We start from the raw sequence: 72089 nt of genomic DNA on the forward strand, positions 1-72089 counted from the left end.
AGAGGTTGCAGTGTTTGCATGTTTAAGCTCTTCGATACTCTCGTATGCATGATTCAGAGAGGTCTCAAGGTCAACGATTTTTTATGTGTTTTCGCGTATCATTTTCTCCAGACCATCGGCTCTTTCGTTTATCTTTGCAGTGATAGGATCGATTATGTTGACCTGGAGTTCGCTCAAAGACAATTCCTTCTGTGTCTTTTTGGGTGCAGGACTATTGACTGGAGTTTCTGAATCAATCGAATGTCCAGATTCCTCTATTTCTTCTCCTGAGGAGTCAGGTGGCGGTTTCTCTCCAGTGTATGAGTGGTTAGCTAGCAACTGCCTTCTCCTTCCTTTGCTCTTTCGCACATTTTAAGATCAAATTAGCAGTCTACTGAGCGTTGTTCTCTGTGTTTACTGTAAACCGAGTTTTGTTACATTTAAGTAAGCTTGAAAGGGATAAAAGTTAAGGTTACTCGGAGCAAGACAAAATCCCGTCTGCACTCGCCACCATCTTCCGGAAAATCTCCAACCAACATGTAATCTTTGGATCAGAGTATAGTTTATATTTCTTTATTTCAATGGCCTCATGATAACTGGAATAATTTCATCAAATAGAAAACAAAGACCTTAAATAAATACTTTTGCCAACAAACCTACCTGTTCCCAGTCCCATTGCAATAGCCTCAACAGCAACTTCGTCCAGTGGTCTGCCTATGATACCACTTCTCGTACGTCCATTGCATTGTTTTATTTGACCCAATCTTGTGTCTGTTTGAGGATTTTCGGTCAACAGACTTTTTACTTTAGGTTTTCTCTGCATAGTCCTCATGGGTCAAACTTTTGCTGTACAGCTCTCTGCTATTACAGTTGTATTGTGTAAGTGAAACATTGTATCCCCATCAGTGGCAACCTGCTTATTGGGGCGTGATTGGTCAAAAGCCCCATTTGTTATTGGTCCCCAAAATAATAATATAACATATAATTCATGCATTATGTTTTAAATCCTCATAAAAGTGCGGTAAATGTTTACATTTTCCTGTTTCAAAAATATGTTGTTCAAAAGAAGCTGTTCAGTTACTTACTGCCCCTCAGTGACTGCCAGCAGCAGCAGCTCCATCGAACATTGCTCCGATTGTTTTGCGAGCAATTTGCTATGAGGGGGAACTGCCCAAATGAAATCGCAGGATTTCATAGCATAAAATACATTATAACAGCACAAAGTAAATGGACCGTCCTGGGGCGCTTAAATGTGCATTCAATCAGAACTTCTGGGTCTGCTCTAGTCTCTCTACCAATGAGTCTTTCGGGCCAGACGGCTTACTTCCGCACATGACACTATCTCCTCTATCAGGTACAGATGGCACTAAAGCAAATTGTAATTAACTTGTAAATAAATAATCACAACAGTCATGGGAGCCTTTGACCTACATCCAACAAAAGTGGAAGGACAGAGGGATACACTAGCTAGAACCTTCTCATTGCGGATCTGGTAGGACAAACAAGCATGACAGTGGCTTATTGTTCCCCCCATGTTGTTCAGCAGGTTCTACTGTAGGTGACAGGTGACATGTTGTGTGGACTGAAATAGCCTAAAACCGGGTGTATCGCAAAGCATGATCCAATGAATTGGCCAGCTACAGTAATTTTGAGAAACATTGAGAAATAGTTTGGTTAAATTAACCAGTTATCTACCATTGATAAGCTTGCTAGCTTCTGAGCTCCCATGCCAATTTCAAGTCTTTCTAAACTAATATCTGACTAACTCAGAAATATGAAGTTATTTCAGAATGAAAGTTAACTGGCTAGCGCATCATGCTTTGTGATGTTGTGTTAGCTAACTATCCCCAGTTAGATCATGTATTTTCACTTATTGCAACTGCATACTTGTTGCGTTCTCCGTGGTGCACTCGTTCGTTGGTGAGCTGGCTATTCATTCTAAATAGTATAATCTAATCTGTTCAAAACAGTGGCAGCATGTGCAGCAGTGGTCATTCGGTTTTTGACATGCAAAAGTGAAATAGGTGTATTTATGCTGCTGTTCAAATGCACAGATCGCTTTATATATCTTCTCAAAGAAACTACCGGTAGTTTGAAAACTTGGCATGGTATTTCTGTCATGCTGCTTTGTTGACAACTCCAACCACCTCGTGACCCGGGTATTCAGCCAGTCAGCGGCCACCACTGATCCCCATTGGAATATCGCCATTCTTTCAGGGGTGGAAAAAGTTCCCAACTGTCATACTTAAGTAAAAGTAAAGATACTGTACCTTATTTTTTTAAATATTTTTTTTCTGGGGGATGGATCAGCTTAATATTGCAGATAGATTGTATCTTCTATCAATGTAATTGTCTGCATCACTTCCAATCCCCCATGTTTTTTATATATATACTCCCCTTTATTACTTTTCAACCCGGCCATCCTTTCCCTACTTGGAGTAAATTAGTGATCAACAATGCCCAGGCCTCTACTTCCGGCCTATACTTACTATCTACACCTTATGGACACAGTTGATTTTACAATAATTATATTATATATATATATATATATATATATATATACAGTGGGGAGAACAAGTATTTGATACACTGCCGATTTTGCAGGTTTTCCTACTTACAAAGCATGTAGAAGTCTGTCATTTTTAACATAGGTACACTTCAACTGTGAGAGACGGAATCTAAAACAAAAATCAAGAAAATCACATTGTATGATTTTTAAGTAATTAATTTGCATTTTATTGCATGACATAAGTATTTGATACATCAGCAAAGCAGATCTTAATATTTGGTACAGAAACCTTTGTTTGCAATTACAGAGATCATACGTTTCCTGTAGGTCTTGACCAGGTTTGCCCACACTGCAGCAGGGATTTTGGCCCACTCCTCCCTACAGACCTTCTCCAGATCCTTCAGGTTTCGGGGCTGTCGCTGGGCAATACGGACTTTCAGCTCCCTCCAAATATTTTCTATTGGGTTCAGGTCTGGAGACTAGCTAGGCCACTCCAGGACCTTGAGATGCTTCTTACGGAGCCACTCCTTAGTTGCCCTGGCTGTGTGTTTCGGGTCGTTGTCATTCTGGAAGAACCATCCATGACCCATCTTCAATGCTCTTACTGAGGGAAGGAGGTTGTTGGCCAAGATCTCGCAATACATAGCCCCATCCATCCTCCCCTCAATACGGTGCAGTCGTCCTGTCCCCTTTGCAGAAAAGCATACCCAAAGAATGATGTTTCCACCTCCATGCTTCACAGTTGGGATGGTGTTCTTGAGGTTGTACTCATCCTTCTTCTTCCTCCAAACACGGCGAGTGGAGTTTAGACCAAAAAGCTCTATTTTTGTCTCATCAGACCACATGACCTTCTCCCATTCCTCCTCTGGATCATCCAGATGGTCATTGGCAAACTTCAGATGGGCCTGGACATGCGCTGGCTTGAGCAGGGGGACCTTGCGTGCGCTGCAGGATTTTAATCCATGACGGCGTAGTGTGTTACTAATGGTTTTCTTTGAGACTGTGGTCCCAGCTCTCTTCAGGTCATTGACCAGGTCCTGCCGTGTAGTTCTGGGCTGATCCCTCACCTTCCTCATGATCATTGATGCCCCACAAGGTGAGATCTTGCATGGAGCCCCAGACAGAGGGTGATTGACCGTCATCTTGAACTTCTTCCATTTTCTAATAATTGCGCCAACAGTTGTTGCCTTCTCACCAAGCTGCTTGCCTATTGTCCTGTAGCCCATCCCAGCCTTGTGCAGGTCTACAATTTTATCGCTGATGTCCTTACACAGCTCTCTGGTCTTGGCCATTGTGGAGAGGTTGGAGTCTGTTTGATTGAGTGTGTGGACAGGTGTCTTTTATACAGGTAACGAGTTCAAACAGGTGCAGTTAATACAGGTAATGAGTGGAGAACAGGAGGGCTTCTTAAAGAAAAACTAACAGGTCTGTGAGAGCCGGAATTCTTACTGGTTGGTAGGTGATCAATTACTTATGTCATGCAATAAAATGCAAATTAATTACTTAAAAATCATACAATGTGATTTTCTGGATTTTTGTTTTAGATTCTGTCTCTCACAGTTGAAGTGTACCTATGATAAAAATTACAGACCTCTACATGCTTTGTAAGTAGGAAAACCTGCAAAATCGGCAGTGTATCAAATACTTGTTCTCCCCACTGTATATATATATATATATTTATTTATTTTGCTCCTGAACTTCTTCTACTCTCAACCTCCCTGATCATTTTCATGATGTCCATCCGGTTTGCTTCTATATGCCATATCTTTCTAACTGTGCTCTTTTCCAAAAGCTCCCAACATACAACCTATATACTTATTATGGACACAGTATGCTTACATTATTAGCTATCTTTGTTATTATTTGTTGTTATTTGTTATTAGTCCCATCCTTCAACTCTATTCAATACCTCCCATCTATCTCTTAACACCATCCATATAGGATTTCTATTTGCCATATATATTTCAACCGTACTGTGATGTTTTACAAAAGTTCTAAACCTTTCTATTCTCATTGCTTCTACAGATTGTGAATTAAAAATAAACATTTTTGCTAAAAGTATTATTATATTATTGATCGATTGACTATGACTTTTCAGATCACCCAGTAATGCTATCTGCAAGATTAGCTCCAGGTAAATATTGCAATCCTTTAGCCATTCCTGGACCTGTGTCCAAAAACAAGCTACAAATGGACAGAACCAAAACAAATGATCTAATGATTCTGTCTCTTCACAGCAAAATCTGCAGAGCTGGGAAGATTGTATCCCCCATATAAATAACATTCTATTGGTAGCAAGAATTTTATATAATAATTTAAATTGAAAGATTCTAATTTTTGAATCCGGTGTCGTTTTGCGTGTCAGTTCATAAACACTATGCCATGGGATCGGTACGTCAAAAATCTCTTCCCAACTATTTTGCAATCTATATGGGACGGCTGTCAATCCTTTGGTCCTTAAGTGAAACTGATATACTTTTTTATTTATCACAGTTTTCCTTAACCAATTATGTTCTTTAATGCAAGGCCAACAGACAAGTTCCTTACTTTCTCCCCCTTCCACTTTCCCCTTCCACTTTTGCGGTAAGGCTGCAATTATTTGGTTGTAATTTTGGGTAGAGCAAACATTTCCATATGTTTTTGTTAGCTGCATGCGCGACATAACTCCACCAGTCCTACGATGATATCATTTACGAAGATTATACCTTTTTTAAACATTCTGTCAAAAAATAAAGGTTTTTTGTCAATTAGTATATTTGAATTTAACCACAATATTTGTATGGCTTGTTTTAGAAATAGTGATATTTGGGAGATTATTTCCTTTTCAAATAACTGCAAATGAGTTGTTGTAATCTGAATAAAGGGAAAAAGGCCTTTCTTGAACATTGGGTGAGACAATCTTACTAATTTGAAAACGGAGGATAGCTCAATAACATTCTAGTGATTCCACTAAAGGCCTCATGAATACAAGAATACAAATATACAGAATAAAAAAACATGTGTCTTGTATGCAACAAGGTACTAAAGTAATACTGCAAAAAAACACAGCAAAGGAATACACTGGCCTAAATGCCAAGCCCTATGTTTGGGGTAAATCCAACACATCACTGAGTAACTGCCTCCTTATTTTCAAGCATGGTGGTGGCTGCATCATGGTATGGGGATGCTTGATATCGACAAATATTGGGGAGTTTTTCAGGATAAAACTAAACGGGATGGAGCTAAGCACAGGCAAAATCTTAGAGGAAAACCTCCCTCAGTCTGCTTTACACCTGTCACGTTCGTTCAAGGACGGGTCAGACCAAGGCGCAGCGTGAAATGTGTACATGTTTATTATACTGATAAACAACGACAAAACAACAAACGAAACGTGAAGTCCTAAGGCTAACACAATACAAGCCTCCAACACGGAACAAGATCCCACAACTATCTAGTGCCAATAGGCTGCCTAAGTATGTCCCCAATCAGAGACAACGAGCGACAGCTGCCTCTGATTGGGAACCACACCGGCCAACATAGAAATACACATACTAGATAACACACCTAGAATATACACAACATAGAATATACACACCCTGACTCAACATATAAGAGTCCCCTGAGTCAGGGCGTGACAGTACCCCCCCAAAGGTGCGGACTCCGACCGCACAACCTTCACATAACAGGGTAGGGGCCGGGTGGGCATTCCGCCTCGGAGGCGGATCCGGCTCCGGGCGTGATGACCTCTTACTCTCCGCCTCCCTGTTGCGTGCGCCCCTGGTCTGGTCTGGACCTCGGCGCGCTGCTTCCCCTCTCCTTCCTCCCACGATACTCCAGGCCCTGTCTGGACCCTGGTGTGGGAGACCCCGAACCTGGAGAGGGGCTGACGTCTGGGGCTGGACTGGAGCCACTGACTGGAGCTGGACCAGACAACGGTGGAGCGGGCTGCTCAGGCTCCGGACTGGAGCCGCTGACCAGAGCTGGACTGGGCACTGGTGGAGCGAACTGCTCTGGCTCCGGAGTGGAGCCGCTGACCGGAGCTGGACTGGGCACCGGTGGAGCGGACTGCTCTGGCTCCGGAGTGGAGCCGCTGACCGGAGTAGGACTGGACCCCGGTGGAGCGGACTGCTCTGGCTCCAGAGTGGAGCAGCTAACCGGAGCTGGACCAGGCACCGGTGGAACGGGCACGGGCCATGCCGGACTGGACACACGCACCACTGGTCTGGTGTGAGGAGCAGGCACGGGCCAGGCCGGACTAGGAACACGCACCACTGGCTTGGTGCGAGGAGCAGGAACGGGCCGGGCCAGACTGGCGACGCGCACCACTGGCTTGGTGCGGGGAGTAGGCACGGGCCGTACCGGACTGGGAACACGCACCACTAGCTTGGTGCGCGGAGCAGGAACGGGCCGGGCCAGACTGGCGACGCGCACCACTGGCTTGGTGCGAGGAGCAGGAACAGGCCGGGCCGGACTGAGAACCCGAACCACTGGCTTGGTGCGAGGAGCAGGATGGGCCGGGCCGGACTGGGAACACGCACCACTGGCTTGGTGCGAGGAGCAGGAACGGACCGGACTGGCGACACGCACCACTGGCTTGGTGCGTGGAGCAGGACTGGGTTCCTTTATTAACCCCCGCTCCTGATGCTGCCTAACCAGCTCCTCTCGCCGTGCCTCTACTTCCTCCTTCTCCCTACGCGCCTCCTGCAGTGCCTCCTCCTGAATGGATCTCACCCGCTCTATTCTATCTAACAGCCCCCGTAATATGGTGGCCTCCTCTCTTACCCGGCACTCCTCCTCCCGTGAGGACTCCTCCGGAAGCCCCCACGAGTTAGGGAACAGAAACTCGTCGTCGTCATCATCCTCCGACTCCTCAGTATAATACTGTTCCCACTCCTCTTCCCATGGTCGTAGGGACCCAATCTGGAAACCAACCGGGTGCAGTGGTCGGGGCTCTTCTCTCTCGCTCCCCGACCACCCCTTTAGCTCCCCCCAAAAAAATGTATTGGGGCTGCTTCTCTGGCTTCCTCCTCGGCCGGCTTCCGTGTTGCCGTTGCTCCTCTCCTGCCTGGGCTTCCTTCTTCGCCCAGGGTCCTTTTCCCGCAAATATCTCCTCCCAAGACCAAATCTTCCCCACCTGTGTCCAGGGTGTTTGGTCCTCCTGGGCACGCTGCTTGGTCCGTGTTTGGTGGGATCTTCTGTCACGTTCGTTCAAGGACGGGTCAGACCAAGGCGCAGCGTGAAATGCATACATGTTTATTACACTGATAAACAACGACAAAACACAATACAAGCCTCCAACACGGAACAAGATCCCACAACTACCTAGTGCCAATAGGCTGCCTAAGTATGATCCCCAATCAGAGACAACGAGCGACAGCTGCCTTTGATTGGGAACACACCGGCCAACATAGAAATACACATACTAGATAACACACCTAGAATATACACAACATAGAATATACACACCCTGACTCAACATATAAGAGTCCCGAGTCAGGGCGTGACAACACCAGACACTGGGAGAGGAATTCACCTTTCAGCAGGACAATAACCTACAACACAAGGCCAAATCGACACTGCAGTTGCTTACCAAGAAGACTGTGAATGTTCCTGAGTGGCCAAGTTACAGTTTTTACTTAAATCTGCTTGAAGATCTATGGCAAGACTTGGAAATTGCTGTCTAGTCGTGATCTCCAACATCTTGACAGAGCTTGAAGAATTATGAAAAGAATAATGGGATAATATTGCACAATCCATCTGAATACTTATGCAAAGACTATATTTTAATTATTTAATTTCTATTAATATTTTTTTTTTTGTACAAATGTTATTCCACTTTGACATTATTTTGTGTAAATTGTTGATTACTAATTACAACTACATCTATTTGAATCCCACATTGTATACACAATAAAATGTGAAGAAATATAAGGGGTATGACTACTTTTGCAAGGCACTGTAGGTAGGTAGGACTGGGGTCTGAACGGATAGTTCAGAGCTTCTTCTCTTTTCTATAACCTGTATGGAACACAATATGGTCTACTACAGTATTTACTACAGTGTTCTTTTACAGATAATACTGTAGTATTTACTATAGTAACAGTATACTACAACATATGCTATAGTATTCTACAGTATACTACAACATTCTATATGTACTACACATGCTCGAGGGATACTACAGTGTGTAGTATACTATTCTACAGTTTACTACAGAATGCTATAGTAAGTACTGTAGTATTCTATAGTAAACTGAAGTATTTTTTAAATGTGGGATGACAGTGATGCCACATTGTTTACATTAAAATCATTTAGTTATGGTCTGGACCGGTTTACTTTACAACTTTTAATGTTGTAGGCCTAGTTCTTAATCAATAGTGAAGTTGGCTAGTTGTATGGCATAGCCATACATCATTACAAATCGTTTTGTCATTATGTTGTCGATGGAAAGGTTGAGCTCTAAATAATCATGGTTGTTTTCTTGGCATTTTCTAGAGGATGCTGTAGTATATAGTATATACTGAAAAGAATGTGACACTTGTAAGCGTAAAGCATTTGTTGGAGATATAAAGTAGAGTAATAATCTTTACTAAAAAATATTTAATGCACACAGACAATTTAAAACACATTTCTAGACATTACAATCAATAATATGTATAATTACCATTGTAAAAAAGAAACATCAAAATACAAACATTAGATAAGAAATTATAAAGAAGCATGTGTTGTTTCGCAGCATTTCAAAAGTTAAAGGTTTTATAGGCACCCAAAGCTAGATAATTATGTTGAAATACTGAACAGGCAGCCATCTCCAGTAAACAAGGTTGGCATCCCTTTTAAGGAAAATAAATGAAAGCCTAATTCTCAACTACAGTAATACAAAAATGTATGCATTGCATTTCAATCTAATTCCTGACATTTTTAATTTAAACAACATCAAATGGCTAATTTCCTTGTTATATCTCATCTAATGTGTACCACCTCCTGGCAAATGAACCCATAGGTAAATAAGGAGTTGTAAGACCATCAAGAGCCACTGCAGGTCAGTCTTTCCCATTGAAAGTTTAATTCATAGACTGAATTATGAATGAAGCTCTTCGCTAAAGTGGTTTGTTTGTAGTCCCTCACTTAGGTAATCAAGATAAACACTCAAAACCACCTCAGTGGAACTCTTATCAGGTGACCAATAATTTGTGGAGAAGCCTGCCCTAGTCCACGCCTGTGTAGCAAGTACTGAAGTAGATGCACAGTTTTTAAGATGTTCATTGTTGTCAGCTGTACATTTCCTTGGTCAAGACATCAATGTGGCTTCTGAAATGATATGACAAAAATGAAACAAGATTCATCATTGTTTGATACACAATTTGATCAGTTAAAGAAGGATTTGTCACATATTCAGAACATTTTCAAGGTACTACAGACTCACCTTTTCTCTGTGACTCTTCTGGTGGATCGGCAATTCCTCTGGATCTGAAAACATCTTTTGGCAAAAGGGGCAGACAGACTGGGATGGTTCTCCAAAACCCTTGTCCTAGGTCAGGAGAGTCACTGAGCTTTACTTGGGCCTCTTGATGACTTTGGGGAGATTTGTTTAGGTCTGCATGCCAATCATCATCACCAGCTGACTTCCTATTGCTCTGATGGAGTGGCTCTGCTCCTCTGACACGCTTCATTCCAGCAACCAAAGATTTGGGATTAGAGGACTTTTGAGACAGCTGATCTGAACACACCACCTTATGGCAAGTCTCTTCCCCCTGTGAGCTTAATGCAGGCCTGGCTCGGGGTGGACTGCTCAAGCTCACCTGAAGCCGCTGAGGCTTATGGGATGCCTTGTTTGAGGAGGTCACACACTGGATGGAGCCGGAGTCAGGACCAGGGAAGGGGAAAGCAGTATACTTGTCCTGCTTGTGAGCCGATGCTGAACCATCTCCCTGTATTGTCTGATTCCCCCTCACAGAGCTGGGCTGAGAGGTGGTGGATCCAGGTCCCCCTGTCACCCCACACCCTGACCTGGCCAACCCCGAGCTCCAGCTCTCCAGAGGTGGCACAGACAACTGCTGGATGCAGTGGTGCAGAGAGGGATAATCTACATACTTAAACTTGGGAACTCTCTCCTTGGAAGTGACAGGGGTGCGTCCTCCAGAGGGTCTTCCCAGGGCCGGGGGAAAGCCCTCCAGCCAGCTGTCCAGGGGTGGCACAGTGAATTGCTGGATGCACTGGTGCAGCGAAGGGAAGTCCACATACTGGAATCTGGGCACTTTGAGGGGCACTTCAGAGAGGTCCTCTTTTTTAACCCTGATGGGAATGTTAGGCTTCGCCTCCTCTCTCACCCTACGGGTCTTTGTGTCCGGCTCAGTTTTGACCACTAAGGGCACGAGCTTTGCTTTTGGATCACCTGCTCCCCCTGCAGGGAGAAGTCTCCTGTCCTCCATGGCTGGCCTCTGAAAACACATCAAACACAATTAAATATAACATTTTGGTTAACCTACATTGGTAAAACCAGGCTTCAAATATCGGAAAGCATTTCCAAATATATCCAGTAATGTTACTATGGGGAGGCATATCTGTTCTAATCCAATGGACAGATGTTAGGCTCAACTCCGCGGCCCATGGGAGACTGGACACTTGTAAGGCGTAGGAGATCGGGGAGGCAGTCTGGCCACCCGTTAATCTGAGAAGGTCTGATCCAGCTATCAAACAGCTTTGCCCCACTTGAGACGGACCTACCAGCCCCGGGAGTCAGCACAGATCCTGGGTGTATACTAACAGCCGGCGGCTGTCCAGTGGCACCCTCCCCCACGGCCACCACAGTTCAGCAGGTCGTTTCCCCATCGGATTCCATCACTACCACTATCATTGTGGGCAGCTCGATGGTGAGAGATGTTGGCCTGCCTACGGTCTGTGGACTGACCAAGGTCCGCTGTCACCCAGGAGCCCGTGTCCATGACATCAACTTTCTCCTGCCCACGGTTCTGGCCAAGTACTCCAATATTGACACCATCGTCACTCACGTAGGTTTTAACAACCTTCGTTTTAGGCGGGAGGACTACAATTATTTTTTAAAGACCCTCGTTAGCACAGGGAAGAGAATAGTTATCTCTGGCCCCCTCCTGTCCTCCCGGAACGTTTTAGCCAACTCTTTGCCCTAAACGAGTACCTGAAGAAACTTTGCAACGACAGGAATGTCTCTTTTTGTGACAACTTTGATTTGCTGTGGGAGCAATTTTTAAAAGAGACGAGATTCACCCTAACCGCAGGGGTTCCAGTATTATTTCCAACAACATCACAAACTGTTTTAGAGACTGACAGACAGGGTCTGGTAGTGCTCCAGTTCTCCCCATCAGAATAAGCAACAGAGGACTTGGAAACCATATCAACTCCTATAGAAATTGCGCTATGGTTATTGTGAGTAACCTAATTTATGTTCCTTTAACTCCGCCTTCTAGTGAGTTTATACAAACTGTCATCTCCTACCATTCTGATAGATTGGAGACTGTCAGAAAACGTGGTTGTAATGTTAATAGTTTGGTTGTTATTACATTGGTTACCTCTAGGCAGTAGAGCAATCACTAGTAAAACCTTCCTCGTGAATTAGTAAAACCTTCCTCGTGAATGACCTCATTACTGAGCGCAAAGTTGATTGCATGTCACTGAAACATGGCTGTCTTCAGACTGTAGTGCCGCTCTTAGTGAAGCCCCCCCCCCCTCTATCAGAAAAGGGGAAAAGGGTGGGGGGACAGCTTCTATTTTTACTAATGCTCTCAGCTGTAAGGCCATTTCATTTGGCGACTTTGGGTCTTTTGAGCATCATGCTATACTGTTTAAATGTCAGCCACCATTGCTGGCCATAACCCTGTATAGGCTACCAAAGCACTGCCCCACTCTTTACTGATTTTTCTTTACTATTGTCTATTGTCCTTGAGAACTATGATAAAATCTTTGTGTTGGGTGATTTTAATATTGATGTTGAGAAAGAGACCATTGGCCATTGAATTTCTTAATATTTTGAGCTCTACTGGGCCCACCCATAACCGCAGCCATACTCTGGACCTGATTATTCCCAAGGGGCTTTCTATTGACATTCTCTATTGTTGATGATGCTTTATCTGATCACCACTGTGTATTCTTTACTACCTTGTTGACCATATCACAGGGTAATTGTCACGCCCTGACTCTAGGACTCGTATTTGTTGAGTCAGGGTGTGTATTTTCGGTGTCGTGTTGTGCTATGTTTATTGTCTATGGTTAGATCTAGTATGTATATATCTATGTTGGCCTGAGTGGTTCCCTATCAGAGGCAGCTGTTGCTCGTTGTCTCTGATTGGGGACAATACTTAGGCAGCCGTTTGGCACCTGGTAGTTGTGGGAACTTGTTACGTGTGAGGTATGTTATTTGTCTACCTTGGACGTCACGTTTCGTTTGTTGTTTTGGTTGTGCGTTTATTCGTGAAATAAATATGAATGCATATCACGCTGCGCCTTGGTCCTTCTCGTTCATGAGCGATCGTGACAGAAGATCCCACCAAAATAGGACCAAGCAGCGTGTTCAGGAGCAAACGCCGGGAATTAAACAGGAGGTTACGTTAGCAGATGTCCTCCTCGGTTGGGGGAGAATCACGGAGGAGGAGGCCGTCCGTTACCGGAGGGCGATGAATGAGGATGCCCAGGTAGGAGAGGAGAAACGGCGCCAACAGTGCCGACGACGGAGACCCGAGAGGCAACCCCAAGAAAAAATGTTGGGGGGGCACACGGTGTGGACGACAAGGCAGCAGGAGGCAGCGACAGGGCGAATCTGCAGGTTAGGAGGCCACCAGGTTACGGGGGCTATTGGTCCAGAGGGAGCAGGAGTTATTTGGTCAGAGGGAGGAGCTACAGGAGGCTATAAGGGAGAAGGAGAGTGTAGAGGCACGGCGAGAGGAGCTGGTTAGGCAGCAGAAGGAGCGGGGGTTTATAAGGGAACCCAGTCCCGCTCCTCGCACCAAGCAAGTGGTGTGTGTCGCCAGTCCGGTCCGGCCCGTTCCTGATCCCCGCACTAAGCCAGTGGTGCGTGTTCCCAGAACGGCCCGACCCATTCCTGCTTCCCGCACAAGGCCAGTGGTGTGTGTTCCCAGTACGGTCCGGCCCGTTCCTGCTCCCCGCACTAAGCCAGTGGTGCGTGTTCCCAGTACGGCCCGACCCGTTCCTGCTCCTCGCACTAAGCCAGTGGTGTGTGTTCCCAGTACGGTCCGGCCCATTCCTGCTCCTCGCATCAAGCCAGTGGGGCGCGTCGCCAGCCCGGTACGGCCTGTTCCTGTCCCTCGCACCAAGCCAGTGGTGCGCGTCGCCAGCCCGGCCCGGCCTGTTCCTGTCCCTCGCACCAAACCGGTGGTGCGCGTCGCCAGCCCGGCCCGGCCTGTTCCTGCCCCTCGCACCAAACCAGTGGTGCGCGTCGCCAGCCCGATCCGGCCTGTTCCTGTCCCTCGCACCAAGCCAGTGGTGCGCGTCGCCAGCCCGGCCCGGCCTGTTCCTGCCCCTCGCACCAAGCCAGTGGTGCGCGTCGCCAGCCCGGTCCGGCCTGTTCCTGTCCCTCGCACCAAGCCAGTGGTGCGCGTCGCCAGCCCGGTCCGGCCTGTTCCTGCTCCCCGCACCAAGCCAGTGGTGCGCATCGCCAGCCCGGTCCGGCCTGTTCCTGTCCCTCGCACCAAGCCAGTGGTGCGCGTCGCCAGCCCGGTCCGGCCTGTTCCTGCTCCCCGCACCAAGCCAGTGGTGCGCGTCTTCAGCCCGGTCCGGCCCGTTCCTGCTCCCCGCACCAAGCCAGTGGTGCGTGTGTCCAGTCCGGCACGGCCCGTGCCTGTTCCACCGGTGCCTGGTCCGGCACCGGTCAGCTGCTCCACTCCGGAGCCAGAGCAATCCGCTCCACCGGGGTCCAGTCCAGCTCCGGTCAGCGGCTCCACTCCGGAGCCAGAGCAATCCGCTCCACCGGGGTCCGGTCCAGCTCCGGTCAGCTGCTCCACTCCGGAGCCAGAGCAATCCGCTCCACGGTGCCTAATCCAGCTCCGGTCAGCGGCTCCACTCCGGAGCCAGAGCAGTTCGATCCACCGTCGTCGGGTCCAGCTCCAGTCAGCAGTTCCAGTCCAGACCCAGACGTCAGCCCCTCTCCAGGTTCGGGGTCTCCCATACCAGGGTCCAGACAGGGCTTGGTACGTCGTGGGAGGAAGGAGAGGGGAAGCAGCGCGCCGAGGTCCAGACCAGACCAGGGGCGCAACAGGGAGGTGGAGAGTAAGTGGTGGTCACGCCCGGAGCCGGATCCGCCTCCGAGGCGGAATGCCCACCCGGCCCCTACCCTGTTATGTGTTTATGTGGCGCGGTCGGAGTCCGCACCTCTGGGGGGGGGGGGGTACTGTCACGCCCTGACTCTAGGACTCGTATTTGTTGAGTCAGGGTGTGTATTTTCGGTGTCGTGTTGTGCTATGTTTATTGTCTATGGTTAGATCTAGTATGTATAGATCTATGTTGGCCTGAGTGGTTCCCAATCAGAGGCAGCTGTTGCTCGTTGTCTCTGATTGGGGACAATACTTAGGCAGCCGTTTGGCACCTGGTAGTTGTGGGATCTTGTTCCGTGTGAGGTATGTTATTTGTCTACCTTGGACGTCACGTTTCGTTTGTTGTTTTGGTTGTGCGTTTATTCGTGAAATAAATATGAATGCATATCACGCTGCGCCTTGGTCCTTCTCGTTCATGAGCGATCGTGACAGTAATACTGAACGCATTATTAAGAAACGCTATCTTACCTCTGAAGTAAGATCTTACCTCTAAAGATTTCATTGAGTGTATGAACAATACTCCATCACCTATTCTGCCTTCCTCTTGTGATGATTTAGTTGATAACATTAATAGAAAATTAAGGGCAACCATTGATGCCATAGCTCCAGTAAAGTTGAAAAAGGCCTCATCCAAACGGAAAGCCCCTTGGATGAGTGAAGAAACTAATAAATTAAAGAGAAATTGCAGAACGGCAGAGCAGAAGTGAAGAAAGTCAAAGTTGCAGGTCCATTATGATATTCTGAGAGAGCAATAACGCAATTAGAAATGCCAGACGGGCTCATTTTTCTAACTTGATCACTAATAATCAGAATAATTTGAGAATGCTCTTCTTGACCATTGATGGCCTGATAAATCCTACCCCCGCAAACCTATGTGAACTTCTAAATGTGATGAGTTTGCAGCATAGTTCAGAGATAAGATAACAAACATTAGGCTGGGTATCAGTCAAGCAAGACCTGATAAGAAGTTTGATGATATGTGCCCTAGCCTACCACGCAAAGGCACTATGGATTTATTTTCCCTGGTTGACACAGACATGCTCAGATAAGTGATATCACAACTTAAGCCTTCTACTTGCCTTCTCGATCCTATCCCCACCACCTTCTTCAAAACAGTTTTTAATTGCATATCTGAAGAAGTGCAAGCTATTGTTAATCACTTTCTGTTCACAGGCACTTTCCCCACTGCACTAAAAACTGCTATTGTGAAACCCCTTCTGAAGAAAAGTAATCTAGATTCTTCAGCTCTTAGCAATTTTCGGCCAATCTCCAACCTTCCATCTTAAGCAAAATTCTGGAGAAATTGGTTTTCAAACAGCTAAATTCTTTTTTAAGTGCCAACTGTATTTTAGAAAAATTCCTATCTGGTTTTTGGGCCCACCACAGCACAGAGACAGCCTTAGTTAAAGTGGTAAATGATCTTAGAGCCAACACAGATGCCAAACAGCTCTCTGTCCTTGTACTCTTGGATTTAAGAGCTGCATTCGACATTGTTGATCATGATGTCCTTCTGGACAGACTAGAGAGGTGGGTTGGCCTCTCCGGTCCATTTCTAAGGACCTATTTAACCAGTCAAGAGTTTGTTCACCCTTGGTGAACATAACTCAGAGAAAATACATAACACATGTGGCGTTCCACAAGGTTTGATTTTGGGTCCGGTACTGTTCAGTTTTTATATGTTACCCCTTGGCAGCGTTATCAGAAAGCACAGCATTGATTTTCACTGCTACGCAGACGATACACAACTTTACATTTCCATGTCACCAGAGGATTTTAGGTCCATGGATAAATTATTAGAATGTATTAGTGATTTTAAATACTTGGATGGCTCACAACTTCCTCCAGCCAAATCAAGACAAGACTGAGGTACTTATTGTTGGAGCCAAAGCACAGAGAGAGAATCTAGCCACACATTTTAATTTATTTTAGATTCTGAACTCAATTTTGAATCACACATTAGGAATGTGTCCATAATAGATTTTTACCACCTGAGGAACATTGCCAAGGTGCGGCTGTTTCTCTCTCAGGCTGATACAGAGAAACTCATCCATGTTTTTATTACCAGCAGGCTTGACTACTGTAATGCTCTCCTTTCTGGTCTCCCCAAGAAAGCCATTGGTCAACTGCAAAACATACAGAATGCTGCAGCACGGGTACTGACCAAGACCAGATGGAGAGCACACATTACACCGGACTGTTTTGCTAGCACAGGACTGTTTTGCTAGCACAGACTGGAACATGTTCCGGGATTCTTCAGACAGCATTGAGGAGTACACCACATCAGTCACTGGCTTCATCAATAAGTGCATCGATGATGTCGTCCCCACAGTGACCGTACGTACATACCCCAACCAGAAGCCATGGATTACAGGAAACATCCGCACTGAGCTAAAGGGTAGAGCTGCCGCTTTCAAGGAACGGGACTCTAACCCGGACGCTTATAAGAAATCCCGCTATGACCTCCGACGAACCATCAAACAGGCAAAGAGTCAATACAGGTCTAAGATTGAATCATACTACACTGGCTCTGACGCTCGTCGGATGTGGCATGGCTTGAAAACTATTACAGACTACAAAGGGAAGCACAGCCGCGAGCTGCCCAGTGACACAAGCCTACCAGACGAAGCTAAACCACTTCTATGCTCGCTTCGAGGCAAGCAACACTGAAGCATGCATGAGAGCACCAGCTGTTCCGGATGACTATGTGATCACGCTCTCCGTAGCCGATGTGAGTAAGACTTTTAAGCAGGTCAACATTCACAAGGCCGCAGGGCCAGACGGATTACCAGGACGTGTACTCCGAGCATGTGCTGACCAACTGGCAAGTGTCTTCACTGACATTTTCAACATGTCCCTGACTGAGTCTGTAATACCAACATGTTTCAAGCAGACCACCATAGTCCCCGTGCCCAAGAACTCTAAGATAACCTGCCTAAATGACTACCGACCCGTAGCACTGACGTCTGTAGCCATGAAGTGCTTTGAAAGACTGGTCATGGCTCACATCAACAGCATAATCCCAGAAACCCTAGACCCACTCCAATTTGCATACCGCCCCAACAGATCCACAGATGATGCAATCTCTATCGCACTCCACACTGCCCTTTCCCACCTGGACAAGAGGAACACCTACGTGAGAATGCTATTCATTGACTACAGCTCAGCATTCAACACCATAGTGCCCTCTAAGCTCATCACTAAGCTAAGGATCCTGGGACTAAACACCTCCCTCTGCAACTGGATCCTGGACTTCCTGATGGGCCGCCCCAGGTGGTAAGGGGTAGGTAACAACACATCTGCCACACTGATCCTCAACACGGGGGCCCCTCAGGGGTGCGTGCTCAGTCCCCTCCTGTACTCTCTGTTCACCCATGACTGCATGGCCAGGCACGACTCCAACACCATCATTAAGTTTGCCGACGACACAACAGTGGTAGGCCTGATCACCGACAACGATGAGACAGCCTATAGGGAGGAGGTCAGAGATCTGGCCGTGTGGTGCCAGGACAACAACCTCTCCCTCAACGTGACCAAGACAAAGGAGATGATTGTGGACTACAGGAAAAAAAAGAGGACTAAGCACGCCCCCATTCTCATCGACGGGGCTGTAGTGGAACAGGTTGAGAGCTTCAAGTTCCTTGGTGTCCACATCCCCAACGAACTATCATGGTCCAAACACACCAAGACAGTCGTGAAGAGGGCACGACAAAGCCTATTCCCCCTCAGGAGACTAAAAAGATTTGGCATGGGTCCTCAGATCCTCAAAAAATTATACAGCTGCACCATCGAGAGCATCCTGACTGGTTGCATCACCGCCTGGTATGGCAACTGCTTGGCCTCTGACCGCAAGGCACTACAGAGGGTAGTGCGTACGGCCCAGTACATCACTGGGGCAAAGCTCCCTGCCATCCAGGACCTCTATACCAGGCGGTGTCAGAGGAAGGCCCTCAAAATTGTCAAAGACTCCAGCCACCCTAGTCATAGACTGTTCTCTCTGCTACCGCACGGCAAGCGGTACCGGAGTGCCAAGTCTAGGTCCAAAAGACTTCTCAACAGCTTCTACCCCCAAGCCATAAGACTCCTGAACAGCTAATCATGGCTACCCGGACTATTTGCACTGCCCCCCCACCCCATCCTTTTACGCTACTGCTACTCTGTTAAGTATTTATGCATAGTCACTTTAACTCTACCCACATGTACATATTACCTCAACTACCTCAACTAGCCGGTGCCCCCGCACATTGACTCTGCAACGGTACCCCCCTGTATATATAGCCTCCCTACTGTCACTTTATTTTACTGTATATATAGCCTCCCTACTGTCACTTTATTTTACTTCTGCTCTTTTTTTCTCAACACTTTTTTTTGTTGTTGTTTTATTCTTACTTTTTTTGTTTAAAATAAATGCACTGTTGGTTAAGGGCTGTAAGTAAGCATTTCACTGCAATGTCTGCACCTGTTGTATTCGGCGCATGTGACCAATAAAATTTGATTTGATTTTGATTTGATTTTAAGGTCTCTGCTCTGGCTGCCTGTGATTTTTTTAAAGATTAATCTATTGGTTTTTAAATCAATCCATGATTGTGCACCTCAATACATGTCAGACATGCTTTTAAGTTATGTACCCAGTAGGTCCCTCAGGTCCTCTGGAACTGGCCTTTTAACTATCCCAAAGCCTAGAACCAAGAGGCATGGAGAGGCAGCCTTTAGTTACTATGCCCCCAGCCTCTTGAATAGCCTGCCAGAGAACCTGAGGAGGGTCGAAACTGTTGACATTTTTAAAAGAGATCTTAGAACACACCTTTTTTAGCTTTGCTTTTCCTTAGTGTGCTTTTTAGTCATTCTGTTTTTTTACTGTTATTATTTTGTTTTTATCCTCTTATGTTTGTTGTGTAGTAAATATGTATGTTTTTATTATTAATATAATTTTTTTCCTGCATATTGTGTTGCATTCCATGTCTGAAATGTGCTGTATAAATAAAGCTTCATTTGATTTGATATCACTTGTTAAATCAATTTCAATCAGTGTAGATGAAGGGGAGGAGACAGGTTAAAGAATGATTTCTAGGCCTTGAGACAATTGAGACATGGATTGTGTATGTGTGCCATTCAGAGGGTGAATGGGCAAGACAAAATATTTAAGTGCCTTTGAATGGGGTATGGTAGTAGGTGTCAGGCGCACCGGTTTGTGTCAAGAACTCCAACGCTGCTGGGTTTTTCACACTCAACAGTTTCCCGTGTGTATCAAGAATGGTCCACCACCCAAAGGACATCCAGGCAACTTGACACAACTGTGGGAAGCATTGGAGTCAACATGGGCCAGCATCCCTGTGGATTGCTTTTGACACCTTGTAGATTCCATGCCCAGACGAATTGAGGGTGCACAACGCAATATTAGGAAGGTGTCCTTAATGTTTTGTACACTCAGTGTAAATTGACCAGTGTGACCAATGTAGGTTGACCAGATGCTGATAATAAGGGTAAAACTGGGTCCAGTTGAAGATGCTGTGTGCTGCTCCTCCAATCTCATGTCAGGGATAGAAATAGCATTGCAGGTATGAAGTTAGGAGGAAAGTAGGTCAGAGCCAGACTGATCACACTGCCAGGGGCCCAAAACAAAAGATATGTCACACAGCAGCACAAACTATTGGCCATGCAACAAATGCCAAGCTTGAGCCACGATACTTTAATACAAATCTCCTCACCCTGCTCACTGCAACAAGTATGGCTAGATTCAAGGTAAGACATGAAAGGTTAGAAGGAGAAGCTAAATGTATGCACGCATGACTGTAAATCGCAAAAGCGTCTTCTAAATGGCATACATATTCAGCATTTTGATTCACAATATATTTTTGTCTTTTGTTTATTTTAAATACTTTGTGTGTTTGTTGCCATCGTCATTAGAGGCAGTGAAATAACAGCAATAAGAGGAATCCCAATAGAATCTTATATATGCATGATAACCTACTTATTGTAGTGTCGTTTTTATTGAACCTACCATCCTGGCACAGTGAAACACATAGAGAGATTTGCCCTGGAACTGTGCGGAGCCGTGACGAGGGGCGGGGGGAACGCTGTGTTCCATATACACTCGCTGTGTAAGAGGAACTGGGTCATGCACGGTGGCCTACATTTGGATGATTTGTTTTCTTCGTTTTTCCCTCCCCACATATATTTGGTCTGGCCCCGCCCTCTTGGGCTCAGCAGCACAAAAGTAACTAGACTACAGCAATATCCATAGTTGAAACGAAAAAGGACCCTTACATTTGGATAACTTCCATACCCATTTTATGACATTTATCCTAGATTTGTAGTAGAAACACAATGACCCGTCGCAATAACTGCAGAGCCAAACGGTTGCATTATTTCCATATGGATCACACTGTTTACTTGTAAATTCATAAATATGCCTATTAAAAGCGGGGTCACGACTGTTGAATTCCTACCGACAATGTCCAATGGGCTATAAGGCGAGTTCTAAAGGGCGACTGGCGCATACACACATCAAAACATAGTCATTGACAAATTAATAATTATTAGCAGTACAATAAAATATGTGGTTATGCCATGCGTTTCTTTATCCAAGTTTTACCTTTCGTTATAGGTCTTCCTGGAAATCCGTGAAACGCGTAATGAATCTGATTCTTGGTGATGCTGTGTCCTGCATTGTGTGCAATTAAATAGTGTTGTTACAAGATGCAAATCAACCAGTAGCCTAATTGCTCAGACGTTTTGGTTTTGCAGCAAATCGAATAGAAAAAAGGCCAAGGCTGGATGGCTGACCCTTTGAGCGTGGTTGAAGACACCTGCTATTAGTTAGTTTCAGAGAAAATAATAGCTTGATCATTCGATGTCAATGACAGCTCACCAGAAACAGTTATTAAATGCTTTATCTCTAAAAGCCTCTAGTGCTACTGCTACCTTGACTGATAGAGTCTCAAACCAATCAGATTTAGTACAGTCAAACCACGCCCATATAATCCTTATCTATATAACACAATGCAGACCAATGCTCAAACTAGTTACAGTTGAATAGGCGGAGCCTTCGTGCTCCACTTCTGGTCAAATTACAGTTCAGATAGTGTCCACTCCATTAGGATGGGCAATATCACGCATTCACTCATATAATCCTACAACCCAGTTTATATATTACAGACGTTGGCAGATAACAGAAATAGCTTTTAGCTGCTATATTTATCAGTACTTCTTTATGAGCATGTCTTGAACTCACACCAATGTAATTACTAATGTATTACCTTGAAGACACAATTATGGGTTATTCTTTAAGAATATAAACTTAATGGGTTTGGGCTACAACTGCCTAATTTCCCTATAATAAACCAAGGAAAATACAAGGTGATATTGTCTTTTGTTTATGTTTTTTGTTGTCAGTTGATTCAATGTATAGCTTCAAAATATGTACATATGCTTAACGTTCATGATCTCATGGACTGTCAGTCATGACGTTTGGCTGGAGTGATGTGGATGGGTAGCCAGGTATATACTGTGGTTTATGCACATCATTGGTAGCCAGGCAAGTTTACTCCAGTCTCTGCTCTTGATTTGTAAGCAGTCCCCTATCACTCAAAGGTGTATAATATGTAGAAATCAAAAAATTAGTGCAGGTATTATTTCCCCCAAACATTTTTATGTTACTTAAATGTAATATTTGAACCAATTCATGGAGCAGAAAAGAGCTTGAATGAAAACAAACATGCTGTTGACATGACCCTATAAGAATTGAGTTGGTAATTATATATAACTTTTCTATCAACTGAGGTACTCAAAGCACTTTACATAGTAAGGGGGAAACTCACATCATCCACCACCAATGTGTAGCACCCACCTGGGTGATGCACAGGAACCATTTTGTGCCAGAACACTCACCACACATCAGCTGGAAAGGTGAGGATTGATTTATGCCAATTAGGGGAATGATTAGGTGGCCATGATGGAATGGGACCAGGTTGGGAATTTAGCTATGACAGGGTTAACACCACTACAATAAGAGCCATGGGATTTTTTAATGACCACAGAGAGTCAGGATACCCATTTAACATCCCATCTGAAAGACAGCACCCTAAACAGGGCAATGTCCCTGTCATTACTCTGGGATTTCTGTTAGACCAGAGTGCCTCCTACTGGCCCACCAACACCACAACCAGCAGCATCTGGTCTCCCATCCAGGGACCCTGCTTAGCTTCAGAGGCAAGCCAGCAGAGGGCTGCAGGGTGGTATGCTGCTGGCATGAGCTTGTAACCTGGAAAGTTTACAATTTGGGCTTTTTCATCAAAATGTTTCCCATTGGAACATTTATTCAACCCACTGCTCAGTCCATTTCTTTGTTGTAACAAAATGCATATCACTTAATGTTAAAACAAATTTACAGTTAAAAAAGGAAAAGAAAAGTGTGATATACTGACATATAAATACCATAAAACAAATGTGTCTATACATACGTGAATTTTATTGAATAAGAAAATAAATACAGTAATAACATGAAGGAAACATGATTTTAAAGAGAGGAGCATAGAAATAGTTTTATCTCTATAGAGATACAGTGAGGGAAAAATGTATTTGATCCCCTGCTGATTTTGTACATTTGCCCACTGACAAAGACATGATCAGTCTATAATTTTAATCGTAGGTTTATTTGAACAGTGAGAGACAGAATAACAACAAAAAAATCCAGAAAAACGCATGTCAAAAATGTTATAAATTGATTTGCATTTCAATGAGGGAAATAAGTAATTGACCCCCTCTCAATCAGAAAGATGTCTGGCTCCCAGGTGTCTTTTATACAGGTAACGAGCTGAGATTAGGAGCACACTCTTAAAGGGAGCTTGTTATCTGTAGAAAAGACACCTGTCCACAGAAGCAATCAATCAATCAGATTCCAAACTCTCCAACTTGGCCAAGACCAAAGAGCTCTCCAAGGATGTCAGGGCTGAAATGGGCTACAAGACCATCGCCAAACAGCTTGGTGAGAAGGTGACAACAGTTGGTGTGATTATTCGCAAATGGAAGAAACACAAAATAACTGTCAATCTCCCTCGGCCTGGGGTTCCATGCAAGATCTCACCTCGTGGAGTTGCAATGATCATGAGAATGGTGAGGAATCAGCCCAGAACTACACGGGAGGATCTTGTCAATGATCTCAAGGCAGCTGGGACCATAATCACCAAGAAAACAATTGGTAACACACTACGCCGTGAAGGACTGAAATCCTGCAGCGCCCGCAAGGTCCCCCTGCTCAAGAAAGCACATATACAGGCCCGTCTGAAGTTTGCCAATGAACATCTGAATGATTCAGAGGAGAACTGGGTGAAAGTGTTGTGGTCAGATGAGACCAAAATCAAGCTCTTTGCCATCAACTCAACTCCCGTGTTTGGAGGAGGAGGAATGCTGCCTATGACCCCAAGAACACCATCCCCACGTCAAACATGGAGGTGGAAACATTATGCTTTGGGGGTGTTTTTCTGCTAAGGGTACAGGACAACTTCACCGCATCTAAGGGACGATGGACGGGGCCATGTACCGTCAAATCATGGGTGAGAACCTCCTTCCCTCAGCCAGGGTATTGAAAATGGGTCGTGGATGGGTATTCCAGCATGACAATGACCCAAAACACACAGCCAAGGCAACAAAGGAGTGGCTCAAGAAGATGTACATTAAGGTCCTGGAGTGGCCTAGCCAGTCTCCAGACCTTAATCCCATAGAAAATCTGTGGAGGGAGCTGAAGTTTCGAGTTGCCAAACGTCAGCCTCGAAACCTTAATGACTTGGAGAAGATCTGCAAAGAGGAGTGGGACAAAATCCCTCCTGAGATGTGTGCAAACCTGGTGGCCAACTACAAGAAACGTCTGACCTCTGTGATTGCCAACAAGGGTTTTGCCACCAAGTACTAAGTCATGTTTTGCAGAGGGGTCAAATACTTATTTCCCTCATTAAAATGCAAATCAATTTATAAAATTTTTGACATGCATTTTACTGGATTGTTTTGTTGTTATTCTGTCTCTCACTGTTCAAATAAACCTACCATTAAAATTATAGACCGATCATGTCTTTGTCAGTGGGCAAACGTACAAAATCAGCAGGGGACCAAATACTTTTTTCCCTCACTGTAAATGTATTAATAATCTGTTGAAGTGAAGCTTCATTTTGGGAACAGTGATTTTGCAATATATTTATTTGATTAGAAAATGATTAAATTAATGTTCCAACTGGCAAATGTTTGAAAAAATATGAATGAATATTTTCTAATGGGTTGATATTTCTCAATTATCATTCAAACAATAAGAAGGCGTTAATTATTGAAGCACGACAATAAGGAAAAAAAAAAAAACAGAATGCCTTGGACCAGATTCTTCAACAGCCTACCTTATACCTTTAAGGAAATAGATTACTTCTAAGATGAATGTATCATTGAGAGAGATTACAGTACCAAATTTAAATAGAGCAGGTGAGATACACTACAGTACGTGCTACATTTTAATATACCCTTGTCATATAGTTGAGTATGAATACATTTTCATACTCTGTCCAATATTTCTACAAAGCAAAAGAGACAGTAGAGATACATACAGTATATTACACACAATATCATGGTCATTTATAGTTTATTTCAAGCAAAGAGCCAATCTCTTCCCATGTTTGTGCTGTGATGTTTTCATTCTACAGTGACTCCTAAATCAATATATTTGGTATTTTGTACATGATTGTAATACACCTTTATTTATCCCTCCTATTTCCCACATTTGCTCTATTTTTAATATACTCTTATTTTAACTAATTGCTCTGTGCAACAAATGTAATGTGTTAAAGACAGACAGTGTCTCTCCGACTTTGGCTTATTTGTGCAATGTGGATCAGCACTCGACAGGACACATGGGGTGATGCGACAGACTGTCTGTCAGACACACCCCTAACCCATCCTCTCCTCTCAACCAACCTGGTCAATTCACCTATCTGGTCTTTCACTCCAACAGGTAGGTGGAGGACTGGGCAACACAATCTGTAAAAAAAAAAGGATATATTATCACTTAAAGGGATATCATAAATGCAGCACAATTCATTGGTATGTACCTGAATTGAGACAAACGAAAAGGTGTAATGGGTTCGCACTCAAAAAGATGTTGCATAAAGCTTACGTCATTATTCAATTTTTAAAATTATTTTCACTGCATCAGGGATAGCGTACATACAGTGGGGAGAACAAGTATTTGATACACTGCCGATTTTTCAGGTTTTCCTACTTACAAAGCATGTAGAGGTCTGTAATTTTTGTCATAGGTACACCTCAACTGTGAGAGACGGAATCATAAACAAAAATCCAGAAAATCACATGGTATGATTTTTAAGTAATTAATTTGCATTTTATTGCATGACATAAGTATTTGATCACCTACCAACCAGTAAGAATTACGGCTCTCACAGACCTGTTAGTTTTTCTTTAAGAAGCCCTCCTGTTCTCCACTCATTACCTGTATTAACTGCACCTGTTTGAACTCGTTACCTGTATAAAAGACACCTGTCCACACACTCAATCAAACAGACTCCAACCTCTCCACAATGGCCAAGACCAGAGAGCTGTGTAAGGACATCAGGGATAAAATTGTAGACCTGCACAAGGCTGGGATGGGCTACAGGACAATAGGCAAGCAGCTTGGTGAGAAGGCAACAACTGTTGAAACAATTATTAGAAAATGGAAGAAGTTCAAGATGACGGTCAATCACCCACGGTCTGGGGCTCCATGCAAGATCTCACCTCGTGGGGCATCAATGATCATGAGGAAGGTGAGGGATCAGCCCAGAACTACACGGCAGGACCTGGTCAATGACCTGAAGAGAGCTGGGACCACAGTCTCAAAGAAAACCATTAGTAACACACTACGCCGTCATGGATTAAAATCCTGCAGCGCACCCAAGGTCCCCATGCTCAAGCCAGCGCATGTCCAGGCCCGTCTGAAGTTTGCCAATGACCATCTGGATGATCCAGAGGAGGAATGGGAGAAGGTCATGTGGTCTGATGAGACAAAAATAGAGCTTTTTGGTCTAAACTCCACTCGCTGTGTTTGGAGGAAGAAGAAGGATGAGTACAACCCCAAGAACACCATCCCAACCGTGAAGCATGGAGGTGGAAACATCATTCTTTGGGGATGCTTTTCTGCAAAGGGGACAGGACGACTGCACCGTATTGAGGGGAGGATGGATGGGGCCATGTATCACGAGATCTTGGCCAACAACCTCCTTCCCTCAATAAGAGCATTGAAGATGGGTCGTGGCTGGGTCTTCCAGCATGACAACGACCCGAAAACACACAGCCAGGGCAACTAAGGAGTGGCTCCGTAAGAAGCATCTCAAGGTCCTGGAGTGGCCTAGCCAGTCTCCAGACCTGAACCCAATAGAAAATCTTTGGAGGGAGCTGAAAGTCCGTATTGCCCAGCGACAGCCCCGAAACCTGAAGGATCTGGAGAAGGTCTGTATGGAGGAGTGGGCCAAAATCCCTGCTGCAGTGTGTGCAAACCTGGTCAAGACCTACATATGATCTCTGTAATTGCAAACAAAGGTTTCTGTACCAAATATTAAGTTCTGCTTTTCTGATGGTCAAATACTTATGTCATGCAATAAAATGCAAATTAATTACTTAAAAATCATACAATGTGATTTTCTGGATTTTTGTAGATTCCGTCTCTCACAGTTGAAGTGTACCTATGATAAAAATGACATACCTCTACATGCTTTGTAAGTAGGAAAACCTGCAAAATCGGCAGTGTATCAAATACTTGTTCTCCCCACTGTATGTACCTGAATTGACATCACTCACATTACAAATCATTTGGGGAAATAAAGTAATTGTAAATCTATAATATGATAGTTAAACCAGGCATACCTTACAGGCTACTTATTCCTCGCCTGCCGGTCAAGGAATTTCTGTTTTCTATCTGGAGGAATCTCTTCCAAACTGATGCCATGGTTGCTCGCCCTGAGGAAAGGCAAAGACAGAAGGTTTAGTGTCTTGTTTGATTGGCAGTGCACACTGAGCACTCAGACTATCTTGGAATAGGCATTAAACATATCAATCCCAGCATATGAAGCAACAAAAGCCCTGTCCACACTGACAACTGTTTTCAACAACCGCTGTTGACAACCGTGTCTCAGAATGTTCATTACAACTGAGTTTGAACTCTTAACACAGATATAAAATGTTCATGTGGACAGGGGTAAATGAGGCAACCACCAGGTTAATGTGTTAAAACATTACAGCGTTGTTTGCTGCCTGCCAGGGAGAGTGTTCATCACACATGCCTTCTGAAAGTATTCAGACCCCTTGACTTTTTCCACATTTTTTACATTACAGCCTTATTCTAACATGGATTTAAAAATAAATAATCCTCAGCAATCTACACACAATACCCCATAATGACAAAGTGAATACAGGTTTTTATTTTAATTTTAGCAAATGTATTAAAAGAATAAAATAAAAATACCTCATTTACATAAGTATTCAGACCCTTTGCTATGAGACTCAAAATTGAGATCAGGTGCATCCTGTTTTCATTGATCATCCTTGAGATGTTTCTACAACTTGATTGGAGTCCACCTGTGGTAAATTAAATTGATTGGACATGATTTGGAAAGGCACACACCTGTCTATATAAGGTCCCACAGTTGACAGTGCATGTCAGAGCAAAAACCAAGCCATGAGGTCGAAGGAATTGTCCGTAGAGCTCCGAGACAGGATTGTGTAGAGGCACAAATCTGGGGAAGGGTACCAAAACATTTCTGCAGCATTGGAACCACCAAGACTCTTCCTAGAGCTGGCCAACCGGCCAAACTGAGCAATCGGGGAGAAGGGCCTTGGTCAGGGAGGTGACCAAGAACCCGATGGTCACTCTGACAGAGCTCTAGAGTTCCTCTGTGGAGATGGGAGAACCTTCCAGAAGGACAACCATCTTTGCAGCACTCCACCAATCAGGCCTTTATGGTAGAGTGGCCAGACGGAAGCCACTCATCAGTAAAAGGCACATGACAGCCCGCTTGGAGTTTGCCAAAAGGCACCTAAAGACTCTCAAACCATGAGAAACAACATTCTCTGGTCTGAAGAAACCAAGATTGAACTCTTTGGCCTGAATGCCAAGCGTCACATCTGGAGAAAACCTGGCACCATCCCTACGGTGAAGCACGGTGGTGGAAGCATCATGCTGTGGGGATGTTATTCAGCGGCAGGGACTGGGAGATTAGTCAGGATCGAGGCAAAGATGAACAGAGCAAAGTACAGAGAGATCCTTAATGAAAACCTGCTCCAGAGCGCTCAGGACCTCAGATTGGGGTGAAGGTTCACCTTCCAACAGGACAACAACCCTAAGCACACAGCCAAGACAATGCAGGAGTGGCTTCGGGACAAGTCTCTGAATGTCCTTGAGTGGCCCAGCCAGAACCCGGACTTGAATCCGATCTAACATCTCTGGAGAGACCTGAAAATAGCTGAGCAGCAACGCTCCACATCCAACCTGACAGAGCTTGAGAGGATCTGCAGAGAAGAATGGGAGAAACTCCCCAAATACAGGTGTGCCAAGCTTGTAGTGTCAAAACCAAGAAGACTCAAGGCTGTAATCGCTGCCAAAGGTGCTTCAACAAAGTACTGAGTAAAGGGTCTGAATATTTATGTATTTTTAATACATTTGCAAAAAATTAAAAAAAACTTTTTTTGCTTTGTCATTATGGGGTATTGTGTGTAGATTGATGAGGGGAAAAAACTATTTAATCCGTTTTAGAATAAGGCTGTAACGTAACAAAATGTGGAAAAAGTCAAGGGGTCTGAATACTTTCTGAATGCACTGTAGTGCAGTGGGAGGTCAGGATTAATTACATTTGAGTTAAACAGACAAGTGGTAGATGAAGAATTTTACATTTGGGTGAGCACGTGAACTGAACCACGACACAAGGGTCAGGTCAGCAGCACATAGAAATTATGATTTATAAAACTTTTAGTTCCAGCCACACATTATCAGATTTTTCTAAATTATTTTCGGACATCTTATCCTCTATATCCACGATGACCTAGATTTACATTTACATTTTAGTCATTTAGCAGACGCTCTTATCCAGAGCGACTTACAGGAGCAATTAGGGTTAAGTGCCTTGCTTAAGGGCACAGCGACAGATTTTTCACCTAGTCGGCTCGGGGATTAGAACCAGCGACCTTTCGGTTACTGGCACAACGCTCTTACCCACTAAGCTACCTGCCGCCCCAGATGAAAATCAACTTTAATGCGAACGGGTTGCATGAGTACTACTGACAAGGGGCTTGGGACAAGCACCCGGCAGGACTGAGAGCCATTGAGAGTATAGTTAAGAGAAACATAAAGTACAATATAAATAGAGCAGGAAGGCTTGTTAAATCTTACCCTGGAGTAAGATCAGGCGGTCTGGGGAGAACCTTGTCGAACCCAGCTCTTCCAACCAACCAGAATGTGTTTTCAACACCCTTCCCCTGAAAGAGAAGTAGGGAATAACAGAATGTAAGTACGCATTTCACTGATAGTCTACACCTGTTGTTTACAAAGCATGTGACAAATAAAAATAGATTTGAGTGGCAAGTTAAGTGAATTCACTGTTTGGGTCTGTCTGTCTGTCTCTGTGTGTGTGTGTGTCTACCTTCAGCTCTGTCATGCCCCTGGTGTCTATTTTGTAGCCCATTTTCAGTTCATGTAGGATATCGACTGTGCTTTGGTTGACATGGATTCTGTAAGCTGGGATATCAAACAACAACAGCAACCACAAAGGCAGCATTAGTCTTCAAATATTCTGACAGTTAATTAAATGTAAACAATGACCATTAGTTATTCATGTCTATAGAGTATCAACATTCGTGACATCATACAGTACTCACATATCCTACATATATTTAGATTTTCATTCATTGGTTGATCATAAATTGATTTAGTATAGAGCAACACAATATCATTTATTGTGTGTGAGCCCATAGACAGTAGTCACAAGAGCAGTTTTTTGTGCAGCAATTCATATGTATGGCCACATGGTGGGAGTAGATGTGAGATTTCCTGTACTCTTATGTCACTGACTAGTACAGACATTATATTTTAGTTTTTTTTAAACATTTTAGTCATTTAGCAAACGCTCTTATCCAGAGCGACTTACAGTTAGTGAGTGCATACATTTTCATACTGGCCCCCCGTGGGAAACGAACCCACAACCCTGGCGTTGCAAGCGCCTGCTCTATCAACTGAGCTACATATACTCACTATAGCGACTATACTGGTTGCCCCTCACTACTAGAAATACCCTATGTGTTGCTAGGAATCAGCAGTTAAATAAGCATATATTGTTTTGAAAGATTAGAAGATTATGAGGTTGTTTAACTATTCGTATCATCAACCCAATGGTTTTTATAAGTGTTACATTAACTTATAACACATACAAATCTCAACACATTATGAAGTTAACAATTGCTGTACCAGCATAATTGGTGAAAGGGTATCTGAGGCAATGGAGGATATTTTGATTAAACCCTACATTTGCCCACTAATTCTACTGATAGTCTTAAAGGATTAGTCAGGACTGCTCATCGTAAACCTCCTTAGCCTCTTGTTGCATGCACACAAATGGCAATACACCTGTCCCTATCCATAGTGACCTCACACAGCGTGATGGGCAAACAACGAGTGTGAGGTACTCACGCAACCCAGTGGACTCCATTCGAGAAGCCGTGTTGACAGTGTCTCCGAACAGACAGTACCGAGGCATCGTCAGACCCACCACTCCTGCCACCACAGGGCCTGGTGGACACAGAAACACACATGTAGATGATACACATGCTGATAAGATCAGAAGTAGCATAATTTCGGATTTATGACTTGTGATTCATGACTTATTCAAAGAGCCTCCAATATGTCTCACAGAAGTCTCTGGAGAAAAAATGGCAAATGCAGTTTAATTGCAGAATATCCTTTCAATGTTTAGCAGAGATGTCAGAATATTTATACAGAATACAATTATGTTTTTTCTGAGCTGTCCTTTACCATACCTAAAAGTAGTCACTTCTGTGTTACTAGAAACATGCAAAACCTTCCATATTAATTGGTAGGGTAGAGTAACTAGAAGAATGTATTAGGCAGTGGAGACTAATAGGATGACAGGGCTAAGTGGATGACATTTCACTGTTCCAGGAATATGTTCCAGACGGGGATCAGGTAAAAATACACTTTTGCTCCAATACTCTGATGTTAATGCCATGTTCTAGAGAATTCCAATACTCATTCTCAAATTTCATTAAATATAATATATAAAAAATGTAGTTTGCTTAAGTATTGAATTTTACTATTCATCTGTTAACTTTGTTGCATATGCATGAACTGCAATGTATAGCAGTTGATCTCATGGACTGCCAGTCATTGCATCTATAGCTCCATCTATGAATTTGACAGTAACATTTCTCCAGCCCCGTGTATGCACGCATGAGTGTAAGTCGCTTTGGATAAAAGCATCTGCTAAATGGCATATATTATTATTATATTATCCCACAGCTTAATAGCAAACCAAGTGGCGGGGCTACCGTTTGGCTGAAAAACGAATGAAGAATTGTGGCTTTCAAGAGAAAAGGCCAGTCAATATGTCTACATTATGAATGCTGAGACAGAGGATTAAAAAATGACAAATAATTTTAGATGGGCCACGCACCAGAGTGAAGGCCGATACGAATCTTGACCTTGACGTCAGGCATGTGCCTCATCTTGAAGGTTCCAATACAGTGGAGGATGTCCAGGGACATGTTGGACATCTCAGCTGCGTGGCGTCTACCGTTCCGGTTTGGAACTCCAGAGGCTACCATGTAGGCATCTCCGATGGTCTCCACCTGAAGGCCACACAATCAATATCTTTATAGTCCGAATTGGGAAATTTGGAATCCACCCATTTACTTCCAGGATTTGTATTGAACGTAGAACAAGCTTCCATTGCATCACTAATAGGACACAACTCTTTTGCAGCAGGACAGGATTCTCACCTTGTAGACATCATGCTGCCCGATGATGGCATCAAAGAGTGTGTAGAGATCATTGAGTAAGTCTACCACCTCAATGGGCTCGCTGAGTGCAGAGATGGTGGTGAAGCCCACAATGTCACTGAAGTACAGAGTGACCTCAGAGAAGTGCTCTGGTTTCACAGGCTTGCCTGTCTTAAGGGCCAGGCACACAGACCTATAGTGTAAGACAAGACAAGGGAGTGGATAGATGGATGCGGATAGAGGTTAGGAGAATAAATAACAAGCGGCCAATTAACTAAAACACTTGCACAGTAATACAATTCAATATTCTCAATACAGAGACATTTTTTATTTTTGATGTTGCAAATAGACATGTGAAGCTTTGTGGGAGGTGGGAGGAGAGGGGGGCTGACCTGGGCAACATCTGGGCCAGCAGCTGGTCAGTCTTCTTCCTCTCCACCTCCAGCTCCTCTGTCCTCTCCCTGATCAGGTCCTCAAGGTTGGTGGAGTACTGCTCCAACATACGCAGCATTGAGTCTATGATGTTGGTCTTCTTCCCCTTGGTTATACTCTTGAACTAAAGTATGAAAGGAAAACATAGAACATGCAGTGAGGAGGTGAAGTGTGTTACATATTACTGTAATATAGTTCACAAAAAGCATGTCGCTTTGAGTTCTTGTTAGCTTGAGACTGAGTTCATTGTGTTCAGGTGTGTGCCCTTTGCATGTCTGTGAAAAAATTGTAGGGCGAATTCAACCCATCTATACTGAAGCATCTGGCTGACTGAATACCAGGCCAATCTGAGGTGCCTGGAACCAGCAGAGCTCACCAAGTAGACATCTACCTGTCTGCAACTGCCCACCAACAGCAGAGATGAAAGACAGGACAGGATCTAATCACTCTCTCCTCCTTCCCCACCATATTCAGGATTAAAGGTAACAATTAAGTACCTTACTGTGGTTGTTTTCAATTAAAATTGTCAAAAGGAAACAAAAATTGCTTCTTAGCAAAGAGCAATTTCTCAAGCAAGAAATTTGCTAGTACTGTCTGGGAGTGGTCTGAGTGGGACGAGGAAAACTGGCAGAGAGGGTTGGAACTGTTTGTTATTGGTATATTAACTAATTTACAACCTGGTGATGTTACCTGGCAGGCCAAAACTCCAACCCAACAAAACAGACTGAAATTACAGGTGGTCCTTTGAAACAGCTCTTACACTAAAAGGGTATTATCGTAATTTTCAGAATTTCACAGTATTATTCCAACCTTATAGTGAGGAAATATAATATACAGTGGTATAGTGCTATTTTTTTAGGTGATGGAGCAAAACAATTATAATTAAATTACGTCATAATTTCCTCAATCAAAGTTTGTACTGACAGATGTAGCCAATTGAATAACCTATCAATATAGAATATGCATAATATGAATCCTCCAATTGCAAAGTCTGCCTATGCCCACATATTGTCTCAAGAAAATGTTATATTTCTAATACCCTCAAACACAGGCTACCTAAAAGTTCAAACTGCATCTCCATGCCAATCATTTGATTAATCTCCATCAGCTACATGGAAATATGAATTTAGATCTTCTTGAATTACTGTTTCGTGAGCAAATTAGAGCAGATGGTGTTAACAAACTATTAGCCTTTCTTGTGTTTTGTTTCAATCAAAGCATATATCCTGCCTAGTGGTATGCTCTGTTGAGTTTTGGCGCATGAGAAATTTTTTGGAACTATTCAGTTTCAGCTAACCATCCTAAAATCTCATTAGAAATGAGATGTTTTTGGTGTAACAGTAACGTTATAGACCTACTATGCGATGGTATTATATTCGGTTCTGTTATGTAAAATGCAAATGAATCATTATGTGATCTTGCCAGACATTGATTTAGCTATGATATAACTTTACTAAACAAGCACGTTTGTGGGAAGTGATAATCTTATATTTGTAATAATAATAATAATAATAATAATAATAATAATAATAATAATAATAATAATAATAATAAATGATAATAAGTGATGAGTATGACTATTAGGTGTAGGCAACAGATCTTGAGCAGACGTCATTTTAAGCAATTGGAGCACCCTTCATGGTGCTTAAAAGACAGTACCAGGATGTTAAACAAGAGCTGCCGCTTTCAAGGAGAGGGACACTAATCTGGACGCTTATAAGAAATCCCGCTATGCCCTCAGACGAACCATCAAACAGGCAAAGCGTCAATACAGGACTAAGGTTGAATCCTACTACACAGGCTCTGACGCTCCTCGGATGTGGCAGGGCTTGCAAACTATTATGGACTACAAAGGGGAACCCAGCTGTGAGCTGCCCTGTGACGCGAGCCTACCAGACGGGCTAAATGCCTTTTATGCTCGCTTCGAGGCAAGCAGCACTGAAGCATGCATGAAAGCACCAGCTGTTCCGGACGACTGTGTGATCACGCTCTCTATAGCCGATGTGAGCAAGACCTTTAAAACAGGTCAACATTCACAAGGCTGCGGGGCCAGACAGATTACCAGGACGTGTACTCAGAGCATGTGCGGACCAACTGGCAAGTGTCTTCAATGACATTTTCAACTTCTCCCTGACCAAGTCTGTAATACCTACATGTTTCAAGCAGACCACCATAGTCTCTGTGCCCAAGAAAGCGAAGGTAACCTGCCTAAATGACTACCGCCCCGTAGCACTCACGTCAGTAGCCATGAAGTGCTTTGAAAGGCTGGTCATGGCTCACATGAACACCATCATCCCGGAAACCCTAGACCCACTTCAATTCGCATACTGCCCCAACAGAGCCACAGATGACGCAATCTCAATAGCACTCCACACTGCCCTTTCCCACCTGGACAAAAGGAACACCTATGTGAGAATGCTGTTCATTGACTACAGCTCAGCGTTCAACACCATAGTGCCCACAAAGCTCATCACTAAGCTAAGTACCCTGGGACTAAACCTCCCTCTGCAACTGGATCCTGGACTTCCTGACGGGCCGCCCCCAGGTGGTAAGGGTAGGCAACGACACGCTGATCCTCAACACAGGGGCCCCTCAGGGGTGCGTGCATTGTCCCCTCCTGTAATCCCTGTTCACCCACGACTGCGTGGCCAAGCACGACTCCAACACCATCATTAAGTTTGCTGACGACACAACAGTGGTAGGCCTGATCACCGACAACGATGAGAAAGCCTATAGGGAGGAGGTCAGAGACCTGGCAGTGTGGTGCCTGGACAACAACCTCTCCCTCAATGTGAGTAAGACAAAGGAGCTGATCGTGGACTACAGGAAAAGGAGGGCCGAACACACCCCCATTCACATCAACGGGGCTGTAGTGGAGCAGATCGAGAGTTTCAAGTTCCTTGGTGTCCACATCACCAACAAACTATCATGGTCCAAACACACCAAGACAGTCGTGAAGAGGGCACGACAACGCCTTTTCCCCCTCAGGAGACTGAAAAGATTTGGCATGGGTCCCCAGATCCTCAAAAAGTTCTACAGCTGCACCATCGAGAGCATCCTGACCGGTTGCATCACCGCCTGGTATGGCAACTGCTCTGCATCCGACCGTAAGGCGCTACAGAGGGTAGTGCATACGGCCCAGTACATCACTGGGGCCAAGCTTGCTGCCCTCCAGGACTTATATACTAGGCGGTGTCAGAGGAAGGCCCAAAGAAATTGTCAAAGACTCCAGTCACCCAACTCATAGACTGTTCTCTCGCTACCACATGGCAAGTGGTACCGGAGCGCCAAGTCTAGGTCCAAAAGGCTCCTTAATAGCTTCTACCCCCAAGCCATAAGACTGCTGAACAATTAATCAAGTTGCCACCCAGACTATTTACATTGACCCCCCCCTTTGTTTTTACACTGCTGCTACTCGCTGTTTATTATCAATGCATAGTCACTTTACCCCTACCTACATGTACAAATTACCTTGACTAACCTGTACCCCCGCACATTGACTCGGTACCGGTACCCTGTATATAGCCTCGTTATTGTTATTTTCTTGTGTTACTTTTTATTAAATGTTTTACTTTAGTTTATTTAGTAAATATTTTCTTAACTCTATTTCTTGAACTGCATTGTTGGTTAAGGGCTTGTAAGTAAGCATTTCACGGTAAGGTCTACACCTGTTGTATTCGGCACATGTGACAAATAAAATTGGATTTGATTTGAACAAGTTGAACCAACTTGTGGTGCTGAAGGATAGCTCTGCGCATTTGGCCAGCTCAGGAACAAACAATAATTAGCAGTAGGCCTATAACCTATCTTGTGTAGCTATTTGTAGGCTATAGCCTAATATAAATACAAATACATATAGTTTAATATCATTGCACTGTTTGTGAGGAGAGCTTTATTGTGAGTAGGCATTTCATTGTATTGTGTAGCTTTTACACGCTGTATCATAAATACACTTTGATTTGATTAGCTTAAACACATGGTTACAATCTACCCTATTAAAGACTAAAAGAAAACAGAGAGGTGAACTATAAATTCATATAATTTATTTACATAGTTTAAGCATGCTATCAAATCAATTGACCAAGTAGTGAGCCTAAACCTTTACTATGTAGAATTGCAGGAAATTAATTTTAACTCAAGATTTCAGCATGTAAATCTTGGTGGGACAAACTCAACATTTTTTTTTTTTTATGCATGCCTGACTCCACCCTTGCTCTCCATTCAGACTGGACTACATAAGCATTGCACGAAACCGCGCATAATGAGCACTAGTAATAGTGTATATTTGTAGGCACCAACTCCACCATGGCTCATTGGCCAAAGCCTATGGGGAAATGTATGGCGGTTTTGTAGTCTTGGGGGGGATAAACACCAAAAATAGGGTCTGTGGTAAACACAAGCTTAGAAGAGCTTATACATTTTGTTCTATGAGATCATTTTGTGTATTTTGAAGCATTTATGTAATCAAAATAAGCACATAAAGGCTTCAGAATTCATATAACGGTCATGTTAACTGACTGATATTATCTCATAGAACAAAACATATAAGATCTCCTAAGCATGTTAACCTCAGACCTTATTTTCAGCGTTTTTCCCAAAACCCCATTCTTTCCACATTAATTTCCCCCATAGGAATGGCTGAATGAACCAGAGGTAACTCATTTCCGGTTTTTAGGACTACAAGCTGGCGAGCTCTATTGCTGCCCAACTTCTGTTTCACTAGATGTAGTGAAAATAGGTAACTGGAATGCACCTTTTGTCCATTGATCTCACCTCAGTCTCAGTGGACTGAGCTGATATCAATATTGGACTATTGAACAGGGATATTTAAACAATATTGCACGAGGGGGTGTGGCAGATGGCCAATACACCACGGCTAATGGCTGTTCTGGATACAGCCCTTAACCCTGGTATATTGGCCATATATCACAAACCCCCCAAGGTGCCTAATTGCTATCATGAACTGGTTACATAATTAATTAGAACAGTAAAAATACATGTTTTGTCATACCCTTGGTTTACGGTCTGATATACCACGCTGTCAGCCAATCAGCATTCAGGGCTGGAACCACCCAGTTTATAATTTTCCTTTGTGCATGAAAGGACTCATTCGGACCTCGACCAGGAGCCACTACAGAGTTTACTTAAACTAATTCAATGTTGTCTCCTCATCCCTAAAATCCCTGCTTGGCTTGAGCGTGTAAATCTGTGTGTCCCTCTATATTATTTAGGCTATCTTTCTCCTAGACATTCCTGCGTTGTTTCGTTTTAGAGTTATTAGAATAACTGCTTGCCTGACCCTTTTGGGCCATCTAATTCTCCTATTCCCTGTTGAGTTTGAATCTGTAACCATATCGTATCATTTTGCCCCAAATCCTTCATTAATCATTCATCCTGTAAAATGAATTGCTTTATCTTGATGCGCTTAAAATAAATCTTATTCGTTTATAAAGTATTCGCTGCCTCTGAGATATGAATTTGTCTTGTCATTCAATAACTCAATTTCTTTCAGAATTATAATAATTGTAGGTAGTTATAATTGCAAGGTCGGCCCTCTCATTAGGCAGGATTAGGAGGCCGCCTATGGCGGCAGATTGACGAGGGCGGCATTTTCTGAGCTAAACGGGGCAAGACGCACCTCCAACAACAACACATAAAACCTCACATAATTCTGCAAAAAAGCAATGACAATTTCTCTCAACCAGTGACATATGGGTTTTTAGGTGAGTGCTGATGCCGCCTTGTGATAAACAGTACCCACTTTGTCAAAGGTAGGGGCGCAAAATATTTGTCTTGTCCATTCCCAGCGCGCCTCTCCAGGGGTCTGTTGGAGAGACGCATCGCTGCAGCGCTCCACCAACGTTCCATCAAAAAAAACATCTAACATAAATCATGTAGCAGATATAGGGTATGGTAGAAAGAGTATGTTGCCTTTTCTGTAGCCTACAGGCTGGAGATAAAATGTATGACAATGTAATGAGATGACAATGTAATGAGACGGACACTTTTTACATCGTACAGGCTTTTCCGATCAAATAGCCTAACCGAAATGGCGCCCAATCAATAAAGAAAATGTGCTGTCATGTTAAACAACATATCAGAAAAACAGGACAGGTCAAAGTAAAATTGACGATATGGAAGAGACAATCACAACTGTTGTCCAGGAGTTTCATCCCATTGTCATAATCAGTGGTTTCAAGTTTGTATCCCTCCATCCTTTTTTGGTGCAGTCCAGAGCAGCCTTGATTTCCACATCCATGGACATTGGTTTTTGGTTCGGTCTGGACAAAATCTGAACCAATCATAGATGTCTATGTTTGGTTCAGATTTTGTCCGGTCTGGATCAGCCTTGATTTGGCCCAATATAGATGTCTATAAATTACATATTTTCAACTTTAATTCAGAAGCGAAACTGAACCTGATTTCAATGTCCGGAAAATATGTATTTTTCAACATCCGGAAAAGATGCCTTTTGAATGTCCTGGAAAATATGTATTTTTAAGGTCTTGCCTAGGGCGGCAGGCAAGGACCTGCCATGTATAATTGTAACTATTTATAGTTTCCTACCGACTACAAAAGTGTTGGTGGTGCTCCGACTTTCACATGTAATATTGTAAATTAATAACCTAATGAATTAGACATTATCATAGTGTAGCACATGGGGATGTGTGAAACTTACTCCTCAGCCTTACGTGTCCTGCTTGGGTCACCTCATTAACTAGATTTTGAGGTGGCGCGATCTGCTAATACACTTAAGGGAGGACGGTCACGTGTGCTAGTAAGGCAGAGGTCCCGAGTTTGCGCCAGGTATGGGCCGAGTCGGGAGGAAGTGGTACTCGCTAAGCAAGCAGCATGGTGTCCTTTACAATAGCATATTACACCATTCTTTTACAACATGTTGTTACGAAACCGACTAGCATGCTAATATTGTTGCTCTCGCTAAGATTAGGGGTCTTAGGCCTAGTTAACTGGTCTGTAACCTAAATTTAAGATGTGCATCTAGGTGAAAAATCAGTGTATGCACCTAGCTGTTGAATGTACATGTGCCCAGGGAGACAGCAACCTTACCTTGGTCCAGGGCCAGCTCTGTCTCTCTTGACCTCTTGGTCGGCCAGTCCAAACTGTCACGCCCTGGCTCTGGGACTCTGTTATGTTGAGCCAGGGTGTGTTGTTTCTATGTGTTTTGTGTTCTAGGTTTATTATCTAGCTCTTGTGTTTCTGTGTTGGCCGGGGTGGTTCTCAATCAGAGGCAACGAGTATCAGCTGTTGCTTGTTGTCTCTGATTGGGAACCATACTTAGGCAGCCTGTTTTCCACAGTGTTTTGTCGGATCTTGTTCCGTGTATGGTTAGTGTCTGTTACCAAGGACGTCACGTATCGTTTTGTTGTTTTGTTCGTGTGGTACTCTAATAATAAAAGTATGTTCGCAAATCACGCTGCGCATTGGTCCACTCCCTTCAACGATCGTGACACAAACGGATTATTGATTGGTTCAGATGATGACAAAAATAAATATATACAAAAAGGAAAACTACAAATGACGTGCCCAAAGTAAAGAATCAAAACCAAACTAAAGGCCACATGGCCACCAAACCAACCAGCAGCCTCACGACTCCAAGCTGGCACTCTGACTGATGATCACCTTAAGTGGCGGCACCTGATGTGCTTTTAAACCAGGCTCAGCACTTGGACAAGGTTGCTGCTGCCCCCTGGGGGAATGGAGTGTGGAAGTGGTAGTGAGCTGGAGTGTGCTGTCTAAACTACCTGACCTATTCCATAACAATGTACTGTATGTGTGTGTATGTATATATGTAGCTTTGTGTATGTTTGTGTATAGTAAAGTAGGCAACCTGTTTGAAGATCTCCTCGAAGGTGGGTCTCATGTCTGGCTTCTCACTCCAGGCCTGTTTCATGACCTGGATCACCTCTAGTGGAGCCTCATCCGCTGACACAGTGGGCCGACACAGTGGTGGGGGGGATTTCAACTTACTGAGGATCTCTGTCAAACACACACACACACCTATACTGTCCAATAATTGTACTGTTCATATTGGCATGGTGGCCGTCCTGCTGTATTTGTTTTACATCTGACACAACTAGCCCCATGTATGGTGGTACTGTTTGATATGAGGTCTCACCCTTGGGAGGCATGTCCAGCATGCAGAAGGGAGCAGAGCGGGCGATGACCTCCTGCATAACGATGGCGAAGCTGTAGACGTCCCCATGGAATGTTCCTCTCTTCATTAGCTTGGAGTTCCTTAGCAGCTCTGGAGCCGTCCACAGTTGATCTGTTAGGTGGACCAGGGAGTTAGGGGACAAGAGTGGCGGGTTGGATTAAGTGTTTTTCACACACAACCTGACCAGGGGGGAAAACGAACAAGTGTCTTTATTTTCTTGTAATTACTTGGTAAATGATGAGAATGATTAGCTGTCTCTGATACGTTGTCCTGTATGTGTCCCCATGGACTTACCCTCAGGCCTGCCTTCGTCAAAGTTGATGCTCTGGGTGGATAAGATCTCGTTGAAGCCGTACTCAGTCACCTTCAGCACAAAGCGTCCGTCCACCACACAGTTTCGGGACTTCAGGCGCCCGTGGATGACATGCCGGTTGTGCAGGTACTTCATTCCCTGGGAGGGAAAGAAAAGATTGAGGACAGAGTGTAAACAATGAGGAGAGAGATATAGTCAGAAATGTCTATGAATGTGAGAGTTGTTTCCCCCCTCACCCTGATCAGATCCATCAACAGGGAGGACTTGAACATCCAGTCGAGACGCATTTCCTCATTGTTGAGAAGGTCCTCCAAGCTGCCCCTGCTACAGTGCTCTGTCACAATACCAAAGATCCCTGAGTCGAGGAACAGGCCAAGCAACAGGTTGAGGTTCTCATGCCGCATGTCCCTGAGCTGAGAGAGGGGGAGAAGATAGAGAGGAGAAGTAGGTTATGACAGAGGAACAGTGCAGCGTTCAGACAGCGCTTCAATGTCTTGCTGTTTTCACTGACTCACTCAGTCAGTCACTCACCTTGGTGAAAATATTTGTAGTGCTATCACTGACACTTGACACAGTGTTTCCATTGGGACATCTCTTCAACCAAACCCAGTCACCCTAGTGAACACAGAATATAAAGGTATTAGCAAATGTTTATCTGGAAAACCCAAAATGCAAGGGACAGGGACACTAAACAGAGATGTATTTGTTTATAACTGTTTGTCACCAAGACAGGCAAGAGTAGCAACATTGGGTGTTATTTCTTGCATGCAGCACATCAAACATTGGAATATTGGATTGCTGTCTCTGTTTGACAGTAGTTTTACATTAGATTCACCACATTAACATGTGACCCACCTCGAAGACGGCGACGTTGGAGCTGTCAGGGGTGGAGCAAAAGTAGCTGCGTCCCGACACGGAGTGGCGAGGCGTTTTCACGTCCAGCTGACTCTTCATCATACTATCCTCATTCAGCTTCTACAGAGAGACAGAGAGAGACACAGAGAGAGACACAGAGAGAGAGAGAGAGAGAGAGAGAGAGAGAGAGAGAGAGAGAGAGAGAGAGAGAGAGAGGTTACAAGGGCTTCAGAATAGAAAGTCCATCAAAGATAAGGGACTTTAAAACAGACACAAACTCACACACAAATACAGTATTTAGGCTATAGGCCTTTATGGTATGATAGGCATCAAGCTGACCCTTATGCTGTTCTGGGTATTGATGAAAATCAGGTCATCCAGATTCAAGACTACTTTTAAGGACCCTCCTCCTCCCCCTGATCCTCCAAAGCTGATTCCAATCCGGCCATCTCTCCTGATCAGACACAAAGGGGAAGACCCCAAAACATCAGTAACCTCATTTACAAACGAAAGTGTGTTCAATGCAGAAGACAAAATAGGCAGCTGATTGGCACACTCCTCCCTGTGTTTGAGCTTAACTTACTTCATATAGAAGGCAACTCCACCTCCAACCAACCCACAGAACAGGACAAACAGAAAGAGGATAGTACCTGCGTCCATTCCTAAAGGCAGAGAAGGGGATAGAAAGAGAGTGATGAAGAGAAAGAGTTAGAGGGAACACAGACCTTATTTTACCATAGGCTACTGGTACATCACTGACCCCAACGCTAGACCACCTACCCCCACCACAGGTGATGTATGGACTGAACCAGCAACGGGAGTCTGTGCTGGGGCTACTGCCTGCAAAGTGGATGGAGCGCCCATTGTACTTGACCGCCCCAAATTTGCCAAGGGTGTGGGGGGCCTCCAGAGTGTGTGTCATGTAGAGTTTATCTCCCCCGTCAGAGTCCAGGACCACGTAGCGAGCCAGCATCCCCAACCCATCTTTGTCGGATGAGATGTGCTGGTTGAAGCCCTCAAATTTGACCCCTCCATCGCTCTCGAGCATGGTTTCCCCATCCACCCAGCGCCCCGCTGCCATGCGACTCTTCTCCACTGCATAGGCCATGTAGTATATCATGTTGTAGATGGTGCCGAAAAATGGAGACACCTATGTCAGGGGAGAAGAGTGGTGACAATGTATAAATCATTTATCTGACCGACTGTTATTGAAGACTCTGTCTGTAGACTCTTTAGACTGGCAGTAAGGGTTTTGATGATGTTAGGCAGGGAGTACAGAAATAGAGGAACATACCATTACCAAGACAGTGGTATGGCACTGACAAACCACTGGTCATTATCATTAATAATAAAACATTCCAACAACATTCATATGTATTTGGTTTTAAGGCTAGAGAGGTCCAAAGACCTATAGGTTACCTGTTTGTGAAGAACTAAAACTCAAGAGTACTGTTGCTCATCCAAAGGTGCTTGCTACAGTACTGCATGTCCATGGCATGTGTGACTAATGATGACTAGATGAATATCCCAGGAGCTGTGTTCTGGGATGTCTCACCTGATCTGGTGGAGTGCTGGTGCGGATCTCAAATTTCTCCTGAGCATTTTTGAAGCTCTGATAGAAAGTATTCTCGCCAGAATCCATGGTGATTGTGAGAACTGCATCGTAGGCCTTTCTCAACAAGCTGTCATTGGTCAGGGCATGAAGGTTTGTGCCCTTGGGCAGTGAGTATGTGAGGGTGTCGTAGGGGATGAAAACGTAGCCACGGTCTATCATACGTATGTTCAAGGCAGAGGTTAAGAGCTGATACTGGGCCACACCACCGATCAAAGCTGAGTGCATGCACATGATGACCACTGCAGAGACAGAGAAGGGGGAGAAGGAAAGAAGGAGGAGAACAGGAGGAGAGTAAAAGGTTAGTGAAGACAGAGATAGAGGACAGAAGAAGAGAATAGTAGAGACAATTATTAGTCATTACAGTGTGGCAGTGTCATACAATGGAATAGATGACAGTGAGTCAGTGATGTTGTGTATCTTTCCTCTCACCTTTTATACACACACACACACACACACACACACACACACACACACACACACACACACAAACGCGCATACACACCTCTGACACGGTCTAACTCCTGTATCCTTTTCAAGGCTTTTGTGGGACCATCCTTATCAGGCTCCATGGTGACCACAGTGCTGACCGGCAGGCCCAGGGCCCTCAGAGAGGCCGCCAGCTCGTGTCCCGTAGCTTCCCACAGGTCATCCTCTGATGTCACGATGGTCACATGGGCCCAGCGAAAGTACCGCAGCATAGAAAACAGAACCCGGGAGGACAGAGGCAAGGGCCGATGAAAGGTGGGATACTGTCCATCCTCCATGTTGGGTTTCAGGCAGCCCCAGGAAAGAAGGGGCTTATTCCAGTTTTTCGCAAACAGGGCGGCCGATGAGCAGTAGCCTGGGTTAGTAGGGCCGAGGAAAGCCGAGCCATAGCCTTCCAGAGAGGTGAAGCGGGCCAGAGCACGGGATGTTTTACAGTCCTCGTTGACCAGAGTATAGTCATACCAGTAGCCTTTCTTAGTGTAGGGGTCCTTGTTGAGGCGGGCGGTGGCCAGGCGGGCGGCCAGGTCAGGGAGGGCTTTGGAGTACATAGGGTCACATGTCCAGGGCCCAACTATGGCCACAGTGAAAGTGGCGCCCCAGGCCTCACAGGGTAGATAGGTGGCCATCAGCAGGGGCAACATAAGCCAGTTGCCCCACCAGCTTCTGGAGCGTAGCACTGCAGATGAAGATGTGGGGGTCGTACTGTTCATTGTATCTGTATCCTCTGTCCTTCTTTGTCTCCTCTCCCTCATTGAGGGATCTTGTGTCCATCGTGGGTGGTGGGAGAGGTTGAGGAGGAAACTAGAGTTTCTGTGAGCTGCCATTGTCCCACAGGGCTTCTATCTAGAGTCAGACAACACAGATGAGGAGTGGAGGGTTGGAAGTGAGGGAAGAGTGTGTTTGTGTGTGTGGAAGAGTGTGTGTGAGGGAAGTGTGTGTGTGTGTGTGTGTGTGTGTGTGTGTGTGTGTGTGTGTGTGTGTGTGTATGTGTTCTGACCCCTAGTGCTCTGTAGGGCACTAGCCCAGAGCTGGGAAGGTCACCACTGGACTCCCAACCATTGCTGCTTCCATGGAATATATGAGAAAGAGGGAGAGAGAGAGCACAAAGTTAGACATTTTGACACATATATTATTTACCGTCTCAATTTTCTAGGACAAAACTCGGTTATTGTTGGTGAGCTACAGTGTCAGAGGCTCGGAAATGCACTGTTTCTATAATAATTGGACTTTAAATATGTTACCATTAATGTAGGGTTATTACATAACATTAAAATATAGCTGCGAGCAGCAATGAACAGAGTTCACAGGATAACAGAAAGAACACAAGATAACAAAGCAAGTTGAATAACAACGCAAGCACCCTATCATGTAGAAACTATCTTCCTTTATGTGCAATCATGAGTCTAAAGACAAAATCTGGAGTGAATCTGACGTATGGTTCATAAGAAGATTTTAAGTATTTTTAGCATATTTTAGCATATTAGCGTATGTGCTAATATGCATCTTCTGGTATAGTGTGGCCATCTTTGAGTGCATCAATGTTATTTTCTCAAACTCTTTAGGGACTATTGTGATGAGTCCAAAACCACATTTGGAGTGAATCTGACTTTTAGTCCATGAGAAGAAGATTTTGTATTATTATTTTAAGCTTTAGCGTTACATAGTCAAAAAAGTTAATTGTTAATAGTTTCCTTATTTTTTAAGATATCAATGCCAAACTTAACATGGTTCATCATGGTAATGTGTTTGTTGCCTGGCCACCCAAACTCCTTGCTCTGGCCAAACACTATGCCACACCCACGGACGTTAGTTTCTTCTCTGCAATGAGTCTAGATCTGAATACTTCCCTGATGATTTCTAGAATGGAATTGGTCCCAGAAACCGATTAGAGATAATCAATTTGCTGATGACTTTGTTTTGTACTACAACCCTCATTTTGACGTCACCACAAACAACTTCACATAAGTATTTAGACCCTTTACTCAGTACTTTGTTGAAGCACCTTTGGCAGAGATGTTCGATCGGGTTCAAGTCCAGAGTCCGGGTTCTGGCTGGGCCACTCAAGGACATTCAGAGACTTGTCCCGAAGTCACTCCTGCATAGTCTTGGCTGTGTGTTTAGGGTCGTTTTCCTGTTGGAAGGTGAACCTTCGCCCGAGTCTGAGGTCCTGAGCGCTCTGGAGCAGGTTTTCATCAAGGATTTCTGTACTTTGCTCCATTCATCTTTCCCTCGATCCTGAATAGTCTCCCAGTCCCTGCCGCTAAAAGAAATCCCCACAGAATGATGCTGCCATCACCATGCTTCACCGTAGGGATGGTGCCAGGTTTCCTCCAGACGTGACGCTTGGCATTCAGGCCAAAGAGTTCAATCTTGGTTTCATCAGACCAGAGAATCTTGTTTCTCATGGTCTGAGAGTCTTTAGATGCCTTTTGGCAAACTCCATGCGGGCTGTCATGTGCCTTTTACTGAAGAGTGGCTTCCGTCTGGCCACTCTACCATAAAGGCCTGGTTGGTGGAGTGCTGCAGAGATGGTTGTCCTTCAGGAAGGTTCTCCCATCTCTACAGAGGAACTCTGGAGCTCGGTCAGAGTGACCATTGGGTTCTTGGTCACCTCCCTGACCAAGGCCCTTCTTCCCCAATTGCTCAGTTTGGCCGGCGGCCAGCTCTAGGAAGAGTCTTGGTGGTTCCAAACTTATTCCAATTTAAGAATGATGGAGGCCACTGTGTTCTTGGGGACCTACAATGCTGTAGAAATGTGTTGGTACCCTTCCCCAGATCCTGTCTCGGAGCTCTACGGACAATTCCTTCGACCTCATGGCTTGGTTTTGGACTCCAATCAAGTTGTAGAAACATCTCAATGATGATCAATGGAAACAGGATGTACCTGAGCTCAGTTTCAAGTCTCATAGCAAAGGGTCTGAATAGTTATGTAAGTAAGGTATTTTTGTTTTTATTTTTATAAATTTGCAAAAATGTCTAAAAACCTGTTTTCGCGTTGGCGTTATGGGGTATTGTGTGTAGATTAATGAGAATAAAAAAATTATTGAATCAATTTTAGAATAAGGCTGTAACGTAACAAAATGTGGAAAAAGTCAAGGGGTCTGAATTCTTTCCGAATGCACTGTATGTAGCGAACAATACAGCAGCGGAATAATTCAGTTTGGGCCATCAGGCAAATGCCTAATGACCCCTAAAAAGTTTCAAGTTTATAGGCCATTGTGAAGTGGATTTACAAAAGGATTTAAATGGACACGTAAAATCTGATTTCTTGATTTATCAGTAACTCTTAACCGATCCCTTAGCTTTTCTCAAACTACTTTGAGAAATGTACCATTGGCATACATACCGAATGTTGTATTATTTTGGACATGAGAATACGTTTTTCAATGGTTTCCCAAATTTCCAAGATGGAGGAAAATCTATCCTGATGGACTTTATGGGTCCTTGATGCAAATTTGTTCAGTACAAAGTTTAAAGTTTCTAGATCAAACAGGGAGGCGGATATGAGGGTTTAAGTGAGACTGCTTATAACAGAACCACCTATTGGTGCCATTATTTTTGGCCAAGTTACTCATCGCCTTTCTGTGTGCCAAACTGGAAAAAAAAGTTACCAATCTATGCTTGACCATGTCAAGAAAAAAAACTATGAATTACCAACTGCTTTTGGACAACTGTATGAAGTATGAAGTAATGATACATATGAAGTAAGGATGTACAGTGGGGAAAAAAAGTATTTAGTCAGCCACCAATTGTGCAAGTTCTCCCACTTAAAAAGATGAGAGAGGCCTGTAATTTTCATCATAGGTACACGTCAACTATGACAGACAAAATGAGGGGAAAAAATCCAGAAAATCACATTGTAGGATTTTTAATGAATTTATTTGCAAATTATGGTGGAAAATAAGTATTTGGTCAATAACAAAAGTTTCTCAATACTTTGTTATATACCCTTTGTTGGCAATGACACAGGTCAAACGTTTTCTGTAAGTCTTCACAAGGTTTTCACACACTGTTGCTGGTATTTTGGCCCATTCCTCCATGCAGATCTCATCTAGAGCAGTGATGTTTTGGGGCTGTCGCTGGGCAACACGGACTTTCAACTCCCTCCAAAGATTTTCTATGGGGTTGAGATCTGGAGACTGGCTAGGCCACTCCAGGACCTTGAAATGCTTCTTACGAAGCCACTCCTTCGTTGCCCGGGCGGTGTGTTTGGGATCATTGTCATGCTGAAAGACCCAGCCACGTTTCATCTTCAATGCCCTTGCTGATGGAAGGAGGTTTTCACTCAAAATCTCACGATACATGGCCCCATTCATTCTTTCCTTTACACGGATCAGTCGTCCTGGTCCCTTTGCAGAAAAACAGCCCCAAAGCATGATGTTTCCACCCACATGCTTCACAGTAGGTATGGTGTTCTTTGGATGCAACTCAGCATTCTTTGTCCTCCAAACATGACGAGTTGAGTTTTTACCAAAAAGTTCTATTTTGGTTTCATCTGACCATATGACATTCTCCCAATCCTCTTCTGGATCATCCAAATGCACTCTAGCAAACTTCAGACGGGCCTGGACATGTACTGGCTTAAGCAGGGGGACACGTCTGGCACTGCAGGATTTGAGTCCCTGGCGGCGTAGTGTGTTACTGATGGTAGGCTTTGTTACTTTGGTCCCAGCTCTCTGCAGGTCATTCACTAGGTTCCCCCGTGTGGTTCTGGGATTTTTGCTCACCGTTCTTGTGATCATTTTGACCCCACGGGGTGAGATCTTGCGTGGAGCCCCAGATCGAGGGAGATTATCAGTGGTCTTGTATGTCTTCCATTTCCTAATAATTGCTCCCACAGTTGATTTCTTCAAACCAAGTTGCTTACCTATTGCAGATTCAGTCTTCCCAGCCTGGTGCAGGTCTACAATTTTGTTTCTGGTGTCCTTTGACAGCTCTTTGGTCTTGGCCATAGTGGAGTTTGGAGTGTGTTTGAGGTTGTGGACAGGTGTCTTTTATACTGATAACAAGTTAAAACAGGTGCCATTAATACAGGTAACGAGTGGAGGACAGAGGAGCCTCTTAAAGAAGAAGTTACAGGTCTGTGAGAGCCAGAAATCTTGCTTGTTTGTAGGTGACCAAATACTTATTTTCCACCATAATTTGCAAATAAATTCATTAAAAATCCTACAATGTGATTTTCTGGAGAAAAAAAATCTCAATTTGTCTGTCATAGTTGACGTGTACCTATGATGAAAATTACAGGCCTCTCTCATCTTTTTAAGTGGGAGAACTTACACAATTGGTGGCTGACTAAATACTTTTTTTCCCCACTGTAAGACAAATCACCGGTGAACAAGACTGACAGTGTTGTAGTACTAAACATTCAAAACTGCCTCAACATGTTTGGACAAAAATATCCTCATTACATAAGAATGTGATGTGATGTTGGAGGAGCTCAGTCCCAGTCCATCTGTCTCTTCAGACCAGGGTGCCCTGAAACCATGGCTGAATCAATGCCCAGCTCTTTGCAAAGTCAGCTTTCATGACATGCAAATGGAAATCAGATTAGCTGCTCTTAGGCTGTGACAGGTGGGGGCCATGTGAGTGGTGCCAGATAACATGGCTCTAAATCTGGCTTCCATGTCCCTATCGCTTTCTCTTTCTCTGAAGTCCCTCGCTCCCTGTGACCTCTTGGTCAGCCTCTCCTTCACCCTGGTGGCCTCTATCTCACTCTGTAATATCTCTAGACATAACTGGATTTGGAAGAACATCAAGAAGCTTTGATTTGATCATCACTGACCTTTTATTAGAACATGTCCTATCAATGGAACTGTGGAGTTCAGGGTTGGGGTCAATTTCATTTCAATCCAGACCATTCAGGAAGTAAACAGAAATTCCATTGAAGGAATAGGAATTGGAATTTCAGTTTACTTCCTCAATTGAACACTTCCTGAATTTATATGGAATTGACCCCTAACCCTGATTGAGTTAACTGGATTTTGAAAGGAAAGACCACTGTCACCACACCTTGACCCATGCCCTCTCACTTTCAAACTAAAAGTGCTAATTTCAAACTAAAAGTGCTAATTTCACAAATTAAAGTGCTCAAACTAAAAGTGCTAGTTTCAAAAAGTGCTCAAACTAAAAGTGCTATTTGCTAAAAGTGTGTTATGTACGTAGTATATTGGTTAAACAGCAAAAGTGTAGGCCTACTGTCCCTCTCTCCTTAACTCTATACATACACAGCTATGTGCAAATTATCTGGACAGGTTGGATAGGTTAGGCCAGTAACTGAAAGGTCACCGGTTCGATTCCCCGAGCTGACTAGGTGAAAAATGTGTCGATGTGCCCTTGAGTGAGGCACTTAACCCTAATTGCTCCTGTAAGTCGCTCTGGATAAGAGTGTCTGCTAAATGACTAAAATGTAAATTCATGAACTAATGTTCAATGGATGGTTGCCCCTCAGTTGCTGACATGATAAAACATGACCTGTTCTGAATTCGGTGAGTGTACAACATGATAAAGTTATAGTTTATTGTGAGTTGCAGGTAGCACCAGGGTTGGGTTCAATTCCATTTAAATTCCAGTCAATTCAGAAATAAAACCAAATTCCAATTACACATTTTCCTTATTGAAAAGCATTGAAGAGAATTGGAATTGGAATTTCAGTGTACTTCCTGAATTGACTGGGATTTAAATGGGATTAACCCCAACCCTGGCCAGCACATACATTGTTTACACAGTGTGCAAACAGTAGCTAAGCTACATGGCTATTGTTAAAAAGCTAATAATGGTAATAGCTAAGAAGCTGCTAATAGGCTGGTACAATTTACAGTAAGTGATGTCACAAGCATCATATAAAATGTTTGTTGTATATTAATCAAATTATGACTTGATATCCATTACATTCAATTGAATGACATTAGCTGTGAGGACTTAAACTATTAAACAAATTATAAGAAAGCAATACTGGATAAATATAGAATGAAAAATCCAGCACAGTGTCTCTTGGGGACATTTACTGATCTTACAACTAAAATGTGATGCTGCTCTAGGATTATTGAATCCATCAAAAACAAATTCCTCTATGAATCTGACATTTTAATCTAGGGTGTAATCAAGGTATCCTGATATCACTACAGATTTCATAGATTATGTTGGTCTATACACCTATACTGAACACACACCTGTGCAGGTGGGGCAAAAGATTTCACTAAATTACCCTGAAAAGTTCTAAGTCATTTGTAAGTATTTCAACCACTTACCACAATAAAACAGCACAACAGCATAAAAGTTAGGTTAGAATGTACTGAAATGAAAATACTAACTACCTAGTACTAAAACATAATAAAACAAAATCATATTGATTGGAAGTGTTGCTGACCTGGAGTAGTTTGTCTATAGTGCCATATCGATGCTCTCCGTCTTTGAATGGCAGGAATCCAGGTGACGAGCAGATTGAAATTCAGCAGTAGAGCAGGTGCAGTATCTTGGCATGAAAATTGAAAATAAATAGTAATCCAAGTAAGGGGGGAAAAATCATATTTCTTCTCGTTTTTAGAATCCTCTTATTTGAAAATAAATAATCCCCAAAAATCCATAGGCTTCCTGTAATTTAGTACTTGTAGTCACTGCCCCTATTTTGGACTGGGACCTGCCCCAAACCTAGGAGCAAGGGACTAATGGGGACGTGAGAAGAAGGGTGAGATTCACCCAGTCTGGTAACAAATAGATAGACTGATAGTTGGTGAGAGAGAGCAGGTGAAGGGTAGGGAAGGGCTGGGGAGGGCAGGGAAGCTTTGACTTCTCAACCGGCTTTATCTTTTAATCCATAAGTAACAGTGTTGGAGCCCTGAAAGTGCAGTTAAGGCTTGGCGGGGGAGGGAAAGCAAGAAGGGATCAGAAAGGAAGAGAAAGAGGGTGAAAGTAAGGGAATGTGTTCTACCCATTCCCAGGGTCACACAACAAATGTTATTTTATTACAAGAACTTAAAACTCAAAGGTAATAATGTTGCTTCCACCAAGGCCAGAGTAACAATGAGGCAGTGTCAAACCGCAAAAAGACTAGAACAAAACGTGCCTGAGCAGAAAGATGTTAGATGCCCTGTGCACAGCTGTGCATCTTCTACAAAGTGTTGGTTCTGGCAGGAAAGCTTGCATGCTTAGATGTGTTTTGGATTATGCTACATATGTCTTTGTCATTATGACGAACAGTGCAGACTGCTGCCATAACCCAACCTAAACCTGGACATGCCCATTAGTGGTTAGACTGATCAGGTAGTGAGAAGTTGCCGGGACCACAATAAGTGTGACACCGACATTGCATGCTAAAACAAAGCTCATGGGGAGAATCTCAATTGGATTTCCTCGATTCCTTGCATCGTCTCCTCCGTCCTCTCCTCGCCTCCTTTTGAAAAAGGTAAAAAGTAATCGAGGGAGAAGAGGCGAGGAGAGGAAATGTAGAAACAAATGCGCTTGTATGAAATGAGACTACTTCTCCACTAGCGCGTCATCTGGCAAATTAAATTTACTGAGGTGGAATCCCAAAATACATGTGTAAAGAAATGTATAGTTATGCTAGACATTTTATAGATAAAAAGAAAAGTAGCTTATCTTTTTTTTTAATAACAGCTGTTTCAAAGGGGGTGCGTGGATTTCAAACTCTTACGCAGTAGGATACACCTGAGCATCCTCCACCGGAGGAAGCAATTGAGGAGAGGAGCAAACTCCTCCATTCACCTGTTAACTAATTGACACTCTCCTACATATGGCAACCACTTATCGGTTTCCGGTTCACGGAGGAGAGAAGGACGGAGGAGTAGAGGAGAGGACAGACTTTTTCCCAATTAAGAATCTCCGATGGGCTTTGATTGGTTTGGGTGTCCCTCCTTGTTCACTCCCCTGTTCTTTAGCTCCGCCCGACTGCCTAACAACCGTTCCATTGGATTGGCATTGTCCTGGCTGTGAGACATGGCAAAGGGGATTTCACTTCCTGAAATTGATAAGTATAGCTTCCTTTGTCATCACACCAAATCAATTACTTTAAGGTCTTGATTGCATGCCATGAGGTCCTTTTGGTACACTATCACACAGTTTGCCATTTGTTTTATTCATTGTTTATTTAACTATTGTTCATATGATGTCTGAGTGCCATTTACAGGTGGCTACAGATGCTCCCCACATAATGGCAGAGAGAGGAGACAACTGAGGATGAGAGCGAGGCTTAAGGAAAGAAAAGCAGCTTGTATGCAAAGTGGACAAGGACAGTCCTGGCTACATACAGCTACAGGGCTTTAGTGTTGTTTAAGTGGCATTTAGTATGAGAGGATGTTTTGTGAGAACCCTCTCATAAGATGCCATTATATTTAGAAGACAAAGTTCAAGGTGGTGACAGTGATAAAGCTATCAGTAAACAGACATATCCCACTGGGAATAGATGTCAGTTCAACGTCTAGTTTTGATTTACATCTGGATGAGTTGTCAACTAACATGAATTCAACGTGAAAAAATAAAAAATCACCATGTCATTGGATTTAGGTTAAATGTTGGGTTAAAAAATGCACAATACCTTACGTTGATGACTTTTTTCAAATGCAATCAGTTTTCCACGTTGATTCAACATCATCACATTGAACTTTTGGGTTGAAATTACATGGAAACAATGTTGATTCAACCAGTTTTTGCCCCATCGTGGGCTGAAAATATCTTGGGGTACGTTACAAGTCTTTTTTTGTGCTTTTGACCCAGGCCAGCCAACAGATGCAGCAACGTACATGGTAGGTACATGGATACCTGGAAATGACCTGCTGTACAGCTGGAGTTCCTGGGAAACCCAGAGGGGAAGGGGTGAATGGCACAGTTTATTGGGCTGTGATTGACTGCTTCTTAGAGGGGGAAAAAATGAAATCTTACACGCACACATACACCTACACACACATATCGTGAGAATGCTCTCATACAGCTTTCTGATTGTATGATCACAAGTGTCACGGTGTCATGTGCTAACCACATGGTCTGTATGAGGGTGGGCTCTTCTATCTTGCGATTGCTAGAGTCCAGTTCCCGTAATAAGATTAGTCCGATGGACCTCTACCTGCAAGCCTCTTAGCAGTATGTGAGACAGGCTGACAGCACTGACAGAGATCGCCTCAAGGCAAGGTTACACTTAGGGATAGAGCCTCCAACAGATAGCAAAGCCCTAACACTAGCCCTTTAGCTATAGCTACCACAGAGAGAGCACCCAGGACCGAAAGGCAAGGAGAGAACACGCTCTTTTGACACATGATGAGCCCCAGGTCAAAGTGTAATTTGGTCTTTATACAGTCCAGTAATAGCACTGTAAAGTCAGATCATCGAGGACAATGAGAATACCAATGCACTCTACACACATCCATCTACATCACAAAGTGAAGAGGTAACAAATAGTCCAAAGTGACATTGGTAAATAGTGCAAAGTGACATCTTTAAAATCAGAGCACAGTAGAAGGCTGATGAGCGGTAGTAGGCAAAGGCATGGTCAATTGACAAAGGGTGTGGTTACAAAAATCCTTGGATGATCTGTCTTGGACTGCCTTCTCTTTTTGTCTTCTCTCCTATTCTCTAAGCTTTAAGTCAAATTGAATTAATCAAATGGCCGCTGTTAAGCAGACCTGTAGGAGGAGGGAACACGAAAGCAGCTTAGGTACATGGCAGACAGCCACCATCGCCCATCCCCCTCCTATTGATCGGGTGACTCCATCAAAGATCTTAGTGAAGTAATAGGAGCTATTCTGGCTCCAGTATTAATCTGTACAGATGTAGACTCTTAATTTGAGCCAGTTGCTACAGGAGAAAAAAATCTTGCAGCAACAGGAAATGTGAATTATTATGTGGATTATAATGAATATAACAAAAATTGTAGGGGTTGATGCATTTTTCGTTAGGGCAAATCAAGTCTGACATTTTTAATTGGAAATTACACACTTTAGAAGCCTTTTTAAAGCTTAAATACACTGCAAGTTTGCATTTCCTGCTGTGCAGGAAAATTCCTGCAACAACAGGATGATCAAATTAAGATACGGCATCTGTAGGTTATGAGGAGTGACTGACAACGAATAAGCATGCTAAAACTACATGTGAGTGTGTGAGTGAGTTTGCGCAATTCATTATGTAGGTTGAACATTACACTGACATGCAATGTTGGAGTAGAACTACAGGGAAATCGTTTAACTGTTAAAGGGTCACTATGAGGGTCTTGTGACGTTCTGGCTCCGGGACTCTTAGTAGTGAGCCAGGGTTGTCATTTTCATTTGGGTGTATTTCTATGTGGGATCTAGTTGTTTCATTTCTATGTTTGGTTTTGATGTTGATTAGTCAGATGACTCCCAATCGGAGGTAACGAGTGTCAGCTGTTCGGCTCGTTATCTCTGATTGGGAGCCATATTTATACTGTGTGGTTTCACCTTGGTTTTGTGGGTTTTTGTTTCCTTGTTGCTGTCTAGTCATTATCAGTATTGGACTTCACTTTCGTCATATTTGGTTTGTTGTTTTGATCGTGGTTTCTTTATAATAAAGTCTACGATGTTCGCTCAACACGCTGCGCTTTGGTCTGCTCCTTTCGACGATCGTGACAGAAAAACCCACCATAAAAGGACCAAGCAGCGCGTCCAGGAGCAAAGGGTCTGGACATGGGAGGAACTGTTGGACGGTAAAGGGTCCTGGACTTGGGAGGAGATCCTGGATGGTATGGATCGCCGACCATGGAGCGAGACGGTGGAGAGGCGACGGCGAGAGGAGCAACGGCATCGGCAGGGCCATCGTCGGAAGGACGGGAGGCAACCCCAAACATTTTTTTGGGGGGGGCACATGGCTTGGGCGGCTGGGCAGCAGGAGGCTGCCACAGGGAGAAAAGGAGAGAAGGCTAACGGAGTACGGGAGCCATTGGCGAGTAGAGGGAGGGAAGTGTTTGTGGCACGGCGTGAAAGACTGATGTGTGTTGCCAGTCCGGTCCGGCCCGTTCCTGATCCTCGGTTGAGGCCAGTGGTGTGTGTTCCCGGCACGGACCGGCCTGTTCCTACTCCAAGCACCAGGTCCACGGTGTGCTACACCAGCCCGGCCCGGCCTGTTCCGGCCACTCGCACCAGGGATGCGGTGCGCGTCGCCAGCCCAGCCCGGCCTGTTCCTGCTCCACGCACCAGGGATAGGGTGCGCTCGCCAGCCCGGCCCGGCCTGTTCCGGCCACTCGCACCAGGGATACGGTGCGCGTCGCCAGCTCAGCCCGGCCTGTTCCTACTCCACGCACCAGGGATACGGTGCGCTTCGCCAGCCCGGCCCGGCCTGTTCCGGCCACTCGCACCAGGGATACGGTGCGCGTCGCCAGCCCAACCCGGCCTGTTCCTACTCCACGCACCAGGGGTACGGTGCGCTTCGCCAGCCCGGCCCGGCCTGTTCCGGCCACTCGCACCAGGGATACGGTGCGCGTCGCCAGCCCAGCCCGGCCTGTTCCGGCCACCCGCACCAGGGAGACGGTGCGCGTCGCCAGCCCAGCCCGGCCTGTTCCTGCTCTCCGCACTAGGCCTTATGTGCGTCCCCAGGGTCCAGCATGCCCTGTTGCTGCTCTCCGCACTAGGCCTTATGTGCGTCCCCAGGGCCAAGCATGCCCTGTTGCTGCTTCCCGCACTAGCCCTGAGATGCGTGTCCTCAGCCCGGTACCTCCAGTTCCGGCACCACGCATCAGGCCTACGGTGCGTCCCCAGGGCCAAGCATGCCCTGTTGCTTCTCCCCGCACTAGCCCTGAGATGCGTGTCCTCAGCCCGGTACCTCCAGTTCCGGCACCACGCACCAGGCCTACGGTGCGCCTCAGACGGCCAGAGTCTGCCGTCTGCCCAACGGGGCCTGAACTGTCCGTCTGCCCAACGCCGTCTGAACTGCCCGTCTGCCCAACGGCGCCTGAACTGTCCGTCTGCCCAACGCCGTCTGAACTGCCCGTCTGCCCAACGGGCGCCTGAACTGCCCGTCTGCCCAACGCCGTCTGAACTGTCCGTCTGCCCAACGCCGTCTGAACTGCCCGTCTGTACTGAGCCTGCAAAGCCGCCCGTCTGCCATGAGCCTTCAGAGCCGTCCGCCAGACCGGAGCCGCTAGAGCTCTCCGCCAGACAGGATCAGCCAGAGCCTTCCGCCAGACAGGATCAGCCAGAGCCTTCCGCCAGACAGGATCAGCCAGAGCCTTCCGCCAGACAGGATCAGCCAGAGCCTTCCGCCAGACAGGAGCAGCCAGAGCCTTCCGTCAGACCGGATCAGCCAGAGCCTTCCGCCAGACAGGAGCAGCCAGAGCCTTCCGCCAGACGGGATCAGCCAGAGCCTTCCGCCAGCCATGAGCAGCCAGATCCGTCAGCCAGCCATGAGCAGCCAGATCCGTCAGCCAGCCACGAGCAGCCAGATCCGTCAGCCAGCCATGAGCCGTCCAGCCAGGATCCGCCAGAGCCGTCCAGCCAGGATCCGCCAGAGCCGTCCAGCCAGGATCCGCCAGAGCCGTCCAGCCAGGATCCGCCAGAGCCGTCCAGCCAGGATCCGCCAGAGCCGTCCAGCCAGGATCCGCCAGAGCCGTCCCGCCAGGATCCGCCAGAGCCAGCCAGCCAGGATCCGCCATTTAGTCAGGTGCTGCCCCTTAGTCAGGTGCTGTCCCTTAGTCCGGTGCTGCCCCTTATCCTGGTGCTGCCCCTTAGTCCGGTGCTGCCCCTTATCCTGGTGCTGCCTCTTAGTCCGGTGCTGCCCCTTAATCCAGGTGGGTTTAAGTGGAGGGTGGTCATTGGGAGGAGGTTAAGAAAGCGGGTAGTAACTATAGTGGGGTGGTGGTCAAGCCCGGAGCCGGAACCGCCTCCGGGGAGCAACACCCACCCAGCCCTCCCCTATTGTAGGGTTGTGAGGCGCGGTCGCAGTCCGCGCCTTTAGGGGGGGGTACTGTGACGTTCTGGCTCCGGGACTCTTAGTAGTGAGCCAGGGTTGTCATTTTCATTTGGGTGTATTTCTATGTGGGATCTAGTTGTTTCATTTCTATGTTTGGTTTTGATGTTGATTAGTCAGATGACTCCCAATCGGAGGTAACGAGTGTCAGCTGTTCGGCTCATTATCTCTGATTGGGAGCCATATTTATACTGTGTGGTTTCACCTTGGTTTTGTGGGTTTTTGTTTCCTTGTTGCTGTCTAGTCATTATCAGTATTGGACTTCACTTTCGTCATATTTGGTTTGTTGTTTTGATCGTGGTTTCTTTATAATAAAGTCTACGATGTTCGCTCAACACGCTGCGCTTTGGTCTGCTCCTTTCGACGATCGTGACAGGTCTGGGGACCTACATTCATGTTCAAGGCATCATCGTGACACAATTGGCATCTAAAGATGCAGTACTTCTTTGTAAGGTTAAGAGTAAATCAGAGGTCGATTCAACTTTAATCTGATTCCCAGACAGATTTAATGGGCAGAACCAGTGGATCTGTATTAAGGTCACCATAAGGTGAATACAGCCAGGACTTCCAGGGGCCTGCCTGTTGCATAAATCCAGATGAGTGTTTCAGGGCAGAGCAGAGTTGAGCAGGCTGCTGAAATCAAGTGGGGCAGCCAGTCGTCTGGTCTCACTCCATAAATAGAGGCTTTGTGAAACAAACTTAGAGGGACTTCAAAATTAGTAGACTTTTCGCAAAAATACCCTCGGCTAAACATATTACTGCAATGTAAACTTGCAAACTTGTCACATCTCGACCTCTTCCTCCGGCGGTAGCGCACGACACTCACCTGACAGTTGCCTCTAAGCAGGGCAGTGGAAACAGAATTTTCTTGTTGAGCCAACACTCTTACAGTAAAAATTGCAATAGCAGAGCAATGTTTTTGAAACAACTTAAATGTACATACATTTTCCTTATTTTTGAGACATATTTTATTGAGTTTTTACCTGAAATTGTAATAACAGCCTGTAACATTCTGAAATGTCTGCACATGCTTGTGAATTGTGTCATTATTCAAGAGTGTAGTATGGTTTGGTTGGATTATTCAACCGTGTAATAGCTATGTTTTAGAATAAAAGTTTGTGCTTACTGGCTAGTGGCTACTGTGATATTTACACAGCGGTCAAGTGAACCGACACTTGCAAAAAGCAGTCAAGCCATCAGCGCTTCAGTCTCCTCCTGAATTTGGATGCGCGAATTAGGGCTGTCCCCGACCAAAAATAATATTGGTCAATGGAAAGTCGTCTGTTCTTTTGACCAATCGATTGGTCTAAAAAAATTTACTTATATTTTTCCATATATAGACACACCCAATGTGTTTTAATAAAATAACTATTGAGCTTGTCTGATGCTTTAAGCTCACTGTTTGATACAATAAGACACAAATGACTCAAGAGGGAGCCAGAGATCAAGATAACCAGAAGAAAAAACCTTAACCTGTCCCGACCATCCTCCTCCCGCTCCTACTGGCTTTCGTAGATTCTGCCATTACCCTCCTGAAGTTGCAGGTAATAGGCTACACAAGGAGACGGTAAACTTTCTCATGTGGAATGCCAATGTATCTTACAATTTCTACCGATCTGTGTGCCAGTTATGGTTTTCATATGCACATTTTCGTGGAACAGTTTCATTTCATTTATAATAATGTATTCCTATCTCAAAATCATTGTCATGTGGTTAATCAAAATTCTGTCCAAAGCGGCGCTCCTAGTGGCCGGGAACTTTAATGCAGGCAAACTCAAATCTGTTTTACCTCATTTCTACCAGCATGTCACATGTGCAACCAGAGGGAATAAAAACTCTAGACCACCTTTACTCCACACACAGAGAGGCATACAAAGCTCTCCCTCGCCCTCCATTTGGCAAATCTGACCATAATTCTATCCTCCTGATTCCTGCTTACAAGCAAAAACTAAAGCAGGAAGTACCAGTGACTCGCTCAATACGGAAGTAGTCAGATGACGCGGATGCTACGCTACAGGACTGTTTTGCTAGCACAGACTGGAATATGTTCCGGGATTCATCCAATGGCATTGAGGAGTATACCACCTCAGTCATTGGCTTCATCAATAAGTGCATCGACGACGTCGTCCCCACAGTGACTGGACTTACATATCCCAACAAGAAGCCATGGATTACAGGCAACATCCGCATCGAGCTAAAGGCTAGAGCAGCCGCTTTCAAGGAGCGGGACACTAATCCGGACGCTTATAAGAAATCCCGCTACGCCCTCACACGAACCATCCAACAGCCAAAGCGTCAATACAGGATTAAGATTGAATCCTACTACACCGGCTCTGATCCTCGTCGGATGTGGCAGTGCCAGGCCTGGCGGCAGGATTAACTCGGCAAGGGGGCATCAGAAATGACTAAGGGGGCACAACTATTTTCGCTTGCTGATAACACAGGATGGATAATAATCAATAGTACAATTACACACAATGTATTTGCAGCCACGCATGGCTGTCTTGCCGCAAGAATACAGGCTACTGCACCGCTTTACAATCTTGAGAAATTGCAAGTTATGACAACGCTACACAGCTACATGTACAATACCCATCAATCCAATTCAACACAGTTGCTAATTACCGTAATAACACTTCCCATGCCAATACAATGCATTTCCAATAGTGGAAAGCAAACAACAATGTACAATGCACTACCACGACTTATCGGTACAATGCAGCTTGGACGCAGCTACCAAGCTGTCTTCCCACAAGAGTGCCGTACTATGCTGCGTATGATAACAGACAAAATCACGTCTATGCCTATTTTTGACATTTGCCACGCATTTCCAAAAGCTAGAAAATAACAAAATAATACAAGCCCAGCCAGGGTGCCTGTTCTTACCCAGATTAAAAAGAGTTGCAGCCGCCTTGATGCTGTTTTGAACCTTCTCAGCAGTCTCTCGTTCCACTCCCCACGGAATTTGCTTGTAGGATCCCTCTCAAATGCCAGTTGAATCAGCTGCTCTTTCCTCCTGTGCAACATGCTCCGTCTGTGCTCACTGAATACGTTTTTCAATGTTGAAAAAGAGTTCTCGCAAGTTGCCGTGGATGCTCCAAATGTTTATCCCAGCTTCAATGCCATCATCACAGTAGACATTGCTGTTAGAGGCCTGGAGTATCTATCCAAAATACTCTGCGTTGTCCATTTTTCTTCTCCAGATCGGCGATTTCAGTCTGTAGAAACTGGCATGCGACAGTAAACTCAGTTTCCACAAAATCTCCTGAGATTAAGTCCAGCAGTGGTTTCACTTTTTCACACCACATCCATAAAGGTTTCATTCTCTGGGTGCAAGGCACACAGGGCCTCAACAAGTTGGCTGTTTCGTTCGTTAAATATTGCTGACATTTCTCCCAGTACAGCATCCAGAGTGCTGAAAAACTGTATTTTGCACTCCCTCTCATTATCCTCTTCTTGCTGGCCCATTGTTGTTTCGAAAACATATTCTTTCAGATTACTACTCACTACTCTTTTTCGTTTGCTTGGAGCGGGGGTGTCCAAGTGTGCTTGTATTTCTCCCATAACTCATCAAACTGCATCTGCCTTGCAGGAATATTCCAGTCACTCTCTGCTTTTGAACCCCGCGCTACAAAATGCCAGTTTTCTCCCACAGTACAGGCGGTTGGATATAATTCCCCAGACAAACCTGCACTGGCTCCTCATCACCGAGGTCGTCAGGCACTAACGGAGGCGTCTGTGCTTGTAATGTACTGCCGGTGCTGCTGCTAGGTTCGGTCTTGGCGGCTGCAGGCCCCTCCTCGAGTTGGTTACCTCCTATGTCACCAGGCTGCAAGAAGGTTGCACAGGTGCCTTTGCTCCTTGCCTTTGGCCTCTGTGGCAGGCTTCTCCCCCTACCCGCTGCTTTGATCCGATGCTGCCATTGTGCCCTGGCGAAGCCACTTTCTAATATCCATCATACTATCAGCTACCTACCTAACTGTTAACATTAGCTAAATTCCATCAAGCTGCACGTGAAACGTTTTTTTTTCTTCGTATTACGTAACTTTGAAAGTAAACCTAAACGGTCAAATTGACCCCGCCCTTCTACTGTGAAGGCCAATCCATCGTTTTTTTTAAACCGGTAAAATGTGTATGATGTAGGTATGATGCGTGCAAGGGAGTTGCATGAATAAAGCATACACAACAAATCGGTTGGGCATGACAGAGGGGGCAGATTGTGGGACAGAATAGGGACACAAAACTGAGGGGGCACAATATTAAAACTAAGGGGTCATTGCCCCCTTTTGCACCCTCGTGGCGCCCGGGCCTGGGCAGGGCTTGAAAACGATTACGGACTACAAAGGGAAACCCAGCAGCGAGCTGCCCAGTGACGCGAGCCTACCAGATGAGTGAAATGCCTTTTATGCTCGCTTCGAGGCAAGCAACACTGAAGCATGCATGAGAGCACCAGCTGTTCCGGACGACTGTGTGATAACGCTCTCGGTAGCCAATGTGAGCAAGACCTTTAAACAGGTTAACATTCGCAAAACCGCTGGGCCAGACGGATTACAAGGACGTCCAGAGGCAGCGCTCCTAGTGGCCGGGGACTTTAATGCAGGGAAACTTACATCCGTTCTACCTAATTTCTACCAGCATGTTAAATGTGCAACCAGAGGAAGAAAAACTCTAGACCATCTTTACTCCACGCACAGAGACGCATACAAAGCTCTCCCTCGCCCTCCATTTGGCAAATCAGTCGTGAAGAGGGCACGACAACACCTTTTCCCCCTCAGGAGACTGAAAAGATTTGGCATGGGTCCCCAGATCCTCAAAATGTTATACAGCTGCACCATCGAGAGCATCCTGACCGGTTGCATCACCTCCTGGTATGGCAACTGCTCGGCATCTGACCGTAAGGCACTACAGAGGGTAGTGCGTACGGCCCAGTACATCACTGGGGCCAAGATTCCTGCCATCCAGGACCTATACTAGGCGGTGTCAGAGGAAAGCCCAAATAATTGTCAAAGACTCCAGCCACCCAAGTCAAAGACTGTTCTCTCTGCTACCGCACGGCAAGCGGTACTGGAGCGCCAAGTCTAGGTCCAAAAGACTTCTCAACAGCTTCTACCCCCAAGCCATAAGACTCCTGAACAGCTAATCATGGCTACCTGGACTATTTGCACTGCCCCCCCCACCCCATCTTTCTACGCTGCTGCTACTCTGTTAATTATTTATGCAGAGTCACTTTAACTCTACCCACATGTACATATTACTTCAACTACCTCAACTAGCCGGTGCCCCCGCACATTGACTCTGCACCGGTACCCCCCTGTATATATAGCCTCCCTACTGTTATTTTATTTTACTTCTGCTCTTTTTTTCTCAACACTTTTTTGTTGTTTTATTCTACATTTTTATTAAAAATAAATGCACTGTTGGTTAAGGGCTGTAAGTAAGCATTTCACTGTAATGTCTGCACCTGTTGTATTCGGTGCATGTGGCCAATACAATTTGATTTGATTTGATTTGTACTCAAAGCATGCGCGGACCAACTGGCAAGTGTCTTCACTGACATTTTCAACCTCTCCCTGACCAAGTCTGTAAAACCTACATGTACTTATTGTGATCGAGATGTAGTTGTCCCTGATTGCACTGACTTTGCTCACAGCTGCTTGTTTGAAGAAGTGTACTTACTGTGATCAAGATGTGGTTGTCCCACTGGCTATCCTAAGTTGAATGCACCAATTTGTAAGTTGCTCTGGATAAGAGTGTCTGCTAAATTACTTAAATGTAAATGTAATGTTTCAAGCAGACCACCATAGTCCCTGTGCCCAAGGAAGCGAAGGGAACCTGCCTAAATGATTACCGCCCCGTAGCACTCACGTCGGAAGCCATGAAGTGCTTTGAAAGGCTGGTCACGGCAAGCGGTACTGGAGCGCCAAGTCTAGGACCAAAAGCCTCCTTAACAGCTTCTACCTCCAAGCCATAAGACTGCTGAACAATTAATCAAATTGCCACCCGGACTATTTACATTGACCCCCCCCATTTGTTTTTACACTGCTGCTACCTGCTGTCTATTATCAATGCATAGTCACTTTACTCCTACCTACATGTACAAATTACCTCGACTAACCTGTACCCCCGCACATTGACTCGGTACCGGTACCCCCTGTATATAGCCTCGTTATTGTTATTTTATTGTGTTACTTTTTATTATTTTTTACTTTAGTTTATTTGGTAAATATTTCCTTAACTCTTTCTTGAACTGCATTGTTGGTTAAGGGCTTGTAATTAAGCATTTCACGGTAAGGTCTACACCTGTTGTATTCGGCGCATGTGACAAATAAAGTTTGATTTGATTTGAAAATGAAAATGATACAAACCGAAAAAAGTATCTTCTATTGCCATTGCCAACTACAGTATATAAAAATAGCCTATAAAGACAACAAATAAAAACATTGCAGCCTGCAGGTAGAAAATATCCTGATAAAAATAAATATCCTATAAATCACATTGGCTATGCATGGCCTGTCTGCAACGAACTTGAAACGTATCAACTATTAATTTGGGTCCGGCCTAAAGCTCCTTACAACATTGTATAAAATATTCTGGGACCTCGGGACAGACACAGCTGTAGGCTATTTGCTCAAGGGATAAGTAATCAGGTAGGCCTATTTTATGACGTTTCCACTGGATCAGACCATGACATTTTTCCCTTTCAAGCTGAGTGGTTATCGAAAGAGAGAGCTGGAAAGATTTTTCAAATACATTGAGGAATTATTGTCATTCTCAATGGATGTGAAAACAGACTTCGTTTGCTTGCTGTATGAGGTGACGAAAACATAACTTTGACAAGCTCCACAGCTCATTAGTGGTAGTGCATTAAGCAAATCAGAAATATTATCAAGATCCCCAAATGGGAGCATTTATATGCCTACATTTGCACGCAAGCCAGGTAGCCTATAGGCCTACTTCTATGCATAATCAGGTGTGCATCCTTACTCAACATTGACAGGAGAGCTCCAAACAAAAGACAATGACAAATTGACAAAACTTGTAAATGGAATGAAATAAACCAAAAGTGTAGCATAGGTTGTGCAAACAACAGGTCCACTCGACAATGAGAACGGTAAAAGACTGGAATAATAATATAATGAATGCATTAACATACATTACCATAACCAAACAAACATTGTAGATTCGAAATCATAGGAATTAACAGTAAATGTAGGGTACTAGGGGGTAACTAGCCCCCCTAAGAACAATGTCTAATAGCTGACACAAAAAAGCGTTTGGAAAAAAAATTGGTATGTGGATGAAGGTCATGCTTAGGCGAATAAACTATAAAGGGAAATAAATGGCTACAGTTGACACTTTTTAAAGTTATTTCATGAAATGTTGTTTTTAGCTAAAGGGCCGTTTTTTTAAAGTACCGTGGTAACTGGCACTCCCAGTTGCCCCCAACATACTCATCCAACATATTACTACTTTACTCAAAAATTATCTAAATGTTTCTCTCTAAACAAGTGGATTATTTATCTTAAGGCTTTCTTACTTGTATATATATTTTTGTAATATATACATTTACATTTAAGTCATTTAGCAGACGCTGTTATCCAGAGCGACTTACAAATTGGTGCATTCAACTTAGGATAGCCAGTGGGACAACCACCACTGGGGGGAGGGGGGGTGTAGAAGGATTACTGTTATACTATTCCAGGTATTCCTTAAAGAGGTAGGGTTTCAAGTGTCTCCGGAAGGTGGTCAGTGACTCCGCTGTCCTGGCGTCGTGGGGGAGCTTGTTCCACCATTGGGGTGCCAGAGCAGCGAATAGCTTTAACTGGGCTGAGCGGGAACTGTGCTTCCGTAGAGGTATGGGGGCTAGCAGGCCAGAGGTGGATGAACGTAGTACCCTCGTTTGGGTGTAGGGACTGATCAGAGCCTGAAGGTAAGGAGGTGCCGTTCCCCTCACAGCTCCGTAGGCAAGCACCATGGTTTTGTAGAAGATGCGAGCTTCAACTGGAAGCCAGTGGAGTGTGCGGAGGAGCGGGGTGACATGAGAGAACCTGGAAAGGTTGAACACCAGACGGGCTGCAGCGTTCTGGATAAGTTGTAGGGGTTTAATGGCACAGGCAGGAAGCCCAGCCAACAGCGAGTTGCAGTAATCCAGACGGGAGATGACAAGTGCCTGGATTAGGACCTGTGCCGCTTTCTGTGTAAGGTAGGGTCGTACTCTGCGAATGTTGTAGAGCATGAACATATAGATCTAACGTCATTGGAATATTTCTACAACTTTTTCAAAATTTCTAAATATTTGATCAACTTACCACAAAATCGTTTTGTTGAAATATCTCCAAAAGTTGTGATGATACAGAGGAAATGTGTTGTTCAGCAAGAACAGTGACAGACAGGGAAAGTGTTGGGGAAATAACATGGTGACATCTTGTGGTCTTTGTGTGAATTACAGGGGGGGCAGTTACCCCAGGGGGCTAGTTACCCCCTACTAACCTACTACTGGTGATATAGGCCTATGTAATGGGGAATTGATAGACACTAACAATCAAATGCAAACAATTCACACAATTAAGTTATGAAACAATGAATGTGCACAAATTGGTGGGAGAGAGCCCATTCTGGAGGGAGACATGCATTGTGCAGCCACACTCCCCTTCTTCTTGGACTGTGCCATCCCTGCGGCCTCTGCAGTGGATTAGTCTCTGCCTCCGCAATGGCTTAGTTCACTGAGATGGGCGCAAATAAGACAGGTGTCTCTTTGTGGAGATCAAGAGATAATCAAAAGTACCATGCATCATTCATTCATTTGTTCAGATGCACTTCATGAAGTAGCACTGTGGCTGCGTTGATCACAATGCACTCGTGGGACATTTAAGCCCTGAACGATGACTGACAGACAACCCTGTCTCCCAGGCTGGGTGCCGCCCCCAAGACCACAGCCAATCGCATGCAAGGAATAAAGCAGCTAACTTGGCTAGTCTTGTGAGCTAGCTAGTTAGCTAGATAGTTTTGTTAGCTAGCTAGCTAGCAAGCTAGCTTGTTATCTATGATAGTTGTTATCTTGCATAACTGATATGTACATAATTATAAAGTGACACTTAATAATAATATTTGAATTTACATTGGGTGAGCGCCCTTCCTGACAGGCTAATAAGTCAGGATTCTGCCCGAGTCCAAAATAAAATCCTATTACAATCCAAAATTTTGGAACCTATCCTATAGGATTACAGGAGTGAAGTGGGACTGGTTCCAAAATCTGATAGGATTTTCTTTTGGATTTAATACGATATTTTTTTTTTGACCAGGGTAATATGTGTTTTTGTGAGATCAGAGTCATTTTTATTGACAGAACAGATGTGAGTACAGAAAGTGGTTAAGGACACAGACAGTCAGCCAAGCTGGGGATCAAACATTCGTCGCCAAGGGGATCCGGAGTCGGGAGCTTAGACCGCTACACCAGACTCCAGCACACTGATAAAATGTCTCTATTAGATTCTTGTACATAAAATCCTGTAGAATAGAATCCTATAGGAGTCATGTAGGACTGGTTCCAAAGTCTGATAAGATTTTTTTTATTGGATTCTTGGATTGGAATATTATGGGATCCTATAAAATAAAACCATATAGGATACAATCCCATGGGAGTCCAATACGGCTGGTTCCAAAATATGATATTATTTTTCTATTGGATTCTAATTGGATTCTAATTGGATCCTTGCATTGGAATACTATAGGATCCTATAGGATTTCAATGTATTTTTCTCCTATAGGATTTATATGAATTTTGTCGATGTAAATTGTATAGACATTTACATTACATTCTAAAGGATTTATCCCCAAAACTTGGCTATACACTATAGTTACCTTGGCTGCTTAACATATGGAGCACCAACCCTTCAAACCTCTTAGACAATTACCTAAGAAGGTGGACCGTGGACACGTGAACTGTAATAACATCATAAGAGACCAATATTGAACTGCCACCCTTGCCACTTGAGATGGTGAAACCGCCAGCACAGTAGCTATTTCATGCAGCTCCATCCCCCCCGAGGTCCAAGGGACACAACGTGAGTAAACATTTGCATCTGGTGCATCTGCGTCACACGTTAAATGTATTGTGCCAACTGCAACAACAATAGCTGTTAAACCTGCTGAGATTGTCTTCAAGGTTGTTTACATTTGTGTCAAAAAGGAGCGCTATGTGGCATTACAGCCAAACAGCATAGAGATACAGTGGGGAGAACAAGTATTTGATACACTGACGATTTTGCAGGTTTTCCTACTTACAAAGCATAGGTACAGTTGTACACTTCAACTGTGAGAGACGGAATCTAAAACAAAAATCCAGAAAATCACATTGTATGATTTTTAAGTAATTAATTTGCATTTTATTGCATGACATAAGTGTTTGATCACCTACCAACCAGTAAGAATTCCGGCTCTCACAGACCTATTAGTTTTTCTTTAAGAATCCCTCCTGTTCTCCACTCATTACCTGTATTAACTGCACCTGTTTGAACTCGTTACCTGTATAAAAGACACCTGTCCACACACTCAATCAAACAGACTCCAACCTCTCCACAATGGCCAAGACCAGAGAGCTGTGTAAGGACATCAGGGATAAAATTGTAGACCTGCACAAGGCTGTGATGGGCTACAGGACAATAGGCAAGCAGCTTGGTGAGAAGGCAACAACTGTTGGCGCAATTATTAGAAAATGGAAGAAGTTCAAGATGATGGTCAATCACCCTCAGTCTGGGGCTCCATGCAAGATCTCACCTCGTGGGGCATCAATGATCATGAGGAAGGTGAGGGATCAGCCCAGAACTACACGGCAGGACCTGGTCAATGACCTGAAGAGAGCTGGGACGACAGTCTCAAAGAAAACCATTAGTAACACACTACGCCGTCATGGATTAAAATCCTGCAGCGCACGCAAGCCAGTGCATGTCCAGGCCCGTCTGAAGTTTGCCAATGACCATCTGGATGATCCAGAGGAGGAATGGGAGAAGGTCATGTGGTCTGATGAGACAAAAATAGAGCTTTTTGGTCTAAACTCCACTCGCCGTGTTTGGAGGAAGAAGAAGGATGAGTACCACCCCAAGAACTTCCCAACTGTGTAGCATGGAGGTGGAAACATCATTCTTTGGGGATGCTTTTCTGCAAAGGGGACAGGACGACTGCACCGTATTGAGGGGAGGATGGATGGGGCCATGTATCGCGAGATCTTGGCCAACAACCTCCTTCCCTCAGTAAGAGCATTGAAGATGGGTCGTGGCTGGGTCTTCCAGCATGACAACAACCCGAAACACAGCCAGGGCAACTAAGGAGTGGCTCCGTAAGAAGCATCTCAAGGTCCTGGAATGGCCTAGCCAGTCTCCAGACCTGAACCCAATAGAAAATCTTTGGAGGGAGCTGAAAGTCTGTATTGCCCAGCGACAGCCCCGAAACCTGAAGGATCTGGAGAAGGTCTGTATGGAGGAGTGGGCCAAAATCCCTGCTGCAGTGTGTGCAAACCTGGTCAAGACCTACAGGAAACGTATGATCTCTGTAATTGCAAACAAAGGTTTCTGTACCAAATATTAAGTTCTGATTTTCTGATGTATCAAATACTTATGTCACGCAATAAAATGCAAATTAATTACTTAAAAAATCATACAATGTAATTTTCTGGATTTCAGTTGAAGTGTACCTATGATAAAAATTACAGACCTCTACATGCTTTGTAAGTAGGAAAACCTGCAAAATCGGCAGTGTATCAAATACTTGTTCTCCCCACTGTATATTAACAATTTGATGTCATCTTAATGACACAGGTCGTCATTTTTTGTATTTTTACAACACCTGGATCAGGTGTGCCAAGAGGTCACTAGATGGGCACTGGTAGTTACATCCAGGAGGGAGATAGGGAAGATAGGGAGGGAGCACCTTCTAGGGATGGAGGGAGAGTGGGGGGGGGGGACAGCTCTGGGGGGAGGGAGGCGGGGGATGGGCTACAACCCTGGGAGGGAGGGAGGGAGGGAGGGGGATTTGTACAACCCTGGGAGGGAAGGAGTTGAGGGGGTTTATTTTCCTCTTCCTATCCCAACATAAAGAGGGTAAAGGGAACATTCCATGTTTTGTATGCATAGCTGACTATTATATATTAAATGAAAGATAAGCTCATATCTGTGTGTTACTGTACCTAGACATTTATATTCCTTAGATGCTGTGTATTCTAAGGGGAATATCCCCCAAAATATTGTGGTATTGTAACATTGTATATAGTATTTTATGTCGTATTGTAATGTATTCTAATTCAAAGACAAGAAGTTGCATGAATAAGAATCAAATCAAATAATTCAAGTGAGTGTTTTGTTGAAAAAGCTGTACTGTACTGGTAGTCATACTGCAAATGAATTTGCAGCCTTGAATCAATCCCATATTGTGGTGGTGAATAAAACTGAAATGATTATAGAACTGTTGTTTCTGATTAAATAAAATGTTGTAATTAATGTTGTTTTATTGTACTGGAACGAATGACAACAAACAATATATCATTTAATGGGTTCAATTAAGAAAAAAAATCAAATAGGATTCTGATTGGGGTGACAAAGTCCTACAAGATAGGATCCAATAGGTTTGATTTCCAATAGGGGGGAAAATAGTCCAATAGGATTCCAATAGGATTCTGAAAGAAGTGACACAATATGGATTGCAAGAATCCTATGAGATCCACTAGGATTACTTTTGATTTCCAATAGGAAAAAAGTAGTCCAAATGGATTACAATATGATTCTGATAGAGGTGACACAAAATCCTACAGGATTGCGAGAATCCAATAGGGTTCAATAAGATTACTTTTGATTTCCAATAGGAAAGAAGTAGTCCAATAGGATTCTGATAGAGGTGACACAAATCCTATAGGGTTGCGGAAATCCTGTATGATCCAATAGGATTACTTTGATTTCCAATAGGAAAAAAGTATCCAATAGGATTCCGATAGAGGTGACACAAAATCCTATAGGATTGTGATAATCCTGCAGGATTCTATTGGAAAAATCACTAATCCTATAGGCTTTTTTTGACTAGGGTGCCTTGTAGGCTGTTTAAAAGGTAAGGTTCCTTGCAGGCAGAATAGCTGTCAGTGCTTTATAGGCTGATGCATATAATCCAGAGAGGGTGCTCTCTGTTCCTGGCAGTTGATCAGATTCAATAGCAGCCTCAGAGGCTGATAAATCAGGCAATGAGCACCCAGTTAGCAAAGAGCAGCTGCCTTGTAGGCTGTTTCATATGTAGGGCTCTTTGCAAACAGCCTACAAGGCAGCATCCTGACTTATAAGCCTCTGAGGCTACTATTGAATCTGATCATCCTGCCAGGAATAGAGTGCACCCACTCTTGCTGATATACATAATGCACTGACTGCTAATCTGCCTGCAAGGAGCTTTACCTATGAAACAGCCTACAAGACAGAATCCTGATTTATCAGCCTCTGAGGATACTATTGAATGTGATC

General features: G+C 44.4%; 2 protein-coding genes across 2 annotated transcripts; both read right to left on the minus strand.

Moving 5' to 3' along the window:
* Positions 1-8675: 8675 nt before the first annotated feature.
* On the minus strand, positions 8676-21703 carry LOC121579825. The gene is made up of 3 exons (XM_041894738.2): positions 21362-21703; positions 9894-10908; positions 8676-9778 (listed from the first exon to the last, which is right to left on the minus strand). The coding sequence occupies exons 2-3, from the start codon at positions 10897-10899 to the stop codon at positions 9759-9761; spliced, it is 1026 nt and encodes a 341-aa protein (XP_041750672.1). The 5' UTR covers positions 10900-10908; positions 21362-21703; the 3' UTR covers positions 8676-9758.
* Positions 21704-24836: 3133 nt separating this feature from the next.
* On the minus strand, positions 24837-52432 carry LOC121579826 (retinal guanylyl cyclase 2). The gene is made up of 20 exons (XM_041894739.2): positions 52040-52432; positions 44690-45734; positions 44128-44426; positions 43353-43722; positions 43156-43234; positions 42912-43026; positions 42573-42692; positions 42249-42332; positions 41954-42130; positions 41699-41855; positions 41366-41515; positions 41078-41226; positions 33189-33352; positions 32797-32989; positions 32472-32646; positions 31472-31570; positions 30429-30523; positions 30179-30264; positions 27661-27753; positions 24837-25782 (listed from the first exon to the last, which is right to left on the minus strand). Exons 2-19 carry the CDS (start codon positions 45495-45497, stop codon positions 27669-27671), a joined length of 3405 nt encoding a protein of 1134 aa, XP_041750673.2. The 5' UTR covers positions 45498-45734; positions 52040-52432; the 3' UTR covers positions 24837-25782; positions 27661-27668.
* Between the last annotated feature and the right edge of the window lie 19657 nt (positions 52433-72089).

The sequence above is a fragment of the Coregonus clupeaformis genome, chromosome 13 (assembly GCF_020615455.1).
Source record: "Coregonus clupeaformis isolate EN_2021a chromosome 13, ASM2061545v1, whole genome shotgun sequence".
Taxonomy (NCBI): Eukaryota; Metazoa; Chordata; class Actinopteri; order Salmoniformes; family Salmonidae; genus Coregonus; species Coregonus clupeaformis.

Coding starts and splice junctions, on each gene's coding strand:
- LOC121579826 (XM_041894739.2), bottom strand. CDS start 45,497: ATGGCAGCTCACAGAAACTCTAGTTTCCTCCTCAACCTCTCCCACCAC. Junction 42,693..42,911: donor ATACCCAGAACAGCATAAGG/GTCAGCTTGATG, acceptor GTCTCTCTGTAG/AAGCTGAATGAGGATAGTAT. Junction 42,333..42,572: donor CCAACGTCGCCGTCTTCGAG/GTGGGTCACATG, acceptor TGTGTTCACTAG/GGTGACTGGGTTTGGTTGAA.
- LOC121579825 (XM_041894738.2), bottom strand. CDS start 10,899: ATGGAGGACAGGAGACTTCTCCCTGCAGGGGGAGCAGGTGATCCAAAA. Junction 9,779..9,893: donor AGAAGAGTCACAGAGAAAAG/GTGAGTCTGTAG, acceptor ATATCATTTCAG/AAGCCACATTGATGTCTTGA.